We start from the raw sequence: 54,653 nt of genomic DNA, 5'->3' as shown, positions 1-54,653 counted from the left end.
GTGGAATTTAAGTGGTTAGGTGGGATGGATGATCGGAATGGGTTAGTAACATGTAACCCACATCGAAACCAAGCGGGATTTCCATCCATAAAGATGCGTGGTTATACCATACCAATCCCAGGTAGATTGCAATAAGTCTCTTCTAATTGTACCTATCAATTTGAACTCGGGGGAGTTTTACTCGTTGAGTTTTTGATATCAAATCATCTTGAAACATGAGAAATCCACTTATGGAGGAGCTCAGAATTCCCATATATCAACCACACAGGAACCAACCTTATTTTCCATCATTATTTCATCGAATAATAAAGGTGGTTCCATATGTAGTAAAGTTTTCTAGCTATTATGCTATCCCTGTTGGTTGCTCGAACCTCGAACATTAAAACCCCTACCATGCTTTACTTCGTCAATGTGATTTGAACTATTTAAAATTGACCGTTTGTCACACTGAAGTGAACTTAAATTTCCGTTGCTAGAGTACTCAATTCCTCACAGCGTGTGGTATAATTTTCTTGCGTAGATCCCATTACCTTGATCCCTTATCTGTATCTATTATTTTAACTCAGGATTAATTTTACTCGTAAAATTTCTGTGATCAAATAATTGGAACTTGTTATTTTCGTCAATGAAGAATGGTCGACTTTTCATACGGCTCCCACATGTGACCGAGTAGTTTTCCGAAATAGATGCTTCTCTTATATTTTCCTACAGCAAGGTTTGTTCATCTATATAGTAAAGTCATATTATAATCGGTTTCCGATTTATTCATTTGCGATGCTGGTCGCTCGGACATTTCCAAATTGAATTCCACCACCATATGAATTGAATTCGGGTACTGGTGACGATAAGCGTTTAAGAATCGGGCGGCCTCGGTTTGTCCGGGCTCCTCTTCCTGCGACATGAAACCCGACAATGACTCGACGAAAGAATGCACTCACAAGTTATGGAAATCGCTAGCAAGGGCCGTGGCCTCGAAAATGATCAACATCGAGAGTAACTGTGACGGCGGGCACTCTAAGCCGATGTAGAGGTCAGTCTAAAAGACGGCAACTGCGCGTCGGTCGGCATCCTCCTATCTGTTCATAACATCGCTTTGTATCTTATCGCATTGTACATTGTGTGTGTCTTGTTCAGTTGAAAATATAACTCAACGATTACACTTAAACAGTGATGATGGCCTCACTCACCCACCGTAAAGGTTATTATATACTCAGATTACCGTATATATTGTTTGGTGTGAGTGAGTGTTGGTAGCAGGTATGTACTGTACAGTATACAATGTTAAAGTTAACTAACGTGTAGGATTTACCTAACATCGCCTTAGCACATGTCTACATCGAATTATCTGCCCACTGACACTGTCACTGCTACTGCCACAAGGACCGGGGTCGTAATAATGTTATCGCTATCAGCTTGGTGGGTTACCCACATGGTTCCCCAGAAAATACCTCTGTAATATGGGGCCAAAAATGTACGGTTCCCGAATGGTTTCACCAGCTGGTTACCACAATTCATCTCACCTTGATACCTTGTGGTACCCAAGTATGCGTGCTACCTGGGTATGGAGTGACGAATATGTTTTAACGTAAGTATCGCTGAATATAATTTAGATACCGGGTTGCGTGGTTCTGCTCACACGGCGTCGTCGCCTATATCAAATATTTCATCACAGTAAGTATGCCCCCCCCCCTGACGTTTGAAACTACCGTTTCGCAATCTAGCAATTACCTATTATACCTAGCTGCCCATGACGTGTCCTAATCTGAAGAAAGTGGAATTTGACGTTTTCTAACGTTAGACCTGCTTTAGCAGACCGACGTTGAAACTTTCTGGACAAAAGACATGAAATAATATTTTCCGCTTTTTAGAAGTAGTATTTGTATTTTTCTTTCAAATACTAGTATTATACGTTTAGTTTCAGTTTTTTTGTCTGGAGAACATACATGTTGAAGTATAAAAGCAGGTTTAGTAATTCCTTATATTTTCCGAAAACAAAGCTATACACTATGTCATTTTTACGATCTGCCATATTTTTAATTAACGTATACTAATCGCGCAAATTGTTCAAGCCGTATCCGACACAACTGCTCCGTATTGCTCTTCGACTGAACTAGGGGCCTTATAATATGGGGGAGCGCGCCATGCCGTGATATTCTCTAAAACGGGGTGTTCGAAACAAAGGATTATGTAGTATCGCATTTCCATATCAATACTATCATTTACATCCCATGATGTGGACGACTGCTTCTGTCAAAAATTTACACCTCCTAGGATGCATCAGTGAATCAAAGCTCTCCACATCCTTCCGCATAGCTCGATTTGCAGCTTTTGACAATCTATGCAAACGAATTACGATCGTTTTAACAACTACATAGACCTATACTTACTTGAGTAGATTTAAAGTCGGTCAATTCTACTTCTACTTCAAGTAGTTTTAGGTTGCTTATGTGAGAAGTACTTCTACTCGTACTTGATTAGATTTTTTTCGTCGCTACTTCTACTTCTACTTGAGTAGCTTTCTTGACTACTTTGACCAGGGATATATAGAACTATATATCCCTGACTTTGACCATCTCTGAGCGCGTACAGAGATCAACAGGATTCTCTACTGCCACAGACAACCTCATCTTGCGTAGTCCTTGCATGTTATGATCAGCCGATCAGCGAGCCCCTAAATGCAATCCGAATGCGTGTCCGCAATGGTAAGTGTCCATATTGCCACCCGGTCCACCTAAGCTATGTACAACCATACCGCGCATAGTTTATTAAACATTGCTAGTTGCTACGTAGTTTATTGAAAATTTACTTGAGCCCTCTAATTCCCATATAAGTAGGAGATGCAAAGTGACAACGGGATGTCGAAACACCATCCATAGGCTACCCAACAACAATAATTGGCAAGCATCCTTGGCAAGTATTGGCAACATCGTCTATTTCCGCGTACCACTTCGAAATTTTTGTACTTTGTAGAGGCGTTTTACCCAATGATATATATCATTGGTTTTACCTAAGCAGTCACCTTCCTATATTTTCATCGTACCGCAATCTTGTGGTCTTTTTAAATGATGAAATTATAATTAAACGCACCAGTCTCTAGTTAATGAGTATAGAATCAGTCCAAGTACTATACAGTCTCCATAATGACTTCGTGGACGAAGCGAAGCTAAGCGTCTTATAATCGAAAGAATACAGCTTGAAATAATAGGATGCCATGAAAGATGTTACAGCGAAAATAAATGATGCACTGAACCCACTGAGCTAAATTTAGTCCGGACTCCAGAGGTTGTCAGGTTGCCAATTTTCATAATATATGTATTTATATATCCCTTATTATAATGAAAATGAGGCACGTTTGCTTCAGTCATCATTAAAGTTTATATGGACGTGAAGCAGAACAGAGTTCATTGAGGTGGGGTGTCAAAGAGAACAGGTTTAATACCACTGTGTCAGAACTTGATTATATCTGACTCCGCAATGGCCCCCAAGTTGCTAACGGGTGCACGAGTTATTATAAAGGATTCTGCTGACAGTCATCAAATAATGTTGACAGTTTGTCTAGTTTTGAACCTTTCTCCTTCCAATACTGTAAGTCTATAATTTAGATATGGAGCCTATATATCGACATCACTCATCAATGTTAGTCTGATACACTTTGCAATATATGATACTATAAGACAAATCGATGGCGGGCGTAACGGTGCCTGACCAACTAATAGATACCGGAACTGGTGGCGAAGGTGCGGGCGACTTCTCAGTCGTGTTGACTGAGGTGCCAAATGTAGATTCCATTGGTGGAAAAGAAGTCGAAATTGAAAGTATGGAAATGGACAATCATTTCATGCCCGGTCGATCAAGAGCCGCCGATACTATCTGCCTGGAGCCTGGCTGTGATTTCAGGTATTAATCATATGGTGCAAGCCCGTGTAGTAAGTAACGTTAGCATGAAAAGGGAAAATCAGAATCGGGATAGAGAGCAATGATCTACAGAAGAGTCAAGAGTGTCAGCTCGAAAAGCTTCAGGTTTTAATATATTCAAGTACAAATATATTATTTAAAATGTAATCTAAAACAAAATCTTTGACGCCGCTCTTTTTCTCAACAATTGCCAGTTGACTGATGCATGTCAAAATTGTGAAAATTAGATATAATAGATACGATTTCATATCCTGCTACGATGCCGATAGTCAATATAATTTGGCTGTCATGTGAGTACCGTAAAACCTCTAGTTTCCTGAAACTCACAGAAAAATCTCTGTAGTGTAAGGTGTTTGTGTCATGATGACTAGGCTATGAATAGGGATCGGACGTTTTATATTTTTGTCCTTGATGTTTTGCAACATTTGTATGTGATGCCGCACCACCCCTGACAGGACTTTCCTTCATTTCTGACTACTCTTCTGTAACCTACTTAATGATAACACTGTTAATTACGCAATGCCTATGTATCAGTGTTGGCGACAGATACAGATTTCCTCTCTGCAATCTCTTTTACTATACTGCACGGTCAAGGAATGATTTCTGAGCGGCGGATGGCCGTCATTTTTGTTAGCCTGTAAGACATAATACTTACCACATTTGTATTTAGATGCAGCAGAATTCCAAAGTTGCGAAGTCACCTATCCCAAGTTCATGGCATTCCACAACCGATGCATACATTTCGCTTCGAGACAGAGGAAGGTAATGTCAAATTGATTTGAAAAAGACCTCATTTCTTGGCAGATTGCATGAAACGGGATATCTACACTCTGCACTTCATGCGAGTTATGCAGCTGGTGATATTGTTTTCAATTTCGAGATGAATACGGTAGGCATATTATGCAGAGGTGGTCAGTAACGAAGTACTTCTACTTTTTCGAAGTACCCAAGTAGTTTCCCTCTACTTCTAGTACTTACTCAAGTAGATCTGAATTTCACTACTTCTACTTCTACTTCATAATATTTTGTGATCTACTTACTTACTTTTCGCTATTTTCAGTTTGTCAAGTAGAAGTAGTTTAATCCTCCAATCAGGAAGAAAGCCTGAGAAATTTCAGGGCTGTTTTCACGGAGTATCGACATTTAATTTTCATAAAAGTTGAGTTAAGCCCAGAATTTTCGTCGCGCTTCGCGTGCAGTGAATGCGGAGTATCCAGTATGATTTCACGAAAGTATCGGTGAATATAATTTAGGTAGCGGGTTGGCGTGGTTCCGTTCACACCGCATTGTCGCCCTTCGCCATAACAAATATTTCATCACAGTATATATGGCTTATCATAACGCTTGAAATTGATGTTTCACAATCTAGCATTTACTTATCATACCGTAATCTAGCTGTCCATGGCGTGTCCTAATCTGGAAAAGTGGACTCTGATTTTTTTTTTAGTTTTAGAGCTGTTTTAGCATACCAACCTTCGAAACTTTCTGGACTAAAGACATTAAATACATGTTCCGTCTTTAGATCTATATTTCATTTTCAATTCCCAGTACCATATTTTGATTTCTAATTAATATCAGTTCTTTTGTCTGGATAACGTACATCTTGAAGTATAAAAACAAGTGTAGTAATGCCTTCAGAAATAAAGCTACACAATATAGCATTTTTAGGGTCCACCATATTTTTTATTAACATTTAATAATCGCACAAAGTGCTTACACCGCAACTAACAAAACATCTCCGTATTGCTCTTCGACTAAACTGCAGGCCATATAATATGGGGGAGTGCGCAACACCATGACATTTTTTAAAACGTGCTGTTTGAGTAAGCAAAGGATTAGTATCGCATTTCCATATCATTACTATCATTTTCATCCCATGATGTGGACGAATGCTTATGCTATCGAAAATTGGATACCTGCTGGTATGCATCAATATGAATCAAGCTCGTCACCTTTCGCATAGCACAATTTGCACCTCTTTATAATCCATGTGAACGAATTAGGATCGTTTTCACAACCACTTACTTACTTGAGTACTTTTAAAGTCAGTCAATACTATTTCTACTTCAAGTAGTTTTAGGTTGCTCATGGAAGAAGTACTTCTACTTGTACTTGAGTAGATTTTTTCGTCGCTACTTCTACTTCTACTTGAGTAGCTTTCTTGACTACTTTGACCACCTCTGATATTATGTGATCGTATATTCTTGCTATCCAGTCCCAACTGCAAATAAACGATAGAAGTAGATGCTCATTAAACTTCACACTAGGTCCTTATACGCGTAGGTGATAAAATTTCAGACCTTGTGAATTGTGATTTCCCTAACGTAAGTCACACCAAATTTGTGTAACATCCGTTCTGTAATGACGAAATTAATCGATGTATCCATTCCTCCAATTCAGTTACACCTGGCAATACTTGTGTGATAGTCGGAACATCAAGCTACCATTGCCAGTAATATGAAATTCTATTTTGGTCATAATTCAACCCTAATTCTGTTCTAGTTTCACTCATACTCGACAATGATACTTTGCGGTTTGCACTCGTATGATTTTATATTTTGTGCAGCTTTTCGGCTGTGGTTGAGCGAGATTGAAAATCAAAATCATTGCTCGTACATGCGAAGACGGGGCTGGCAGAAAAATAAGAATGGTAGCGAAAGTGCTTGCTTTTACTGTAACAGAGGCGGCCTCTATATCAGCAATGCTTCAAAAAAGCAATCGAAACAACAGGTAAGTACTTCACTCAGAGTAGAACGCTATTTGGGGGGCTTAAGATTCCTTTATGAATTTTGTATCGAATGCGGAATATGTTGACTACCGTACCACATCATTGGTATTTTGTCCATCAGTACTGGTATTTGAAAAATTAGCCCAGAAACTGTTAAGAGTGAGGAAAATTATTAGCCTACATTATAAGTGAACAGCGTTCGATATCAGTGTAGAAAAATGGGGGTTGAACGTAGCTTGAACTCGAAATGAACAACAGTGAACATGATGCCTTGAAGCGTTGTGCTTGTTGATCGGTAGGTCGTGGGTTCAATCCCTGGTCGGGTTAGACTAAAGACCTGATTAGTAACACTGGTATCCATTGACATTACCTTGTGACTTGGCTACTTACAACGCTGGTTTTATGTTTCTTTCCCTGTATGTTTTCAGGGGACTTGTAAAACTGGAGTGGAATGCACGTCATCACTGAAGGTCACTACGTGGAAGTTACCGTCAGACACATACGAATATTTCATGGAGGTATGAAGTTCGTCTTCGTAAATCACAATTATGCATTTTAGCATTCCAGAATTTACCAATACACAAATGTATGGTTAATAATTGCCCGTTCTTCTCAGGTGGAAGCACACCTGCAGCATTATGGACATAACCTGGAGCTCGGCCACACCAGGATTCACTGGCACGACAGGAAGCTGATTGAAGACAAACTGAAAAATGGCATCAGCCGTCATAAAATTCTCGATGAGATTCGTGGCAGCTTGGATCAAACCTCGAATTTGAGTCGGATTCACCTTGTTTCCTTGCAGGTCACTGAAAAAATTTGAACTTGCAATGTGATTGGTTATGATAGTTTTTTTGTTCATTGATTTCAAAGGGAAATGATCTTATGTCTATAATGATATTGAGCATCGAGTCGTTGGAAAATTCGATGTGGATTTTTGTTTAGGACATCTATAACATTGAAAAGCGTTGTGGCATCAAAGCGAACCGTGGCAGATACTGCAGTGAAGCGGGAATAACTGCCCAAGCGTGGATAGAAGCTATGCAGCAGAGTGAAGAAAATCCAGTTTTATTGATTAAATATCAGCAAGAAGAGGCGCCGGAGGTATTTATGGATAAAAGATATATTTTCTAGTTACCATTTTTTTCACTTCGCATGTACAATCAATTTTCACAGCGTAATCCTACATGAATTGTCTTGAATTAATGCTAGAGTTCTAAAATTCGGTAGTTTTGTGCGTTCTGTGATTGGAAATCGCACTAGCTGTATTTACCAATATTGATCCCTTGTCTAGGGTTACCATTCGCTGATTAAATTGTTAGTTTGCCTGAAAAACGCAGCACACCAAATTTGGCACGATTCCAGCGGGTAATTGTAAACGCACAGGAGTTTGAAAATTTTGAATTTATTATCAAATAATTTGAAAAATTTAATTCCAAATTTTACTGTCAACTTCATGAAATTGTGAAGTTGTCTAAAAGAACGATGTCTCACAATTTTTGCTCACTTTCAACCAGTAGAAGCGAAGTTATTGTAGTTGAAAATTTTGGATTCGCAAAAATAACCTGAACGGTGGGTAATCCCAGAATTATTAATGAAAAACAAAATAACTTCCACTTCTACTGGCTGGAATTGTGTCGAGTTTGTTTTGCATCGATTTTGTAGACAGAGAGCACGACCTGACATATCAATCTCGCCTTCCATCACTTGCCATTTTATATTATCATCTTTTACTTTCATTTAATGTGCGTGCCTCCTCTTTACATCGCCTAGGCCCTGGTATGTGTCTGAATTCCAAGACTACTCCAAGTCGTTTCGGCATCTTCCCATTATTCATAGTATTGCAGTCTTGTTGATGTTTTGAAGTGATGAAATTTTATGAATAAACTTGAACTTGAACTTGAAACTCAACAATTTCAGTTGACAGTCAAATTTGAATATTTTTTATTCAATTACTTCATTATAAATTCAAAATTTACAAATTTCTGTGCTTTCTCATCTACCAGTTGGAATCAAGCCAAATTTGGTGTGCAGCGTTCTTTTTTAGACAACCTAACAATTTATTCAGTGAATCCACGGAATCCGGAAAAAAAGCTACTTTTAAACAGCATTAAGTGGCTGGTAATCAAATGAGGTTGTAAGTATTCTAGAAAACATTCCCTCGTTGGCATCATAAAAGTTTATCAACTCTAATCTGGTTTATGGAGTGCACCGTGAAGAAGGTCTGTGCTCAATTGACCGTTCTTTATTTCTGGCCTTAGCCTTGTCGTTATCATTCAGGCCTCCGGTTATTAGTTTCCATGTTAATGCTAATTCAGAAATATAGCTGCCTCGGAGAGGATGACTTCTTGCTGATATTACAAACTCCGTTGCAATTGAAGATGCTTCAAAAGCACGGACCGAGACAGTTCATGTGCATTGACGTCACGCACGGCGACACAAATTCAAACCCAAAGGCCAGCGATAGTAAAGGTAAACACAGATCGTGTTTGATATGATAATTTTGTTTCTGTTTGTTAGCAGTTTGTTCAGTAATTTCCAGTAATTGAAAAGCTATTCGCCTTCCATTATGAATATTATTCATTCATCGATGTTCAAGACTACATTCATTGCTGTTTAATTTATTAGATCACCATTCTATTATCTCTCTACAGATACTAGTCACCCATTAATATGTTTAATCAATCGAGGTAAACAATAAACATAGATGTTTGTTTATGACTGGTATCTTAATACAACCAAATACTCCAAATTAAATACGCATCCAAGCCAAATATGTGAGCCAAACTCAAAATGCTTTTCATGTGCCCATTATCAAGAGTTGATGGCATATTGACAAACATATGAACAGAGCTTGGAATAATGATGTAACGATGTACTTTTATAAATAATGCTAGACAGAGTCAGCAGTACGGGTAGCTACTAACTGTATATCAGAACGAGGAAAACAAGTGAGAATTGAAGAAAAGCACTATTTCTTTAAGTTGATAAATTATGCTGCAATGCATATAGTCTTGGAAGCAATTTTAGAGTTTAGTATCACCGGTCATATATTCAGTAATCCATGTCCGTCAAGCTGGAACACATTCATATCGTTTTGTATCGTTTTTGTGCGCAGGAGACGGGCATGAATTCCATTTGTTTGCCTTACAAGTGTTAATTCCGGACGAGAATCAGAATAAGGGACCGTACCCTGTCGCTTGGTGCGTCTCGAATAGGAGGGACGGTGACATATTGAAGGTTTTCTTTTCGCGTATCAAGGTAAAGATGATTGGAATTGCTTCATTTTCGAAACTGTGATTATTAGATTGATGGCTTTAGCACAACTGTTTATGGTGTAACTGGAGCCATTGCTAAATTCTAGTTCATGACTTGGTTTGAATGATATATTCATATTGAATTAAGCCGGATATTTTTGGCCGACATTCGTTAGGGGTAATCGTCAGCAACTGGTAAAGTATTGAAACGATTGTGGGTATCAACATTCGTATCACCAATTATGATTGAAAATATGCCAGCCAGGAATATTCGGGTTTATTTCAATATGAGCATATTATTAAATTGTATATTGAAGTTCTGTGCCTCCAGAGTGTCTTTATTATATTATGGACTTTACCAATGCACGGTCTTGTAGTATTTGCAATGAATAACCAATTTGAGATGGTGTGTAAGTGTGGAATATACCTGTGAATCACTAGGCTGTGAAATATGTTCCCTATTATTTGTCGACCTGCACTGTACACTGTATAGCAGTGGCTCCCAACCAGTGGGGAATTCAATGGCTCTGGTGGGGAACAGACCCATTTGTTAAAGACTTTGTACAGGGCAGTCCACATATTGACGGAGACACATCCGCAATTACCGTTACCAGTTAACTGCTCTAGAATGTATGTATCAAAACTGATATTGCGTGTTGTTTACAAACACTGATTTTTAACTCCTGAAAACCAATCATGGCGTCACAAACAATCCAGTATGACGTGAAATAACGCTTTCGCTAAATTTTGGTGGTCAGCGGTATCAGTTTCCAATACCTTTTAAGTTACAGTTATAGGCGATTATCTTGCTTACTGGTGTGTTAGTGTGTCTTGTGTACTCAAACAAACAAATAGCGGCTCAGTAATGACAAAAGTTTTGGGGAGTGGGGAATGAAGACAAAAAGGTTAGGAACCGCTGGTGTACAGCATGCAATAAAAACTGCCTTGCGGGAATTAACATACATCAATTTTATGAGTTAAATGCCTTTTTATTCATGTTCAGGACAATCTCGAAGGGTTCACATTGACTCCGGGTTACTTGTTTATACCGTCGACCGGTGTAACGCAAGGAGACGATTGGTTTACGATTTGGTGCAATACGTTTGGAGCAGGACCTAGAAAGTTGATGTCGAGTTGGCATGTATTCGGTAAATTGTGCTTGAACTCGCAAAGTGTTATTATTGAATTATACATATATATATTCTGTAACTTCCTGTTAACTGATTTGTTTTGTTTCGTGATCTGGTAACATATGTTGAAATTGTGTGATATTTTGATGATTTCTTCGTTTCTCTTCATTTGTAACTACTGGTATGTCAATATTTCACTGCTTAAAATGATGCTCTAACAATCGAAAATGATTATTATAAATACTTGGAACTTATCTTACATCTTCTCGAGCTTATTAAATAACCATCCCTGAATACATGTCATCAAATTACATTTGTGATTCTTCTTGAATGACATGCTTTTGTTCCACTATGTGCTGCAATATGAATGCACTTACCCATTCTGAATGATGCGATTTGCTTCGATCAAGCTCATAATGATCCACTGACCTTATTGCTACAGTCAGGTGCAGCCCCAAGCACTAATAGTATACTGCATATATTGCATGACCGGTGATTCGCGGGATAATTTCAAGTGTTCACCCGCTGTTATGTTCCGCATGAAAATGATTATAAAAAATTATGGAATCTGTATTCAGATGAATGGAAAGAAAACTTGAAGGCACTGTCGCCAGCGATTTACTCTTCCACGTCAGAAAAGACAAGAATATTGAATAATATGGAAACCGTGATTCGAGAATCCTCCGTCGAACATTTCACAAGAGTACTTGATGAATGTATCACGGACCTGAAAAGTGTAAGCAGCGCCTTGTGACTGTTTCTAATTCATTTTTTTCTTTTACCGATAGCACTGATAGTTTGCTGTGAATGCATTTTAGTTTCGCTGATATTCAAGGGATTTGAGTCTTATTGGTGACTATGCTTGAAGCCAAACGGGCTCATGCATCCCAACTGGATGCATCCATATGATATCTTTTATTCACGTGATTTCTTAAAATTGAAAAATTCACAATAGGTGTTCATGGATATTGTCTTAGGCCACGTTTCTGCTACCATTACTGATAGATGTAATATTATTGTCCGAAAAGGGAAAAAAACGTGTGAGAGATGAGGAGTTCTTTCCATTCATGTGAAATCTTCCCAAACTGCCTAGCTTGGGAATGGCATAGGATTGTACAATAGGGGTCTTCAGAAATGACCTTTTTTCTCAAATCGTACTAGCTAGTTGATAAAATTGTTAGGTTACCTAATTTAAGCCTACACATCAATTCCAACCAGTAGCCGCATTGCTAGAATGGAAAGTTTCTATTTATTATATAAAACTTAACAACAAAAATTTGAAAATTTTCTGTTCATCCCATGAAAGTGTTGGGTTGTCTATCGAAACGATGTTCTCCAAATTTGGATTTGAATAAAATAGTATTTACGTAGGGCACCACTATAATAAATAATTAAAGAATTGGTCACCGTAAATACTATTTTATTCATAATCCAAATTTTCGATGGCAATAGCTCCGCTGCCACTGGTTGGAATTGAACCAAATTTGGTGAACATCATTTCTATAGACAACCTAACACTTTCATAGGGTGAACAGAATTTTTTGTTATTTACTTTTATATCATAAATAAAAACTTTCTTCTCCTGTAGCAATGCGGCTACTGGTTGGAATTGAACCAAATTTGGTGTGTAGGCTTAAATTTGGTAACCTAACAATTTTATCGAGTAGCCAGCATGATTTGAGAAAAAAGTCATTTTTGAAGACCCCTATTGTACAATGTACATGTAGTGTACATCCATGTTTTGGATTGCTAACCTATCTTGCCCTTTGATGGCGCAGATGATTCTGATTAATATTATTCGCTCACAGAACAATCTGACGCATGCCTTTGCAACTTACTTCGAGACTTACTACATGTCGCAAGCAGAATTGTGGGCGTCCGCATACCGAACGGAGGCCGCCAACACGGCCGACGCGCATCTCGGCATCTTCCATACGAGGTTATCGAAACACATCTATCAAGAGGCCTTGAAACGCAAACAGCTAGATATATTAGTGAAGGTAATTTAACCGGCAATGTTTTTGCTTCTGTGTTTGATTCAACGATCCCTACACTTCTAGACGTTGATGAAATACACTCGAGACAACGTTTTGCCAAAGTTAAGGAATTATTACAAAGGTAAAAATGAGTTCCGTCAACGAGCCTTCACTGCAGCAACGCATAGGGACAGCATAAGTCTGTCGCTGGATGACGTGTCACCAGTACAGGTTGGTAACCGTCTATTTATGAGGGTACTGTTTTGAAGCATGCGAAGTAGCTCACTTGTGCAGGAGATATGGAATTTGTTACATCGTCTCACGACACATTGCTTTCAAGCCGTCATGTTGATTTTTGAGCTCACTCGAATTGTGTACCCGGCTAGGCCAGTGTATGTGTATTGGTCATACTTTAGTTTTATCCATATTGCTCAATATTGGGTACATCCCTATTCAAATGTTTATTCGGACCACCATTCCAAAAGGTTGCCAACCCCTGCTGCAAGCTAACCATATTTGAAACTACTGAAGTGCACGGCTAATAATGAAAACAAATTCGTCAACTAAGCATGGGCGATCTGTGAGTGTGCAGAGTATATTTCAATAATGTCAGGTTAAACTCTGTGTTTCCATGATTCTGTCCATCTGTAGCTTGGGTATTTCCAACTGATATGTTTGATATTCCGATTTTCCAACTCAAAATTAAATATATTCGTTGGTTCGGTCAGGGCCAAAAGCTTGAATGGCAAGTCTTGTCGTCAATTGAAGCTGTGGACGAACGGTCTTCGCATGTGTCACAGGTAATATTGCGATTTACATTTCTATGCGATATAAGGTCGAGTTTGGGGATGTCTTGTTCTACCGTAGTACACTAGCTTTGAAAATTTTGCCTTATCCCTTAAAGGGTGGAGATTATAAGTTAGCTGATCTGGAAGAATGTTAATCGTGTGATTAAATAATGCTAATCCGGACGCATGTGGTACTGTTAATCGAGTGGTGTGTGCGATGTCTGTTGCAGCATAATGCAGCCGATAAAAGATACTGTGACTGTAATAAGTAGAATTTATCATCATGAAATGAAATTCTCGTGTAATCAGTATGGTACAGCGAAGAAACGGATTATAGAATATTGATAGTTATATCGCTCTGCAACGGTGCGTATATGATTGGTTGATTGTTTAGTGAAGCTATTGCCTAGGACACAGCCGTCACAGTCATTATCGGAAATACTTCCACGTAGGAATTTTACGCAGTGTATTGTACAGTGTGTTCGGGTTTGCTAAATCTTGATAATAAATATAAACATACCACTTGAGGGAGTGGTAGTTCTTTTCTGACGACCTCTGAAGTTATCCCTCAAGTCGGCAGATCTGGTTTCTATGTGGTATGGTGGGCGGCCATTGATATGGGCCCAAAAATAACGGCAGTTGAAGATTGCGGGTAGTGACCTGAATCGGAGTAGCAAGACTGTGAAATGCCTCTTTGCCGGTTGAGATGTATATATTGGTGCTCATGTCTGCGGTCTGTTGTGACCTAGGGACAGTGAGCATAATTCAAAACAATAATGCAAGTCAAAAGCCTTGTAAGGGTGGTGTGACCACCCTGGATGTACTCATCGCAGCCCTGATCCCGAGAGAATTTGAAATCATGATTTTCGGGTATATGCTTTGCACAGTTGCATATAACGGTAGTAGTTTTCTCTGGACATATTGAATCTAGTTGTAAAGGTGGATGTTATCTCCTCTCATTCTCCAGATTACTGTAATGGACACTGTGAAAGCAATCCCGAACCAGGGATGTACCGCCAGACTACGCTGCCCTCTGAGATGCACGGACTGCGCGGCTTGCCCGCATCAAATGACGTGTTCTTGTACAACGACAGAAAATGTAAATTGTTGTGTGTTTGAAAAAAAACGAATTGAAATTTATCATGACGCTTTTCAGCCGACCGAGCCTACCTTATCTAACGACGGCTACATGTGTTTGCACATGCATCTCGTGTGTCGGTTTTTGCACGAGAAGCACGGCACCAGAATCGATCGACTGTCTAACGAAAATACCGAATCCGAGTCGAAGACTGACGTCATTGTGACTCTGGACAGGGACTTGCCAAAAGCGGACAGTTCCCGGGCGGTTACATCAGGATTAAAACGGTCCGTTGAAAATGTATCGACCGAAAAGGAGTTGAAACAAGAAAAAAAGCCCATAAAGATTTTCAAGTTTGACAAGGCGCCAAAAGTCTTATTTATAAATTGCAAGACGACCGTTAAGTTAATAAAAAAAGAGGTGTCCTGATAGCATTCTTTTTGATGAAATAATATATATTTTGAAATCACAGAGTGTGATCAAGTGAAATTTGGTGAGGACTATACTAAGGAATTCAAGCTCTTGGTTGGATTTACATATTACAGATTTGTAACTCATTCACCAACTCGACAGCTGGACTGTTTAATCATGTGCCAGATCGAACACAAGATGTGAAAACATAATAGCCAGTACTTTCTTATCTGCGGGATAGTGTGCAAATGAATCTTGGTTTATGGTACGACTCATGTTTCTGGCAAATCCTACACCTAAACAGAACTGTGCACGAGACGTCTTCTGAGAAAATAGATGGAATAAATGAATGAAACAAATGGAATAAATCAGGATTGGGTAATGTATTCGATTTTGTACGAGAACACTGTGATGACATTGTGTCACTGCGCTACAAAGCATCAGCGGAAAAAATGGCATTCCATTGATCTAGCCATAAATTAACTGGATTCATGTGACTGGTTATCTTTGCATCTAAATTCTAAGCAATTCGCCTTGATATGGATCATCCCATAATCCTGACGCACAAAAAAAACACCTTCCCACATCTAGCGAGAGCCTGTACAAACTTCCGAAACATGACATTGATCAATAAATTTCATTTGTTCATTTATTGATCACAGAGAAATAATCAAAAGTCTAGCTAGCGGTAAAAATCACAGTAACAATGCAAGAGAACCCGACTCTATTGCAACTAAAACAGGTAGTAAAATGTAATTCATAACGTTACAAAATGCAAAAGAATCTGCCCAAGATGACAGGGGTTTCATCAACAAAAGGACGTAGGTAGAATGTTAACGCATCGCATTTTAAAACAACGTATATTCAAACTACAAGAGACAGAATTGATATCACGCTATTCCAAATATATAAAACGTAGAATGCTAATATAAACGGATGAAATTTGGCACACACGGTATTCCAAATATATAATCATGATACTAATATAAATGGATGAAATTTGGCACACGGTACGGTACGCCTTTTAAGACGTAGAGCAATAGTCTGAATGCTTTGATTTATTTTATGCTTTGATTTATTTTATTTCAAATATATAAACGTTCAAACAAGATTACAATGAAAGTCAAACATAAAATATCGAAGACTTGCGATAAATCATAAAAGTGAGATAACAAGGAGTCCACATTGTAGGCATGCTCCATGATTAATCGGGGCACAGCAGAAATAGTAACCTTTTTTTATAATTAACAGCAAAATTTTCGAACATGATATTTCAGTGATTGTTACAGTTCAGAACACATGGTTTCTTGATCTCGGGCCATACGCATGAACCAGCGACGATCCTTTAGTGGAAATCTTTGTGAGATTCTGTAAATGTTAGTGATCATAACTCCGAGTTAGCCTACTTCAACCATCAGGTATGATAAGATTCATCATCAATTTAACCTGAATTCGAAATTTTGATTTACAAATATTTGTAGTATTCCTCTCCCTAATTCAATAAAGATTGGTGGGATCTACAGAAAGTATTCCAAGTTACTGGTAACCTCAACATGTTAACATATTATACATTGTTCAAGATTTTAAAGCTGAATATTGTCAAAGGAATACATTCCGCACCATGCCGGGTGACACAAAATACCACAGACTGATATTTTATTAGATCGAATTGAGTATTTATAATGTCATCATGTGAAGACACTTGCAGTATCGAAGCCCAATAGTTGACATTTACCAGATTTTGGTGAGAATTTGCGGGTCAAATAACATGAATGATGATTATGGCAGAGGATTCCGCTAATATATTGATGTCTTGGTAAATGAGGGTAATAGCCTACTCCAGATTGAAAAATGGACTTGATGTTGGCCGATCAGAATTATAGTCATAGCATTTTGATGTCATATCCTGTTAGACTTGTGCGATTTCGAAATTTAAATTTGTGATGAATATTATGCAAGTACAGTGGCATTAATGTGGATTAAGTGGGATTTATTATATCTGGGTACTCACTAGCTACCACACTAGTAAAGGAAATTCTTTGTAATATTGGAATAGCATTTATATCGTTAGATCAAGGGTGTCAAACATACGGCCGGCCCGCCAGACAGACGATTTGATCCAGCTCGTGAAGCAATTCTGAGTAGATTAAAAAATGCAGGATGATTTAATGGAAGTAGCCTATTTTTACTAAAAATCTAAGCATTTGTTAGACATAAGCTAGATAGTATAAGCATTTTTGAATTTACTCAGCACATCTCTAACAAATGCATGCTTAGATTTTTAGTAAAATACTTCCATTAAATAATCCCTCCAGACAGCAAATGTCGACTATGTTCATTGTTCGTAGGCCACATTATAACCATCCGACAGCGGTCTTGTGGTTTCACTATAGTCGCTATTAGGAAAAAGTCGGTGACATTGACGTCCAATTCCGAGAAGGCAAAAAGTGCACCCACTGAGTTTAGCGTGTTATGGACAAATGGACTGAAAACTAGATATTCACAGAAGCGAAAACGCCAATGCGAAGCCGTTATATGCAGGATACGTAGAGAATATAATAATTACACAGAAGTATAAATCAAATATATGGGTCGCAATGCTGTATCACTTCTTACTCAAAAGGTTCCCGGCCTCCAGAGAAACGCGGGTCGTGATTTAATAATATATAACGGTATTAAAATGGCCAATCACCGTATTTCTTCTGGCAATTCGGCTGTTTGCAAATAAAGCTGTTCGCTAGAATTGAACCTCTAAGGTTCGTAATACAATGCAATATACTAATATAGGCTTGATTATAAAGTATTCCATGAAAAACAAGGGTATGGATTTTGAGGTAACATTTTGGTCCGGCCCGCGAGTGATCTCAAGGTTTGAATCCGGCCCGCGACGCAAGTTGAGTTTGACACCCCTGCGTTAGATATTTAATAACGATGTCTGCAGAAGCCATTACCTTTTCAATGACCTCAATCTCCTTCTCTTTTCATAAATGTCTTCCGTTTCTTCAAACAATAGCACATCATGCGGTATCCTGAACCAAGAAAATCAAAATTACTAGCCTAGTTTTAGTATTGTGTTGATGATCTGTCAAAATCTGGTGAACTTGAGAAACTTTGAAGATAAAAGAGGAAAAACTCTGACTTAAACCTCATTAATACACCAATAAGCACTATTCGATTTAAGATACCTGATATTTTTGAAACTTCGAATTTGTAGCTCAAGTTCCGAAGGGGCCTCCGTAGGAATCGGTGCTTCCACTGCTTTGTTTACGATTTCTTGTGGCTTTTGGGCCTGTGACCAAGTATTATTCAATATCATTGAAATTTTCGGCAATTTGGAGATTTGCGATCCATCATATAAGAGCTGGTTAAAAATATATTTTAAAAAAACTTTCTAAAAACGCAAGGAAAAATAACAGTCCTATCTACAGAGAGTCTCTATAGTTACATCACCTCCTTTTCATCTTCAGATACACTGATTCCTTTTACGGAATCTTCAATGAAAATCCGATAGTAGCCAGAATCTGACAGGAATTTTTCAATTTTCAGTCTCTTCTCTTCCTTGTATTTGGCACGGTCTTCCAAGAATTTTTCTTTGGTCAGAGGTTGCAGCGAATCATCATTTTTAGAGACATCTTCCTCTATTTCTTCTTCCTACGAGATCATCAGGAATTAAGTGTTACGAAGACAATCTCATGGAAAAATGTGATTTTTCAATCTTATGCAGCATATTTGGGACAGCTAAGAAAGTACCCAAACCAGAACCCTAAGTCTTGTTACTTTGCAAGGGACATCATTTAGAATTGAAAAAGTAAACAGTCAAAACACGACTTCGATGTATTCCAACAATACCGTCTCTCGTTTCCTTCATTTTAGCGTTGCTCTCATATATTTACTTACTACATTTGCTTGCTATATTCGCTTCTTAGCTCATTATATTGTCCTACCTAACGGAGGGAAAAAATTGAACATTATTCTAAATACATACAGGCAACGCCGGACTTGAAGATTGCAGTAATATCGGGTATCCATGTCAAGACCATCTGATGTCGGTGTGACAATTGAAAATTATCTGATTACATGATTTGCATGGTTAATATTATTGCCTCCTGTATTTTGTGGTTGACGAAATCAATAACTTTCGAATAATTATAGCCAGCCCTACTTATCTATGCTAATAATAATATGTAAGGTCTTCTAAATTATCTTCGCATTGATTTACCAACGCTTGGTATTGATCTGTGGATGGGTGCTCATCATGTAACACATATGCCACTGTGTATTGAAGTGCAAATTTTGGATAGCAATATACCTTTAAGCATAAATTTTCCAGTTATCACATACGGTGCTAGCTATTTTCCCAAACTTTAATGTAATGCAACAATCTGTTCTGCCTATTCGTATGTATATAAACAAATGTTGTACATCACCTCTTCACTCTCAGATACACAGCTGCTTTCGGGGGATTCTGGCAGCACTATTGTTGCTTCTTCAACTAAAATAAGGCATTTTCGATTATATTTTACATACATACAAATTACTACTAAATAAATACAGTCCATCCTCAAGATTACCGGACCACGACTGACCTATCGATCTCGCTTCCCATGACATGCCGCCCTATTTCTTGTCGCATTCTTTTTTCTATACTATCTTCTTTACTTTCATTCAGTGTGCATGCCTCCTCTTTACATCGCCTAGGCCAAGGTGGGTGTCAGATTCCATAGACTACTCCAAGTCACTTCGACATCTTCCTGTCTTTTCATTGTATCGCATTTTTGTGGTGTATTGAACTGATAAAATTGCTAATAAACCAATGATGATGACATCCAACTTCATGATCAAGTCATGAATGATAATTTATAGCGTTAGATTCAAATAAACGAATGGTATATTACGTACCGGCAACATCTTTTTCTTCTGGAGTAACTTCTTCCACTACAATTGCAGCTGGCTCGTCACATGAATCACTGTCACTTACGTATCCATACTCGGCCATTAGCGTCTCCAGCAGAGCAGAGTACCGTGCTCGCCGTTTCGACCTAAATAATATAATTTCAAAGTACAGAAGTAAAAGTATCTGATTATGGACTACAGAATCAAACGAATGAAAAATAGCTCAAAGTTGCTTTTACTGTTGTGCAACTATATAATAATGTTATGACATCCTCACATGACAAATCAACTTTTCTCAACCTATAAATTTCAACGCCAGTGGAGTGTGTTGTAAAGCTAATAATATCAGCAAAAACAGCCACAAAAACAAGATGCGCTCAGTACCGCAGTAGGCTATATAGATTTTTTCCAATTGCTCCAAGTTTCTCGAATCGTACTACTTTCCCAAATACTTTGCATATAAACTACTTCTCATTATATTCAACAGCCTTTGAACCGATTTGCAATAGAAATCGTCATAACAACTGTTGCTCTTCTTGAATATAGTCATGGATTATTTCGTAAACGTAAATCTACAATTTATTGCAGTTTGCATACCAAACACAAATGCAAACCTCAGGGCGAAAGCGTCGCTAATTGAAAGATGTCATAACAAATCTATTGACAGTAAATAACTGTACAATATAGTAAACAACTTATGCCAGCTACTTGCAGCAATTTGGCCTGTTAGAAAGTTAGAAATTGCTTTAATTTCCTTGCTTGAAGTAAAGAAAACGTTTTTGCTTACGTGACACATTGCACTGCAGGCTATTTATTTTTATATAAACGCCAGAATTCCTTCCATTTCAGCATCACAACTAGAATAACATGTGCAAACTTCAAAATACAGGAAAATATTATTTCATACGTGCTTGTGGACGTGCTCTTGACTCTTTTACTGGAAGACATCACAGGGGCTGATCTGGAACGGATTTTTCTCGCTTGATTCGTCAGCATAACAGAATGCTTATCCGACCCGACCCCATGAACCAGGGCATCACACCGTTCAACGTGTGCAGTGGAAGGCCTGAAAAGATTGTGCCCTTGAAACGAATGTGGCAGTCGATAAAAACCTACAATAATAACTCTTGAAGAAAATGGACACCATCAGCCCAAATTGCATAAATAATAATCAATATGACACATACCTAGTATCTGGGTTGGCCAACTTATCAACGACGGTCCGAGAGGGCCTTTCTTTTCTGTAAAACCTTTTTATGCCGGGAGCAGCGGGAGGTTTTCTCATTCGCCTCAAAACATCGTGGTAATTCGGCAACCGGGAGCTAATATTTTCCAAATAGTATGCGGCCCAGCGTTGATTCTAAAAGAAACGATGGATTGAGACTGAATTTGAAATCGGCATCTCGACACCCTGAAGTATATACCTACTTCACTCTACTAACTATCAAGTTTCCATACTGTCAATGTCACATTTAGTAATTCTTGTCAGGTATCAAAGCCTTGAATCGACAATAGTGAGTTTGCATTGAAAACATGGACAATTCAGATCAAGAGTTTTAGGGTATTCTAAATCATCATACCGTTGACAGAAGCGTAGAAATTCTATTGTCACAGGACAAATAGCCCCAAAGACATTACTCACTTCTGTACATATCTCAAATTGTACATCGTCGACTTTCTTTCTTGAATCCTTGGCTGATTGTCTACTCACAACCGGCGGGCTTGACATTGGTCGTTGATGGCGCTTGAATTTTTTAGGCTCCGCACTGCGGTAGAGTAAACACGGTTATAATTTGGTAGAACAAATTGAGCGTGATTAAGCTACCAAATGATAAGGCATCTGAATTAAGCTGAAGCAAATTTTGTTAATCATGCAATGAAGGCCACCGCTCTCGGGAAAAGCAATCGAACAATCTCTTTGAACATTCATACCTCTTCCATCTTTCTGTTGTTAAGGTCGATTCAGGGGTTGGCGGTCGTCCAGACACTAAAATATTTTGATTCGTTGTAAGCTAACCAATAGAGAGGAGACGGGGGCATAATGTCAGACATAGCCAGTGGTTCTATTACTTTTATACGCTAAAGACGCACAATGTTCAATGAGATACACAATGCAATGTGATGTGCAAACCTGGTCGGGATGACGTTGATCGGAATGTTGGAGGTGACAAGGACTTCAGTCTCCTCTCTATATCCGTAGTGCTGACGATGGACTTTGGTCTGGTATATGAAAATCCACCTTTGGCTAGTTGTACCTGGAAAATCTTGTGATGTGGAATCCTCTATTTTCCTCCATCAAAATAGATACCGGTACCTGCTTTGTGGAATTCTTCAGGTTTCTGTTCAACATTTCATACCTCTGATTGCATATTTTCACCTAAGGATTCAGACGTATTATTGTGTGAGCTTAAACAGTTAAAATACTGAAGACTTTGCGAGTGCAATTTATCAGGTATTTACTACCTTACCTTACAACAAACTGCAGAAATTTATAATCGCACATGCTAGTTTCAGGTGGATATGAGTAGGGCAAGTTTTTGCAGCTTCTTCCGGCTGCTTCCTAAATACTCGGAAGTTATGTAGTATGGTGTTTTCGGCTGTTTGGGGGAATCTTATATCGCGACTTCTTCTCCATTTTTTTCATGCAGCTTTTTCGATTTTTCACGAAACTTTTGGCAATTTTTTTCGAGTTTTCATGCAAGTAACTTTTTAATGTCAATATTTGGCACTATATGTAAATAGATCGCTGGATTATTACACTGTCGTTTAAATTTGAGATTCTTTCTGATTAGACGTACCTTCATGCTAGACCGCCGAAAATTCTATTTCCACGGGGTCAAAATTTTTAGTCTATTGATTTTGTTGAAGCCGCCAACACCGAGTATTGCTACAGTGCCTTGGATATGGAGCGATTCCAGCATCTCATACCCTAATAATTTCAAGGAACTTGTCCATAAATGCAACTTTGGTGAAAAATAAGTGCAGCTTTCCATGGATTTGACTGCAACAAAAACTTGCCCTAGATATAAGGTTACACAAAGTGCAAAGTCAACACAATTGTTCGACTATTTTGATTTTACAACATATCTTGACATGAAAAAGTACTAGATTACGATAGGGTGGCTATATAATGCTGTGAATTTTTTTTATTTCAATCACCAATTCACCTGTGTTCTGAATTCTTCGGATTTCAGTGGATTTACCACAAATTCGTGCGACTTCAGCTCAGGCTTATTATACCTCAGTTCATTGTCCTTGTATCTTGAAACAACAATGTCCACAAATCCCTACCATTATGCTGACAAGCTTTGATGTGCTGATATAATGTTACAGAGCACAATAGTCTTCATATTATGAGCAGTATCAATATTAATGAATAGACTCATGTTGAGTAAATATTAATCAAAGTTACTTTTGTAGGATCAACTTACTCTGATGTTGATTCAACAGCTCCTCAATCAAATACTAAAAATACATCTACTACCAACTTGGTGTTGTTAACAAAAAGCTTGGTACTGCCTAACAATTGAGGATGATGTGACTAGATGTCACACCTGTATCAAATATTATTGTAGTGCAGGTAAGCATAGTAAGCAGTAGAAATTTGTGGTGCTGGAGCGTGATACGTAAGAGAATAATCACTATATACACTTGACAGATAATAGAAATAGGCCCAGTGTGAAAAGAATATCTGATATCATAATAGATCACAATATCCTCCTTACTCATTATTGAGATGCCTCCAAAGTTTCTTGTCTCTTGGAGTTGTAAATTGTCGGAAATTGTCGATCTGGATAAGAATTAAATCGAGGGGAATAATTATGTTATAGTATCTTATTTAGCAATTCATATAGATATAAAATACCACTAAGACTAACCTTGTATAACCTAGTCCAAGTTTTCTCTACTGGAGAATTCAGATCATCGGTAATCTGATATTTCTCAGACCATTCACACCTGCAACAACAATGTCATTGGTAGGGCGATTTTTTGTACATGTCAAAATAAGTCAAAATTAGGTCAAAAAATGTTTTGTTTACGAAGTCAAAAATTTTTTACAACCTGCATTTCGTTTGTATCGTAGATTTTGCACTGTCGGTGAAATTATCATTTGACATTATACAGCTTGTAGCCTACTTTATAGGCCCATGTTGTAGACGGCCCATTGTCTGCTTATTGTGAATCATAAACATTCAAATAAAACAAATAGGTTGACATGGTGTTATGCTCAACGTACCATAATATGGTGAAGCAAGGCTGCGTGGGCATTGCATGGTTCTTATATCAAGAAGCGCATTATGAAAAATCGTTATGTAGACACCATTGTCAGAATGAAGCAACATGGTGTCTCACCAGCGGTGTACGCACACACAACTTCAGTGTTGTCAGCCAACAACTGCTACTGTTGGACGTTCTTTCTCCATTCCTGGCAAGCTACTTAGTAAGGACAGACACTCTCTACCTTAGAATGTAGGAAAGTATTTTTCGTTGTTGTTGTACTACAACAAATTTTAATTTTTCTACCATTTTTTCCACCATAATACATGACGCAACTACTGGAATTCTTCATAGGGCTAGATTTCGTTAAAATAAAGTTATTTCATGAAAACATTTATCAGTTTTTGAGTCAAAAAAGTTTTTTCAGGCCAAACTACTTCGTAAGGACAGACAGTTCGAACCAGAAATGAAGATAAGTAGTAGGCTACAATTCTAATATTATGTGGGAAAACACCTAATTTGCATATGTTAGTTCAAAATTGAGTTTTCAAGGTCAAAAAATGTCCAACACGCGGAGGTATGAGGTATGTCACGGACAAAATAGTGAGTCAGTAAGGAATTAACATCTTACAGCGTTAAAAGGTTCAAAAATTCAAACAGCTGTATTCGTCCCGGCTCTTGGTATGATGACTTCAAATATTTAACCTGGGAAAAGATATCATTACTAAATAGCTTGCAGCATAACAATGATTTAATCCAACCTTGTGCATCAGTTTTTTGGGAGATATGACTCTTCCGCACATTTTCAAAGCTCTTAAAAATGTGAGCTCGTCAATTTTCATTCCCTTTTGATCATATTCTTCGTAAGATTCAAAGGCAAGTCTTACTCCCATTAAATCTTCAAAACTGTTGAGACAAGTATATGGTTGCATCTAATTCCTAGGATAGTTTATTATTACAACTTGGTCCTATTATATATATATATATATAGCTTTGTTTCCATTTCTAGATATCCTCAGTTATAGTTTACAATTATCAATTGGGATGGGCTGTGTATTAAAATTGGACTAACAACTATCAAATAGTATTTAGGGATTCAGTCAGCGTAGAAAATGGAACACGGTAGTCGGATTTTAGTTTCGTAAGTGACCATATATACCAACTTCAGTAGCACTAACCTCAGGAAACGCTTGGAGATGAATTCGACAGCTTTCTTCAAACACGTAGCGTTATACGCACCAGACTTCAAATTCACAGTATAGTGCAAATCAACATTAAAACATCTCTCATCAATACATTTCGTCAAATCCTGAATTCACATAGCACTGTCACTGTATATAACAATCATTATGCAATGGCAGATCAATTACCTTGTTCGAGATGCTTGGACCTGAACTCATGACTTCTGGAGGCATGTTCGTCTCAAATAAATTTTTGGGGAACTGGTAAATAGAAATGCATTGTTATTTCTTGGACATTTTAGCAATACAGTATCTGGGAATATTCATTTCAAGCGTTATCAAGCACCTGTTATGACAAAATTCCAAGCTTACCCCTAGTGCTCCAGAAAGATGTCTGAAATTAAAACATATGAATTTTAAACCTTTCCGTGTTCAAATGATGAATGTTTAATGGTAGGCTGGAACGTCTTTTTGATTTTGACTGGACATTCAGTACCTTGTAACTAATATATACCAGCGTTAGGATCAAGTCACTACCTTCGAATTACATGTCATCTCGAGTCATTGCACATTTTGACTCGGGTCAAGTCAAGTCACTCGTTTTTTGGAGGTGACTCGAGTCAAGTCGAGTCACGAGTCAAGTCACAATTCAAGTCAAATTGCATTTTCCAAGTATCAGTGACGATTCAAAGTCATTGCATTTTGCTAGCTGTGTTAAAGACAGAATAATTGGCCATTTATCTTGAATAAAATAACAAATATAGAGTTATATAGGCATGCAATAAGGTGTTGTAACGCTCACGCACACATAGAACTGCAAATAAAATATGTGAGTAACTGTATAGCTACATGCTACAGACTACTATTATCAGCCAATAGGATTGAATACGAAGCCTCGAAAAGTTGAAACAAATTGATATTGTACAGTACACTACCCATCTACACATCCGTGAGCAAATAAACGCATAAAATATATTTGCTCTATTGAAATCATACAAGAGGGTTGGTAAAGGTGATCACTGCGCAATGTAAGCACTGAGCCATCTAAGAAACAGAGATACATTGCTATTAGATTAATCTACTGCTATCTACGACAACGTAAGCAGTGATCATTTCATTTGTGGTCAATTTATTTGTGATGTAGCAATAGAGGATCAGTGAAACGTACAATCAGTGAATGACTATGGTTACTCTCACAAAAGACACAGACGTATCGCGGACAATACGAACATAAGGTACACAAAATACAGTGATTTAATCGATACCGTTTACTTGATGACTTGAAATTGACTCGTAAATTTTGCAGCAAGTCACGAGTCAATCTGTATTTTTGAAGCACCGAGTCAAGTCCAGTCATAGGCCTACGAAAAAGTTGACTCGAGTCAAGCCATGATCAATCAATCATCAATCAATCTGATTTATTAATATTCTCATCGTTTCACAAGACTGCGATACAATGAAAAGATAGGAAGGTGTAGAAACAACTTCAGACACCCACCTCAGCCTAGGCAAAGTAAAATAAGAGGCATGTACACTGAATGAAAAGTCATGCAGAGAATATAAGACGCAAGCGACGAAATGAGGTAGCATGTGGCGGAGGGCGAGGTCGATGTTAGGTCGTGGTCCGGTAATCCTGAAGACTGGCTAGTATTCATTTAGAAGAAATTGCTTGTATTTCGACTTGAATGCGGACATGCTCGACGACTGTCGGATTGCCATGACTCGAGTCCCAACACTGATATATACGGTAGAAACCTCCTAGTTCAATGATATATGTAGGTGTTTGAGTAATACAATGCACCAGTTTGCTTCGAGTCTTTCCTATCTTCTCATGGTCACAACATCGTAATCTTTTGACATTTTATGAAATGAACAAACCTAATATAATGAACTATAATGCTTAAATCAATTCAATATAGGGTTTAAATCGATACCAGCCTGCGTTTTGTTACTGTCGGGTCAAATTTTGGACATACTGACTTTACCTTGCGTTGAAACATACTTCTTCATTGCCCTTTGTTTAAATTTCTGGTCTAGTGTGCCTGCCTATTTCAATATGTTCATGTATTTTCATTACTATATTTCCTTAGTCAAGGTTTTGGTCCCTTCCTGACTTATTTTTTAATTGTATCGCAATACTTACGGTATTTTGCATTGACGAAAAGTGTTAATAAATGATACGGTAATAATGGTCATCATATACTACGGTACTCTAGCAACATAAATATCAAATCCATACCTCAATTCTTCCCATGTAAATTCATCGTGAATTCTGTTGTAATCAAGATACATAATTTCTAGTTCAACTGCGACAAAACATCCAAGCGCTAATCCGAAGAAATGATTCACTGCATGCGTTTGCACAATGCTCAATCACCCTCCAATCACCTGCTAGAACGCCATCACGAAATGACAGAGCACCATAGAAAAACCCATTCCGTTTTCTATGCAGAGCACGCTCGAATAGGTTACTAGGGACGCAATGTTTACTCTCGTGATAATTCATGCATGGTGGACTAGTGCAGAAAATGGAAACAACCGCAGAATAAACAGCAATATGCATATTGCATACATTACCTTGCATAATTTATTGAAGTTACTGTTGAACATAGCATGCGATGACATTCGATATATGTACTGTTCATTTTGAGATTGGAAAATATTCTGCACTGATAAACGTCGATTTTTATGGCATGAATGCGCTGTTAATTTTACACAAACAAGAATTATTTTCACATTGATTTTGTATTTTTATGAAAGCATCGTATTATCAGTACATCTATATAGCTCAGTGATCTATTCTTTTTGAAACCTGAATCATAGCCGTAAATTTGGCATACTTTATTAAGGGTTACGGATCATTGCATTCTACAAAAACAGGCCAATCGTAGGTACTTGCTGTCTCGGTGTTCAAATTTGATTTTCATTTCGCGAAGGTCGCATCTTCGCGTCTCTCGTTCCTGAATTAAAAGTATGGGCGGATCGGAAAGTCGTTGTTGCGCGGACTCGGAACAGAAAAGTCCTGATAATATCGATCCGAGTTGCGCCTACGTAACCCAACCGGGAATAGACGGCACACCGTTGCGAACATGCGGACTTGCTGGCAATGCAGTAGATCCAAGATCCCCATCTAGCAGCATTACAAGGACTCCTATCGAAATCCGAACAGGTCCTACCATTCATCCAAAGCCTTTGATGCGTGTGAAACCTATGAGTGATACAGGCATGCTTGGCAATAACGATAAAGATGTAGCAGTTGGATCATCTCTTAACGATCCAAGATCCCCAGCTCCTGGTGTAAGAACGCCAATCTCATTTGATACCAAGAGTTACGACTTGATGATCGATCCAAGGTCTCCAACTGAAGGTATAGTACGCACACCTTTGCTTACGGAACCTGATACGGATTTTGCAAGCAAAGCTGATGATGCGGATGAAGTATTTCAAACCCCAAAAGGAGTCGCGAAATCGAAGGAGAATATCATATCAATCAATAGCGACTCTCAGCTGTTTGATCCAAGATCTCCATCGCAAAATATACAACGTACTCCTGTGTCACATATACAAGAAGAAGATGAGTGTGCTGTTGCTTTGAAATCTTTGAAAGATCCTCGGTCGCCGACAAATGAGATTTACAGATCACCTCTGAATTCAATGTTATCAGGTTGGTAGCTGGATATTAATAATAATTTGCATTCTGTATATTTGAATGCAGTGTCTTACGGTACGTCGTGATATGCAAAATCTCCAGAAAAAGCAATACCTTTTGTATACTGTATAGCTCGTAAATATGACATATCTTACTGGGATGAAACATTTTAGTTGAATTAGGTCAATGTTAACTCAATTTCAACTAATAGGCGCTATTTCAAACTTGCTATTGTCGCAAATATATAGGTCTGATGTGCCTTTGCGGGTGATTTTAAGTCACTGTATCCAACAGTTGTTGAAGTGATACCGCTCGCCTTTCTGACATGAGTCGTTACAGATCTTTTACAGAGATGAAGCATATCAATTTTGATTGAATTAGCGCGATATCAACTCAGTGTCATCATAGTAAGGCTACGGTATATGTAAAGAATATATATTATAGAGAAACTGTTTCGAACTCATTATTGTTGCATTCACCAACCTATGCACTTGTGCCACAAATTACGATAGATATGATAAGCATGAACCCAATTCTCAATATATTACCCACTCCTTCAATGCTACACTGGCATTGTCAATTCTATATTTATACTGTGTAGTATGTGGCGGGATATAGCCTGTTTGTGCTGGTTCTATAGAACCGTCTCTCGGAATATTTTGAGATCAGCGAACCGGTTAGCATTACTCGTTACTATATCAACGGCTGAAAATGTGCTTTCGGCCACTTTGTCGAAAATCAAGTTCTAATACAGAAATAATTTGATGGTTTCTCCAATAGACTGCCTTTCAATTTCAGGGCGGCGCGAGCTACGTCGAGCAGTTTTAATGACCAACGCAATCATGGCTTCTCCCCTCGCAAAAGGAATGGCTGGTTCTAATTCATATGTATCGCAATCGCCAGCGTCCGATGATTCTAAAGAAGAACTTCGGTCTGCGCCGAGGCTGGATCTTCTACAAATTCCCACTGAAGGGCGTCGAGATAGCGCCGTTTCTCGCACTTCAAGTATGGTCGCTGTTTTCGGTAGCGATGTAGACTGCATGAATTTGGATGACAGTGTCGATATCTCTGGAGAGGAGCCCTCAGACTTTGGCAATGCCGTCAATACTACTGATGGTGAGGTTGCTGACGATTTTGCGGATCGATCCGACATTGAAATTGAAGGTCCAATTGCTGATAAAGTGGAGGCACAGACTGAACAACAGATGGATATCACAAATCCCGAGGTGATTATTAATAATGAGCAAATCCAGCAGGTTCAACCTGCCAACGTTCCTCCTTTGCCATCAATTTTAATCGATGACTTGCCAGCTGCCCCCGAGAATATTTCAAAATTGTATCCCGATTCCGATATATCCAGCGTTAGAAGCGATGATCAATACGTCACTGCGAAGTTAGCCGCCGTAACCAGTGAAGAAGAATATTGTAGTGCACAAGATGTATCTCCATCCTATCCCACTCCTATCACAGAACATCAGAATGTTTTTGACTTCAAATCTACATTGCATGATGATGGTGATACTTCTGACATCAATTATATCACGACTTACGCTGTACTGGAGACATCCACCCCAATTTTGACTGAGCATGTCGACGGCATTGCAGTGTGTGGTACTGAAAAAGATGATGCTTTGAGTCAAGAATGTGGTCTGGAGAAAGATGATGCTTTGAGTCAAGAATGTGGTACGAAAAAAAAAGATGCTCTAAGTGAAGAACACGTGGGTGAAAGTATCAAAGAATCCGGCAATGAAAATCCGTTGCCATTGGAGGCGGCAGTTGAGGAGACTTGTCATCAGACTTCGAGTTATGAGGAAGTTCGAGATTCTAGCTCAAACAACGACGTGGCAAAGAATGCGTCACAGGATTCCGAAGTATCGTCCGAGGGTGATGGTTTGGAGTCTATGAGCAGCATGAGTAGGATGTTGAATACCGAAATGCTTGAGGGGCTTAAATCGCCGCGGTTTACAGGTATGCATATCATCTATGTGTCTGCGGAATCAAAATAAAGTATTTTATGTCCATGTTACACATTTTTAAGAAATTTGGTCACGATATCACTGAGCCTCTTCATATCTATTTCAACACATTCCAGGTAAGAAAAAGCCAAGGAGAAGGCTGAGGACGCCCAAACCAGTAAAACTGAAAAGGAAATCAATAGGCGAGCAATCAGAGCATTTGTCACCAATGTCGTCTGACTTGGAACCCGTGTCTGAGAATGCACCTCAGGACTATGTTGGAAAGGCTTTGAACAGGTAATCGATAAACTTTGTTATTTATCCGACCCTGGCAGCGACACAGATTGGATGAAAACATTGGATTATCTTTCTTATTCTATGCAGTACTTGGTTCTCCGCTATATTTTGACAACATAAACCAGTGCTTCCCAGCCAGTGTGTCGCAAAGCTATTTCAGATGGGTTGTGCTTGTGAAGCATTTCTAAATGTTGCAGTTTTCCATTCAATATGTCATAGAGCTGCATCAAATTTCTCCTTCCATTCCCCCCTACATACATTTGTGCCTGTAACTAAATCCAAGGCTCGGAACAGCATGAAAACGGACACGCATAATGCTCCGTTGCGCGCAAACCCGTCTCCAACCAAGCCTAGAATTGACCTGATGATATCTGACATGTGAATGCAATGCATTGTTCCATTTCTCATTCATTTGTATGATGTTATCGTGTTTTAAATCGCACAATGATACTTGCGTTAAAAGTGGATCGCGAACGGAAGAATGTTGGGAAGCACTGCCATTAACAGATGTAAAATTTTTGAAATATCTTAGAACTAGTTGGAGATGAACAGTGTATAGCAGTGGTCGGGAACCTATGGCTCGCGAGCCATGTATGACTCTTTGGTATAAGATATGTTGCAATTGAAAATATTATTCCAATATGGCTCTTCGGTCGCTAAAGGTTCCCGACCACTGGTGTATAGCATTTTAGACTGTAGGGCTATAGAGTTAACCGCATGCCATGTCTTCGTGCGTGTATAAGCAATTGTTTGCATCATTAATTCCAGCAAAGTATCGGATGTTAAGACAACTACTGGTACGACTCTCACACGTTCACCACTCGCTGTACTCAACAATGATTGTAAATCGAAGGTGGGGAAAAAAGTAATCTGTATGTTGAACACAACGAGTTATAGTAATCTTATGTATTTATGTTTGCAGCTGCGTAAAAATACCAATTCAAACACAATGACCAAACTGCCAAGATATAGAAGCACCGCCAAGCCAGTACGTAGATCCTTATCTGCCAGTCATGGGAACCACCTTGTCACGCCTAATACTTTGAAAGGAGACAAGGAAAATTGATTAAAATAGCGACGACAGCACAAAATGGACGGAAGAAGTTATTGAACGGCTTCACTGCCACGCCGTTAACCAAACATTCTATGATCTTTTGTTTTTTGTGAATATATGTGATCTTCTTGAATAAATACTAACATTGATTTATGCATGACACCTGCTGATTTTGTGTTGTGCCTACAAACTCCAAATGGGGCAGGATGTGTGTCGAATAAATCACTGCTCAAAAGATTTGGTGTCCTAAATGTACAAGATATGCGGAAACTAGAAATTGCCAATTTTATGTTTCAGTTCCACTGCCCCGAAAACTTCAATGACTTCTTAATCTCAGTATCAAACTCACAACACACGTTATCCAAAAAAAGATCATCGCCCTATATCAAATATGCCGGACCTATGGTGTGGAACTATTGCATTAACACTGAACGTCCAGCTGTGAGACCGACTGGGGTGCTCGCGATTGTGGAAGACCTGATGTAGATGTAAAGAGATTCTACGAACGTTTTCATTATACGGCCTTGCAGCACCCAGCTTAGACAAGAAGGGGACATGCATGTGTCCATTCTATTAAGTCGGAACCAGACAGTTGGTGGCCCCAGGAACAACAACACTACCACAATAACCAAATACACCCCTTACGAGTGGGCTGCCACACTAGTACGCAAATAGTAGCTCTTGGTTTCAAAAATGTTGTTGGTCCCTGTCGTAGTGCCATCAGTCCGCGAAACTAGTCGTAACTCCACCAACAAAAATATTAGCCTGGCCGGCAACTATCCCTGTCCTATCCTCAGCTCTCAATACTATTATTTACTCCTGCCAAATGACTTGTTGATTGGTTGCTTGGTCTAGTGACAATTTTGGCACTTCTCAAGAATTCATAGCAAATAATCATTATGTTTGCACATATAAATCAGTGCTGAATGATCTGCTGATGTGACGAAGAAATTTACCAAAACTGCGTGATAGATGTTCGTGTTCACCCTTGTACTATGTCACAAACCATAATACTGAATAATTCTGTCACAAACCATAATACTGAATAATTCTCAATCAATTTAAGCAAAAGGCACATATATATGATAAACACAACAACACAATTTCATTATGCAGAATCAATACAGAATCAACGAATGCTGGATAAAACTTTCCAAGTCATAACCTGGTCAATCACAGTAGACTCTGTGCATGCATACAGAGAGGAGCGTGCGGAAAGTGATTGCTTTTACAAAGAATACAGATACAGTTATTGGCAGTGAATATTGGTAAAATGGAAGCGAACCCAATTCATCAGTGGTAACACAAAAACTTGTATAAAATCATCAATAAAAACTTCCTTTTAGGAAAACAGCGAAGACGCATCTGGTGACGAGCACCGTTAAAACCAAGTGATGTCCATAATTCAATAGTCTCATCGAGTCACATTCGCAATAACATACAACGCGTCCAATATCTCCCGACGACAACACATTTTATCAATTATGTTTAGCCCTGATTCCTTTCGTATATCCCATCCAGTTGTCATGAAACTGCTTAAATATTGGGTCATCGTCAACGGTGGACAGAAGGGCAAGTTGGCTAATGTGAGTCGCGTGGTAATCCCACCTCGCGAGGTTCGGCTGGGTCTTTAATTGGTAATGCCGCAGATCATATATCGTTGTGAAACCGGCATCGTACAGTGGTAGCATTGCTTTCAGTGATGACATGCCATCGTTATACAGATCTGTTGCCTGCCTTAAAGCCGCCTCATCATCTTGGCTCAGTTGATTCCCCGCTTCTTTTTCAGAACTCAACAACATTTTGTAGTCATACAACCCGAGCAACGAGAAAATGAAACCGTTCAAAACAAAACTGCTCGGAGTGGTCGGGTATTCTTCATACCACACAAATCTGTCCATAAATATTGCCCTAACGCCACCTTTTGAAGATGGCACAGTGTACGGACGCAAAGCAAGACGTAATGCCGGTAAAAATTTAGTATCCCTTGTGTACTTATACGCTCGAACCATAGTAGACAAACCATGGCCTTGGGCCATGGCTGAATGCCACCCAGGTGGCAAGGACTGGAAGCCTTCCAAGCGTCTTTCGACCATGATTGGCCAACCGCCGGTCTCTTTGTTCTGATTTTCCAATATCCAGTTGGTTCCGGCCAGAAAATGAGTCATGTGGTCTGCGGTTTGTATGCAGACGTTATCTATTAAACCTTCGCCCCGAACAGTGAGGCTGACAATCTGAAAATAAAAAGCCTTTACAGGAAAAGGTATTGTGCAATATTGCTGCCAATGGTTGTTAAGATAGGGTTACCATATTTTGGAAATCTAAAAAGAGGACACTTTTTCAGAATTTTCAGACTTGCAAAACCAGAGTAGAATTCTCAAAACATGGTAAATTTTTTCCACTTTGTGGTCGGTCGACTAAAAAAAAAGATCAACTTTCCACCCTGCTCCCGAAATACCCGCTGGAGCGTCACTTCGGTGCTAATTCACGGCGTCTCAGTCGAATTTTGCTATAAATATGACCATAATTCCCAAAAAAGAGGACAAATCCTCTTAAAAGAGGACGTGTGGTAACCCTATGTTAAGATGAAAGCAGACGTGATCAGGACAGACAGTGCAATTAAAGTAACAGTTGATGTAAAAACTGCATGCTTCAAAACCAATCAAATAGCTTCATAAATCTGTATGGGAGACTCACTCAGACAATGACAAAAACTGCAAGATGGATCTGTGATTTAGCCCAGAATGTGGGATGGCAACACAATAATCTAAGATATAATCTATAATCATGGTCACCCCCAAGACCTCATCGTTTTTGCTTGCAATCCCCGTATATTATAAGCATAGGCGCTGAACTCTAATTTTCCGTAGGCTTGATGATGTCACAAAGGCTTAACATCATAATTGAGAAATAAGGCGACTCGCAAGCTTGTCACTTGTATATGGTGACACCAAATTACAATGCTATTAAGCAGGCGCATAGCCACCCGGCCACCTGCTGAATTGATTGCAAATTTACCGAGGTATAGCATCAATTTATTACGGTCAAGTACATGTACCGGTCACGATATTGCAAGGAGCGGATAAGCTTCATCGTCTTGACTCTTGACGAACACGCACGCATGATATATATAATTATACATTCGACACCTCACACTACCATAAGATTACTAGCGAGTCCAACTGTGCAGTAAATAAGCGAGCTTGCGATCTCCCGGCAATATGCAACATATTCGTCAATACGCGCGCCGACAATCACGAGATTTCAATCACACCGTAACGAGAAAAATCTGCATCTTCGGCGACGGCTGACAAACTAAAATGACAGTAATTATTACCACAAATGACACAACTCTTTTCAGTAGAGACACTCATTTCAGAGGAGTCAGTACTTTTGATATCTTGAGCCTGCAACACATCTTCAGATTATTGTGTTTTGGTGTTAGTTCAAATCAAAATCAATTATGCTGCGAGTATTGTATTCAATTCCGTCCACACGTAATGTCTTGAGCCAGTATAACATCACAAACACAACAGACGCTCTAGTTCCGGCCGACGCATAAGATATCATATTTCTACACAACACATGACAATCGCTACATTTCGCCCTGTAGAAATTCACGTCTTTAATATCAAGTTCTCAGTCTTGCGTCGCGTTGTGTCTTCTAATTTCTCACATTCGATCAATGTACTGATGCTAGTTTGCCCACGCGAGCAGCAGCATTGCAAAATACATTGCTTTTTCCAAAATCACACAATTAACGAGCTACATGCTTACCGAGTATACCTTAGTTCAGCACCTATGATTGTACGGTATTACGACGTTATTTCTGTTGGTGTTGCAATAACCTAATCGATAATAACGTGATATTTATAGAAATAAATACTAATCACGAGCTTTCATCATTGGACACCTACTTACTAGATATATTGTGCAAATATAACGGTCGGCAACACAACCAAGAATCTATCTCATAAGTTTTGAACGTTATGGAATTAACTAAAGTTGTTACATTCCTGTTTGGGTTTCCTACACATTATGCACCATCCGGCCTACGAGATCGAGAATTGCCTCATTTCCTGCATTTACTAATCGCGCTGAACTCTCTTGCATTTCACCACCTAATACAAAATTTCCACGCTATTAGTGTGACAGCGTACGTTGATGTATCTGTGACATATTTTCATCTCCCAAGGTCTGTTACCATCCGTTAGTAACAGTGAATACCGCGCTTTTACTAATAAAAATATCGCCAGAATGTAGAAAAACACTGAATTGGCATCATTCCATAGTAGCATACCAATCTATACTGTACTTACCTTTTTTATTGAAATTTTAACTTTTTTCACGGCTTTGGATTTTGTCATGCCGACACCCTTCCTCAAGTCCACTCGAATATCGCGAGAAAAATGTCTCCATGAAGCACTACTGCCAATATGATACCAAATGGATCGATCTCCATCAAAATCAATCAGTTTTCTGGAAGTACCGGCATCGTTAATCAGATAAATAATAGGCACACAATCTTCTTCACATCAACGACTTACTTGGCATGAGTCAGATAATGAATATTATAACGTTTTTTGTCCGAGCCTTCGACCACAATAGACAGCGATCCATTTGTGATGAACTTGATATCAACGCTAAACTCATTCTCCACCGTGTTTCCAAGAGTTAAAGTAGCACCATTACCCAATGACAGCGATACTGCAACGAATCATTCTCAATTTAGAGAATTCACTCATCTATTTCAAACCGCATCACATACGCGGAACTTGGAACATTATGACCTTTGAATTTCTCTCTGGATTGTCAACACTTTCCACGTGGCATTCTGAATTGTGAAGAGTCCATTTTGACTGAAACGGAATTACTTTGTCAAAGAAATATCAAACAAAAACAATCTATATGAATTCAATCATAGTTTATACATTTATATTTTGAAGTTATGTTTCTTCGGTTCAGTACAACCTCGATTTTGAATCAAGTCTTAGATGCCCAATCGGACTTCTGCCTCTGTTCTTTACTCAGCCCTCAATTATGTTACAGGGGTTGCCAGGCCTATACATCATATCTTAAAGTTCTAAACAACTTCATGAATTTTTCTATTGTTAGCACAGTAGACAGCGAACAACAGATAAATCTTCACACTCAAATATACACATATAATTCAACTCATGTACACTTGCCTCCGACATCGTTCCAGTTTCATATATACTTCTTACTGGTGGCTTCTCGGTGATATTTTTGCAATAGTGACTCATGGCGAACTGGGCAATTTGAATTGGGTAAAAATATCCTTTCGGACCCCACTGGGTTGACAAAGGCACACCTAAAATGTGAGAAGATATTAACTTCAGAATTCCAATTTTGTTTGTGTCTTATTGCTTTTGAGGAAATCATAATAGAAATTAGGTAATTTACCTTCAACTCCTGTTACTAGCTTGACTCTATCTCTCACTTCAACGTTGTACGTGTCAAATGTCAAGAAGACTCCATCAAAATGATACTCCTTTTGCGGATCATAATACACCTGCGAATGCAAATCGATAATTATAAATAAATAATACCGTTATGAAACAAGGATGATTAATTATAATCGGAAGCTAATCTGATATCGGTTATCAATGTGTAGAGTAGGCTAATAGGTAATCATTCTAATTTCTGACGACTTTGCAAGGAGATGGAAAGGATGGTCCATGGCTTCCAGAGCTTTACTTTCTGAATTAACAAGAATCAGGAAGTAGCCTACAGATCAGAGAGGAGTTTAGTGTTGCATACAGATGACATAATATTATAACTGTAAAAACCATGCTAGTGTTTTTCAGAGACTGAACTTGATCAGGTAACTAGAAAATGAAATTGTTACGGTTGCCAGTAAATTCGGCCGTCGGTCACTTCGGCCCTCCGAGAATATTGTGTTAAAATTTATTACCAACCGTTTGGAGGTCAGGGTATGCATAGATCGCGTAATCGCGGGAGATAGCGCGGATATTTACTGGGCCGAATTTACTCGGTAAATTCGGCCCTCGGAGAATTTTGTATAATTATTACCAACTATTAATGTGAATTAATTACATAATTATATTATTATCAAGTGATTTGGAGGTCAGGGTATGCGTATATCACGCAGTCACGGGAGATAACGCGGATATTTACGGGGCCGAATTCACCGAGGGCCGAATTCAATCGGTAAATTCGGCCCTCTGAGAATTTGGAGTAAAAATGTATTAACAACCTATTAATGTGAATTAATTACATAATTATAATATTATCAAGTGATTTGGAGGTCAGGGCACGCGTACCTCACGCAGTCACGGTGTGATTAGATCACGTGACGAGACGATGCTAGATTGCTAGGGGTTAGGGTTCAGTAATGTTATTGTAACTGTTGGTTGGGAGAGGGGTATTAGGGTTCGGTATGGGAATATTAGGGTTGGAGGAGGGTGACCCTAACACTAACCCTAATCTTGGGACACAGTAACCGTGACTCAACCCTAATTTCCCCCTCCCAACCCTAATACCCGTCACCCCCAATTTTGGAATACCATAACCCTAACCCTAATCTCCCAACCCCAATACCCATCGCCCCAACCCTAATCTTTGGATAATGGATGCCGCAACCCTAAACCTAACCAACCCTAATATCCATCAACCCCGACCCTAATCTTGGGATACCTTAACCCCAACATGGACGCTAACCCACCTCCAACCCTAATGTAGCCTACCCCCTACCCGCCCACGGCACGTAAAACTTCCCTATTTGAGAATAATAATTCGTATTAGATGCATTTATAATGCAAAATAGATCAAGGGCCGAATTTACCGACGGCCGAATTTACCGGTGGCCGAATTTACTGGCAACCGAAAAATACGCCTCGCCATAAACAAATTTTTTTAGTAATTCCCACCTCACTATAGCTATGAGAGAACTCAAATCTCTCATAACCATCATAATGAGCTACTTTCCCATAGACGTCAAAATATCTCTTGATAAAGTTCCAAGGCATGTAAATATCATCTTCGTGGTCTTTGTGTTTCAGGCAGTCTATGATCTCATCGTTATTATTAATACTGCAGTCAATATGTTGATACGGAGAAGATTGCGGCTGTTCGTTTGATCCCGATTTTGAATTTTGAACATTTTCTCCGTGCACACATCCTTCGTCTAATATCCATTGTCGCTTGATTTCAGCAAGTACTTTCGGATCGATGTTTTTACTTTTATACGCAAAACGCTCCGATCGGATGGTGGGGCACAAGTTCATCGACTCCATAAATTGTGAAGTGATACAAACAGTCACTACAACGACAACAAGTACCAGCGGTAGGTTGAGCCGCACATTCAAAATGCTTTTAAATCCTCGCATCGCTAAACGAATCATTCTCCTGAGCAATCATTCAAGTACGGGACAGCTTTCCCAGCTCAGTAAATCCAAAATGTAGAAGAGGTCATCAAGTCAGCATCTCCATTTAATCCGACATTGGAATGATAATGGCTGCGATAACAGTAGAAAAAATTCATAATGGAAAGCAGCAAAAATGAAGACGCCCACGACCTCCCACGTTGGAGACGCTTAACACGAGCCCAAAACTGATTATCTCGATGTTCTTTTTGTCTCCTGTTTTCTTTTGCCCTTTTTTATTTTATCTAATTGAAAAGTCGATATATATATATATATAAATGCAGTATCAAAAGCCGAGAGCAGCAGAAAAAAAACTGGTGAATATAAAGGACCGTACACAAGATATGTCTGTATTGTCTGGTATGTTTAATTGTCCATCATATCGCACATTTCTGGGTATGAGTGAAAAGCAAGCCTCTAGCTCAGGGGTGGGCAAACTACGGCCCGCGGGCCGCATGCGGCCCTCCACACCGTTCTGTGCGGCCCGCGAGAGTCTAGAGAAACTTATTAAAAATATTGATAAAACGCGTTCTAAAAATCGAATTAATGCAGGGACTTGGGGGGGGGGGGGGCGAAGCTGAGCCCAATTGAAATTTTTTTTCGATTTACATCCCACACATAATCATTGCTCGGGATTTATAGCCGGAATTACATATCGAAAAGTCCCTCATCCACGGTCGTAACCTTCCCTGCCATCAGACTATCCGTTAGGTTTGCTAGCATCCGGGTTGCATTTTGTGATATGTCGGGGGCGCAAAATCTTTCACCCTTATAGGGGGGAGGGGGGGACGTGTCTTAAAAAGTTTGAGAACCACTTTTCTAAGGTAAATATTTCCTATATTATTCTTCATGTTTAATTTCTGGCGCGACAGCCCGATCTCAAGGCCCACGCAGTTTCAAAGGTTCCAACTGCTAAACGTCACAGAAATCCTAAACGAGATTGACATGATTCGGATCATGACAGTGATTTCAGATTAGGAACTCCAGTTTTAATTATTACAGTGATGTGCTTATAAAAACGATTCGCGCGTGTCTATGGTATATTAGTTCTCTGTATGCGTAGAATTAGGATATTCATATTTTATCTACACACAGTAGAAGCGTGTTTGAAGCTAACATGGTTATAATGCTGTCAATATTGTGTGTCCTGTAACTGAATCAAAAGTGGAATCAGTAAATCTATGAACAGATCGCTTCTCACTGATTTAAATTTCAATCCTGTTCTAAAAATCGGGACAGCCGACTTTCATCTCTATAGTTTGGAAAAATTGGTTATTGAGGTCGCCGATGAGATCTCGCCACTGTTTCTGGCGCGTGTACGATATCATCAAAGCAATGTTTGGACTGTTTTAAATAAGCATATATATTATCTCCGCGTCCTCCCTATATAATCAAATACCAGTATTGCGTTTGCGTTTATAATCCCAATTTTATATAGTGCGGCCCGCGAATAGATTCAGATGTTGAATGCGGCCCGCGAGCTCAAAAGTTTGCCCACCCCTGCTCTAGCTCATTCCTATCACAAGTTTTTCAAAAACGTACATGCTAAAACCGAAGTGCGAACTCTACCACTTAGGACAGAGGACAACATCACTATGGTTGGTAAAAAGGCATAATCAGAGAGTTGCAGTGTCACTAGAAGACTCCTAAATATTTATCTGGCATTATGGCAAATAATCCTCTCAGTCACTGTAGATCCAATGAGCTGAACTTTTCGGTATGGTGAATAAATTATAGTCATCATTTCATACGCCTAACATCAAACGCAATCAAACCCTTACCCTAGCCTTGCCATAAATTATACCGTACCCCACTTTTTCTATAGGTTGCCCCTTTTTCCTCAACTTTTCAAATTTGCATACATTCGCAGCCCATAGTGCATGATGACTTTAAATCTCCCTATAACATATGTATAATGTCAGCCACATACAATTTACAAGAGTGAATACAGCATTGTGTCTTGCGAATTGGATTGTATATTGTCTAGTGCCGATAATTCCAGGACCACGGATCATAATTCGGTTGTCTAGGATTCATATGCTATGAGGTAAGTCATTGTAGCAATTTAGCCTTTCGACTTTTTGGGTCTACCTAAATTCATATGCAAGGCATTCAGGGTTGTAACCAAGTCACAAGGCTTCGAGTCACAAGTCAATCTCACTTTTACAGTTTTGACTAAAGTCAAGTCAAGACATTTTCAATTCACCACCGAGTCTAAGTCAGCGAGCAGAGGGTCGAGTACGAGTCATGGTATTATGACTCGAGTCCGAGTCCAAGTAATTGTGTTGACTACTCAGTTTCCAGTTAACGTCTTGTTAAACCCACTTTTTATAATTCTATTTCATGATATCGAATGGTTCGCATTTATAATATTCTAATTTTCCTCACTTTTCAGTTTCTGATCGCTCTTTCAAGTACCAGTACCAATAAATGAAATCCCGATAGTATGGTTACTTTAATATTCTTCGAAATTAAAATGAAATATCGGCCCTGACCGTCTGAGCCTCGAGTCAATGTACAGATTGACTCGAGTCGAGTCAATATACAGATTGACTCGAGTCGAGTCATTTCCGTAGTTAGAGAAAACGACTCGAGTCAAGGCGAGTCACCAGAAAATAGTGACTCAAGCCGAGTCATTACAACCCTGAAGGCATTTATTGCAAAGTCAATATCGGTTGCTTAACAACGATAAGGATGTCAAAATTAAAGCCGCCACACCAAACCAATCATAATGGGTGGATATAATATTTTGAATTTCAAATCTGGCATCGTATATGACCTTTAAATCCAAATCGCGATGACTCATTTGTTGGCATCTATTACAGGTCGGTATCTTTCACGAAATGTTAAACGAATGTTCATGGAACCGAATAAATTCTCTCTCTGTGTCGTTATTCAGACCAGTTTCATTCATTTAAAAATATTTGAATAGCTTTTGAAGCATGCTTCATTTTTGCAAACAATTTTCTTCGAGAACTCCTCAGATGATAGAAGCGCATATTATACTTCTATTTCATGTATACTTGGCGTCACTCGGAGTTCGCTACATATGGCTATTTAATCTATCCAAGTAGAAATCTTGCATTCTAAAATATGGTAACCGAACATAGCGCCAACTCAAGCTTTCCCCTATTCCAACTTTTTATCCCTTAAATATATGCTAACATCGGTGATATCCTTACTGTATTTGTTCAATGATATAGACATTATTGCGGTCTCTCTACCGGCGACTGGGATTCCCGTTATTACTCTTGGAATCCCTCATCTTGGTGGCCTGGTTAATCTAAATACGACGTGTATACATGATGATGGTAATATTCTGTTTCTGGGTTTTTTTTTTATTATTATTATTATTATTATTATTGGATTACTAATTAATGAATATGTTTTAGACAATAATTACAGTTTATATTCATTAAAAGTGTCTTAATCCAGCTTAATTTGAATTTGAACATTTTGTTTCAAATTGTACGCTCCAATAATTTCCTGGATAGTATGGATTCAGAAATTTCTGTTTGTTTGAAGTATTCATGATTTCCCACCGATAATTCATTTATATAAATATCAAAATGAATAAATGGATTACAATATGCCTTTTGAGATCAAGGACCCGTTCAATAGGTGGCTTGATAAATGCAAGAAAAAAGAAATTTTCCGGTTAGAATATCGTACTCGCATGCGTAACGAAATCGTGATGATTTCTTTTCAGTCAAGGCCGCAATCATGGTAGGTGTATCTGTATTGTTAAAGAGTTGGTTTGCAAGTTGCTGTGTTATGAATTCATCAAAACCTTATGACCGGGCCCAGTCCACCTCTTGATAGTACGGGTTTTCATGAATGTCCGTCTTGAAACTGTTTGTTTCTATGAAAGATGATGTTCTGGTGCTATAATAGCACAGGTGATGGTGTGTTCCCATAGCATCATAATTAAACTTTTGGCTTCTTCACAAATCTTATGTAAAATATATGCAGGCTCCTAAAAAGGATCAGGGAAAGGGAGGAAAGACAAGCCAAAAGCCAAAACCAAGTGGGGGAGGAAAGGCTAAAAAGAAGAAGTGGTCCAAGGGAAAAGTTCGTGACAAGTTGAACAATCTTGTGCTTTTTGACAAACCAACCTATGACAAACTCTACAAAGAGGTGGGGTCTTTAAGCTTCATAACATTACAACAAATATGTATTTATAAATTTCCTGTATTACTAGGTTCCTAGCTACAAGCTCATTACCCCAGCTGTGGTTTCTGAACGTTTGAAGGTGAGAGGATCACTCGCTCGGGCTGCATTAAAAGAGCTGCAGCAAAAAGGTAAGAATTCCTGATTTGACATCATTCTTCGAATATAGTCAAATGTTTTCTGTTGTTACGATACAGGTTTGATCAAGCAAGTTGTCCAACATCGGTCTCAGGTTATTTACACTAGGAGCACTGGTGATGCATCATAGTGGTTTTATTGTTTCCATCAATAAAGTTATTCCTCTGTGATGTTATTTGAAAGCGTGATGCAGTATGAAGACAGCGGTGAGGTCTTGAACTCCCTGATCAGCTTGATGAATTCTACTGTGACCAGTATTCCACTGAAGCTTCCCATTCTCATGTTTGGCAGCTGGCCGGGTAGCCTACATTACTGCATATAATGGTTGAGCTTTTGAAATTGTGAAAGTCAGAAGTCTGAGTCTTCATTTTCTATCAATTTGGAATATGGGTAAAAAGTTTAAAACAATGAACGTTGAACTCCATTGTGAAGAAATGTTGCAAATTGTATTCTTCGAATAAAAACTGTCCAAAAGTACTAGTAAATGTTGAAAGCACAACTGCAAAAATACTGCTTTCAAGGATTTATACTCGTAATGGCAAGCCACTCGCTGGCAGTGAGCTCAATTAGTGAATAACTGATTCTGACAGAGACTGTTGGTGAGTCCTGTAGAGATTACTGTAACTTAGTGGGAGCCTGATATACGAGTTCAGGCTGTTGTTGATATTTTTTCCTTCGAAAACAAGATTGCGGCATAATTAAAAGGTAGGAAGGTGTCGAAACGACTGGAGTAATATTTGAAACCAGACGCCCACCTGGGTCGTCAACTTAAATATCGAGACAAAATGGGCCGCACTGTTGAGCAACCACGTTTTAGTAATTTCGTTAGTACAAAACTGTGCTCTGTAACATGAGCAATCAGGTTTATTAATATTTTCATCGTTTCAAAACATCACAAGACTGCGATACAATGAAAAGATAGGAAGGTGTCGAAACAACTTGGAGTAGCCGTTATGATCAGACACCCACCTTAGACTAAGCGAAGTAAATAAGAGGCATGCACACTGAATGAAAAGTAATGCGGAGAATATAAGACGCAAGCTACACAATAGGCATAGTTGCCACAATAGTCACATTTTATTGAATAAGCACAGTAAGATATATGTTCACAAACTTCATTTTGTCTTGAACTATGAATTGCGCATTTTAGCGATTAACATAACATGGTTGAGTTATATTTTTATCTGAACAAGTCACACACAATGTACAATGCGATGTCACGAACAGATAGGAGGATGTAGAACGACACGCATTAGTAGCGATCCTTTACTCTAACATCCACCTCGGCCTAGAGTGCCCGATGTCACAGTTCTTTTTCGATGTTGATCTCTTTGAAGCCGCGGCCCTTTCTACTAGTTCTTTTCCATTCATTGTGAGTGCTTTCTTTCGTCGGGTCTTTTTCTGGGCTTTTTTGCCGCCAACGGCAGGGAAGAGGATATCGTAACCTCGCGCTTATCGTAACCACTACACTATTTAAACAATAGATATCGGGGTTAGCCAGACACGTACTTTAACTATAGCTGAAAGACTATCTCCTCCCTGAAACTTGATCTAGTGGGAACGCCCTAAGCCAGTGGTTTCGAACTCAGAAGTGCTCGCGGGTCAATTTCCTAGTTCTTGGTAAAGCTACGGGCCGCAGCATCAATAATAGGAATATTCAATCTCCAAGTAGGCCTTATTTGACTAGAGCAGGGGTGGCCAACCTGCGGCCGTGGATACGTAATTGAATTGGAATGTGTTTGCGGCCATCGAAAACAACTTGAATCTATGAATTGTAGAGATACTTCAATTTAACTTGAGATTTTCTTCGCGCTGCGCGCGATTCAGTGCTACTTCATTTCAAGATTTTAATATAGTAGCGCCATTTGCAATCTGAGCCCCGCTGTACAGATGTGCACAGCGGGGGAAACTGACGCGCCCTATATAGAAATACCAACTTTGGATCGTGTGATCCTCACCATTGGCGTAGCCAGGGAAGGGCGAAAGGGCGAAAATCGCTCCCCCCAAATTTCCGTAAAATCAATATATATTACAGTATTGTGGGGCAGATGTATGTAACCTGAAATTTTTATTCGCGCTTCGCGCGATTTAGTGTCCATACATGTCTTGATTTTATCGTCGGTATCCCGACAAAATATTCTCTCGCAAATACACCTATAGTTGAATTTAGCTGCATTCTCAATTATGAGAATGCAACAGTAGGCTACCAGTAGATACACTCATAGGCGCCGACTTACGAGGTGGCGTGCGCCACCTCGTCACCTGCGCCACCTCATCACCATATTTACGAGGTGGCAGCCACCATCGTTCAAAATGCTCAAACGCCAAGGTGATTTGTAAACAGTAGCCTAATTAGTAATCAGGCGAATCGATGCGACCTCGTTAGAGACGTCTTCGTTTTCGATACGCGCGTGTGCCAGGCGCGTAGCCACGGAGTTTCGTGGTTCGAATCCCCCTGTTTGAAACGCGAAACCCCGTCATTTTGAAATGACCATTCTAACTCTAATATTCGCAGTTGCAATTCAATAATTGTGTTTTCAGTGTTCCGCGTGGCCGATTTGTGAGAAGCGAGTTGTTAATTAGCGCGAAGAGTCTGTGATGATCTCCCGCTGAGATGGTCGCGAAATTTGGTCATTCATACCAGGGCTTTGGAGCAGCCGTAAATTTGCGTTGCTCCAGCTCCGGCGCTTTCTTCTCTCATACATTAGCTCCGGCTCCAGCTCCGGAGCCGCATTATTGCCACTGCTTCGGCTCCGGCTCCGGCTCTGAAAACTATCGAAGGTGTCTGTCTATATCAGGGGTGTGCAACCCGCGGCCTGCGGGCCATATGTGGCCCGCGAGAAGGTTTTTGAGTAGCCCGCGAGCTAATTTCCCATTATATTATCGAAATTCTGTTATATTATCGAAATTGAATTGCTCAGATTGTGAACTTGCAAGGCCAACCAAAAATATAATTAGTATGACCGGGATGTTGATGACTAAAATGTCAGTTCCGACGCATTGGCAGATCCAGGGTCCAGCAGTCACATTTTTAGTAAATCGTCGTACATTACAATAAACTAAAAAAGTAGTAAAATTTTTCTTCACGCTTCGCGTGTTTAATTGTCACGCGATTTCTTTCTCTGTAGCCTACCCCCACCTGAAAATGAAAAAAACGCCTGATTTAGCCGATTGAGTTATTAGCTATTATTAGCAATTACGAGAGAAAGTATGTTCGCGTTTGCGCTCGCAGAAAGATCGTCGACGATGAAATGTAGGCACAAAATGATTGTCGTTTATTAGCGAAAATCTTCGATATCAATATATCCAGATGCCGAATAGTCCTGTCCTTGCAAATTGAGCCCAGCGGGCGGTATAAAGTCGACCTGCAATATACCCAAGTAATAATAATGTTACCTTTGAAAATTTTACGTGCCTGGCGCGGCTAGTGGGCAACGCACTCGTTCGTCAATTTCATGTGGCCCTTTAGCCGAAAAGGTTGGCCACCTCTGGTCTATTTAGATTACTAATTTACCCGTAGGTTAGTTATCTATAGTAATCAAGAGCAGTGCTCTTCAACCTTTTTCGTCGTGTTACAGCCTTTTAAGGTTTACTTGAAACTGGTACACCCCTGACCGGATAACTCATTGATTCCGTATAGTAAGCCTAGACCAGGGGTGTTAACCTTCTTGTTATTCACGGCCGTGCTTCGATTCCTTACATAGCATACTACCGCATTCCGGCGTAGAGTGGTAATGACCCATCTGGACGTCATATAATCAGGACTCTAACTGCCGTACCCCAAACCCGTCGATTGAGGGGGGGGGGCAAGCTCGAAGGGGTTCCAAAATTATTTCTTGAATAAACATAAATTATCGAGTATATTTTTTAAAAATTGTTCAACTTCATTCAAATTTTGTCGTCCTACGCTCGATTTAACGTTAATTTTTTTGAATATTGGGTAGCCTTCCCCAAGATAAAATATGCAAGATTAATAGTAATTGACATTTTGGTGTCGGCCATTACCGCGCCACGACGCTCCAAGACATATGAAGGTTTAGGCATGTAACAAAATGCGATCCTAGAGGTGTGCCAAAATTATCGGCAGAGAGAAGGCATTGGTCAAAAAGAACCGCCCTTGTGCTGACTGAAAACCCCGAGGGGACCAAGGGGCCTGCCCGAACTATATTTTTATTTACGGGCCCTACATTTTCCAAAACATTTCATTCCGATAGTAAATCTTAAAGTAAATCTGATTATCTGGGCAGAGAGATAATAATAATAAAATATATAACAATATGTTTGCAATTTCTGATATTATTGACGGATTCAATCACGAATTATAGAAAATTTCACGCGATTTTCACGCCTCGCGCATCTTACGCTATAAACTAGCCCAGCACTAACGTGTGTAACAATTTTCACTGACAAAGTAGTGGTTAAAACGTAGACCATGATGAGGTGTCTATATGCTTGCTTTATGACGCTATGGGGGCCCAAGACCAACGTTTTTTTAGGAGGCGGGGGCTGACGAAGTGCTGTTTCGGCCCTGCATATAGGCTACTCATGTTGAATTGGGTACTGGCAACATCACACCGCGGAGAGCGCTTGTGGTGTTATGCGCCATTACTTGAGGTATAGCCTACCTCGCGTATATAAGTTTTTAATTGTAACAGTAGTCGCGCGGGCGCTAAAAACATTTACATGTGGAAAATTTATTTCGTCTGTAATATGGGTGGTTTCATATATTACTGTCAACTATTTATCCATTCTCGGCACACGTGAATGATTAAGCGATGGAGGGGGTGTAGGCATACACGCATACGAATCCGTCTTGGTATTTCTTTATGGGGTGCATCATTTTCCTTTACGGTTTGCATTTGTTCGGTTGGACTCAGATTACACTATATAAAAAATACAAAAAATCCTGGTCCCCTGAATCGCGCAAGCGTGAATAAAATTTTCAAGTTTAAAATCTCTCGAAGATTTGAGAACCTATTCGTTAATTCAAAATTTGATATTAACGGACGCCAAAACACGCTCTAATTTAATTAATATGTTCTGCAGAAATATTGTTTAACGGCCAATTAGCATGCATAATTGCATACTCAATAACACTGTCCAATTTCGCGTCCCGATTGAAGAACTATCACAAAAGAACGAGTGTTTGCTCATCCGATTCATAGCAACGATGAGATGGAATTTCTCGGCTCGTGCTCGTCATATCGTCATTTTCGAACCGTTTACCAACAAGGTTATGCTGATGATGAAATTGCGGGTATGCCGAATACCCACAATATTCACAGGCATATTTCGCATACCGAGGTTCGGCACTAATGTATGAAAATTGAACATTGAACATACGACTGCTCTGCTGTTAAATCCCCAGGAACATGGTTAGTCGGAAAAGGTAGCGCCAAAGAGGAAAAGATTCTTAATTTCGCGAAGGCCTGCTGTTGAATTATGTGAACTCAGCAGATATGGTTGTTGAATATATAATAGCATCTTATGAAATACGTCGGAGCCGGAGCTACCCCTTAAATAACTGGCTCCAGCTCCGGCTCCGGCTCCAGCTGAATTGTATGTAGAGCTCCGGCTCCAGCTCCGGTAAAAATGCACGGCTCCGGGGCTCCGGGCCCCGGCTCCGGCTCCAAAGCCCTGATCCATACCCGTGCGCGTGGCAATCGTCGCTAGCCTGATTTATCGCATCGCAAACAAGTGGTTCCGCGGGCTTGAACAATCGCATCTGCAATACGCCCAGTTCACACTATAACATCGCTTGCCTGCGCAATCGCATCTGCATTGGCGGCTTCGGCCTGGTGTGCACGATATCATCGCTGGCTTTCACAATAGCATCTCTAATAGGCCTGGTCCGAAAAATATCATTGCTGGCCTAAATATCGCGTCTCTGGCCTAGCATGCTTTTGGTTGCTATCTCTCGCTGGTTTGGGGACAATGTGGTGCAGTTTACGCTGCTAGCGTGTACTGAGGAGCACCATCACAGATCTCCTCTCCAGGCGCCCAAATAGACGTTCTGCTTTTCTAAAATCCAAGTTATGTTCGCCCATCTTCGTTTGCAAAACCATTCTTGAGCTGGCTAGCTTCATGATAGTCTTGGTCAGAGGTCTCAAACTCAAATGTGCTCGTGGGCCAATTTCCTAGTTTTTGATGACGTCGCGGGCCGCGGCATCAATAATAGGGATATTCAATGTATAATTTCCAAGTAGGCCTTATATGACGGAACCTTGCAGACAAGCATTTCACAAACATCGTGGAAATGTAATTTAATATACATTTTAATAATATATTCATTGCAAAATATATTAAAACCCGTTGCTTTTCGAGCTGACACTTTTCAAGGGCAATCGTCAGCAAATGGAGAATTTCAAAAACATGCATCTAGCTACATTGCATACAACCAATTATGACGTCATAGAAACAAACAACATGAAATACATGCAGAACGCGAGCGCCGCTAGTGGCCAATTTTTAGATTCACTAAAAATTCCTTCTGCTGACACAAGCGCGGTCGGTGGATTTTAATATAAGTCGATTCCAGTGCAGACAGATAAAAATTAGTGCGGCCTCTACCTAATATAGAAAATCTTTCATCGCGATAGTTTTTAGCGCAAGTTACATTCTCAGCCAAATGCCGATGGTTCTGTACCCCAAAGAGTCTCTTCAAATGTAATTTACTATTGTACTATTCACGCTTGACACGGACAAAACAGTCACATTTTCAAATATTTGAATAACATTGTTTTTTTTGCCGGTCATAATTTGTTAAAATAATGAGTTATAGACATCATGCGAGAAGATGCATCATGACATAGTAAAACACTGTCGGGTTGCAATATTGCTGCTATTGGACCTTTGACGTGCCACGATTTTATGTAGGATATTTTAAATCTACTGAAGATAGATCTGATATCAGAGCATTTAAGCGGTGAAGGTGAAGCCTAATCCTGGTTTTGATATGGTCGTGATGAGTAGGCTATTGTTACTGTCATTGCTAAAGTCAAATTAAATCAGCGTTAGATTTTGCCTTCGATTATTATTGGAACATAGTAATAACAACTCAAATATAATTATTATTGAACCATAGTAAGTAGGGATGGTGTGAACGTGAGGTTCACGTTCGCGTTCTGTGAGTGAACCTCGGAAATTTAGAGGTACGCGTTCACAACAGAACCTTGGTAGGTTCTGCACTGTGAACCTTTTCATATAATACAGTTTTCACTTCAAATTTATTGCATTTCAACTGCGGGACACTCTATGCACGGCGCTGGAAGCATAAAAAAGCAACAATAAACGAGCATGTACCTTGGCAATCTCAAAAACTTTAATTGCTTTGTTACAAAACTTTGCTCGAAATATCTGGCTTTCCGCAATCACACGGCATCACAAACGAAATACACTACATGTAGTCAGCGAATGATGCTTATTCAACCAATCAATGAAATAGATATCGTTTTCTGATGTAAAATATTAAGCAGGCGTATGGGGTCAATCTTGACTTCATATGTTTAATATCATTAAAACCAAATCCGTGCGATTGAGGTGTTGGCTACTGTATAACCTGTTAATGGGGCAATATCGGGGGGCAAGCAGGGCTTTGGAGCAGCCATAAATTTGCATTGCTCCAGCTCCGGCTCCGGAGCTTACTTCTATCATACATTAGCTCCGGCTCCAGCTCCGGAGCCGCATTATTACCACTGCTCCGGCTCCAGCTCCGGCTCCGGCTCTGAAAACTATCGAAGGTGTATGTCTATATTAGGGGTGGTAACCCGCGGTCTGCGGGCCATATGTGGCCCGCGAGCTAATTTCCCATTATATTATCGAAATTGAATTGCTCAGATTGCGCACTTGCAAGGCCAACCAAAAATATAAATAGTATGGCCGCGACATTTGGGATATTGATGACTAAAATATCAGTTCCGACTCATTGGCAGATCCAGGGTCCAGTCACATTTTGAGTAAATCGTCGTACATTTCAATAAACTAAAAAGTAGTAAAATTTTTTCTTCACGCTTCGCGTGTTTAATTGTCGAACGATTTCTTTCTCTGTAGCCTATACCCCCACCTGAATATGAGAACACGCCTGATTTAGCCGATTGAGTCTAACTATACTAGCAATTACGAGAGAGAGTATATTTGCGTTTGCGCTCGCAGAAAGATCGTCGACGATGAAATGTAGGCACAAAATGATTCTCGTATATTAGCGGAAATCTTCGATATCGATATGTCCAGATGCCGAATAGTCCTGTCCTTGCAAACTGTGTCCAGCGGGCGGTATATACAGTCGACCCGCAATAAACCCAAGTAATAATTATATTAACTTTGAAAATTTTACGCGGCTGGTGGGCAGCACACTCGTTCGTCAATTTCATGTGGCCCTTTAGCCGAAAAGGGTTGCCCCCCTGGTTTATATAGATTACGAATTTACCCGTATGTTAGTTATCTAGGGTAATCTAGAGTCTGTTAGCCGTCAGTAACATTCAGTTTTCCATGCAGCAACGAAGACATAGATGCCGCCCACCGGCTTGTGACGACAAAATGAATACTTGTCAATTGTCGATAACGTCATACTTGCACTAGAACGCACTTTACTCCGTGCCATTGCTGTGTACTGTACAGCATTAAAATTCTGATGCGGCGTTTTAACACTGGCACTGTACTCGTTAACATTGAGCCATACAGCTCAATTGAATTTTTAAATGTGCGATCATTATTCAACTGTAACTGTAGTAAGAGCAATGTGGGCGGATATTACGACGTCATCAATAGAAATTCGATTTGCACCGCGCCATTCCTATAACGAATTAAACTATGCATGCACATTTCACATTTATAAGTCAAAGTGCGCGATAATCCGTGAATGCTAGAGTATCAAGCAGACATCAAGAATGAATCAACGGAACAGATGATTACAAATGGGAATCGCGTATCAAATCAGTAATTTGTCTCCAACATAAAATACCACGGGGTGTGGGGCTACTCTTCTGCCATACCCTATTTACGCTCGAAAATCCTTACTAGAGTGAATGACGATGATGCGCAGTAATGAATTCCAAATATTATGCAAAATTGCACACACTGTCCAATTTCGCGGCCCGATAGAACTATCACGACAGAACGAGTATTTATTTGCTCATCGATACATAGCAACGATAAGATAGAATTTTTCGGCTCCTGCTCGTCATATCGACATGTGCAACGAAATCACGTTTTATCCTCTCTCCCATTTCGTGTAATACATAGTGATCATTATTTTCGAACCGTATACAATTGGCCAACAAGGTTGTGCTGCTGATGAAGTTGCGGGTATGCGAAATACCCACAATATTCACAGGCATATTTCGCATACCGAGGTTTGGCACTCATGTATGAAAATTGAACATTGAACATATGACTGCTCTGCTGTTAAATGCCCAGGAACATGGTTAGTCGGAAAAAGTAGAGCCAAAGAGGAAAAGATTCCTAATTTCGCGAAGGCCTGCTGTTGAATTATGTGAACTCAGCAGATATTATTGTTGCATATATAATAGCATCTTATGAAATACGTCGGAGCCGGAGCTACCCCTCAAATAACTGGCTCCAGCTCCGGCTCCGGCTCCGGCTGAATTTTATGTAGAGCTCCGGCTCCGGCTCCAGCTCCGGTAAAAATTCACGGCTCCGGGGCTCCGGCTCCGGGCTCCGGCTCCGGCTCCAAAGCCCTGGGGGCAAGTATAGAAACCTGTTTTACACTCTGCTTAATATCAATGTAACAGACGCCGAGTACATTGCACGGTCTGGCCTAGACCCTTCAGTCGTATGCTTATAATCCCTGGCAAATCGACGGAAGATATTAATTTTATGGGAATATTATAACATAACATCGTTGGGTTATATTTTTAATCAGAACACGTCACACACAATGTACAATGCGATAAGACACAATGCGATGTCATGAACAGGTAGGAGGCAGTGGCGTAGCCAGAGAAGGGCGAAAAGGGCGATCGCCCCCCCCAAATTTCAGGAAAATTTTCGTAAAATCAATAAATCTTACAGAATTTTGGGGAAAATGAATGCAACCAAAAATTTTTCTTCGCGCTTTGCGCGATTAAGCGTCCGTTCACGACGTGATTTTATTATCGGTATCCCGAAACAAATACCCCTAATTGAATTTAGCTGCATTCTCAATTATGAGAATACAACAACGCCAGTATATACTCTAGAGTAGGGTTGCCCTATTTTAGTGAAGCAAATTACGGACAATCTTTAGCGCCCCCTAGCGGGTCTTAAAATGAGGTGTAACACATTGGCCGTCAATATGACGTCACACTAGCAAAGCATTGCCCATCGAGGAATGAAGTGGAACAAAGGCCATGAATTGGGCCATCTGTAATGTGAGCTCTGGTGATTGCTACTTGCTAGGGTTAGCAATAGAT

At 39.5% G+C, this 54,653-nt stretch overlaps 5 protein-coding genes across 5 annotated transcripts; 3 read left to right on the top strand and 2 right to left on the bottom strand.

The window, feature by feature from the left end:
- The first annotated feature begins 3,332 nt into the window (after positions 1–3,332).
- On the top strand, positions 3,333–15,341 carry LOC145441818 (uncharacterized). Its single transcript, XM_080319755.1, has 15 exons — positions 3,333–3,897; positions 4,586–4,677; positions 6,482–6,645; positions 7,072–7,161; positions 7,260–7,448; positions 7,589–7,747; positions 8,962–9,115; positions 9,762–9,904; positions 10,904–11,048; positions 11,609–11,766; positions 12,839–13,030; positions 13,091–13,237; positions 13,735–13,806; positions 14,762–14,893; positions 14,951–15,341. The coding sequence occupies exons 1-15, from the start codon at positions 3,683–3,685 to the stop codon at positions 15,299–15,301; spliced, it is 2,403 nt and encodes an 800-aa protein (XP_080175881.1). The 5' UTR covers positions 3,333–3,682; the 3' UTR covers positions 15,302–15,341.
- Positions 15,342–15,914: 573 nt separating this feature from the next.
- On the bottom strand, positions 15,915–27,971 carry LOC145441819 (uncharacterized). Its single transcript, XM_080319756.1, has 21 exons — positions 27,815–27,971; positions 25,948–25,969; positions 25,765–25,836; positions 25,573–25,703; positions 25,156–25,300; positions 25,026–25,099; positions 24,055–24,133; positions 23,902–23,966; positions 23,344–23,437; positions 22,491–22,553; positions 22,308–22,431; positions 22,109–22,163; positions 21,819–21,942; positions 21,364–21,536; positions 21,084–21,242; positions 20,183–20,322; positions 19,711–19,775; positions 18,734–18,934; positions 18,469–18,572; positions 18,235–18,312; positions 15,915–16,651 (listed from the first exon to the last, which is right to left on the bottom strand). The coding sequence occupies exons 1-21, from the start codon at positions 27,865–27,867 to the stop codon at positions 16,567–16,569; spliced, it is 2,106 nt and encodes a 701-aa protein (XP_080175882.1). The 5' UTR covers positions 27,868–27,971; the 3' UTR covers positions 15,915–16,566.
- Positions 27,972–28,471: 500 nt separating this feature from the next.
- LOC145441834 (uncharacterized) lies at positions 28,472–32,690 on the top strand. Its single transcript, XM_080319779.1, has 5 exons — positions 28,472–29,239; positions 30,023–31,192; positions 31,317–31,476; positions 32,245–32,329; positions 32,399–32,690. Exons 1-5 carry the CDS (start codon positions 28,549–28,551, stop codon positions 32,540–32,542), a joined length of 2,250 nt encoding a protein of 749 aa, XP_080175905.1. The 5' UTR covers positions 28,472–28,548; the 3' UTR covers positions 32,543–32,690.
- A 900-nt stretch (positions 32,691–33,590) lies between these two features.
- LOC145441817 (D-glucuronyl C5-epimerase-like) lies at positions 33,591–40,068 on the bottom strand. The gene is made up of 7 exons (XM_080319754.1): positions 39,442–40,068; positions 37,955–38,063; positions 37,720–37,862; positions 37,299–37,389; positions 37,078–37,237; positions 36,850–37,009; positions 33,591–34,764 (listed from the first exon to the last, which is right to left on the bottom strand). The coding sequence occupies exons 1-7, from the start codon at positions 39,913–39,915 to the stop codon at positions 34,009–34,011; spliced, it is 1,893 nt and encodes a 630-aa protein (XP_080175880.1). The 5' UTR covers positions 39,916–40,068; the 3' UTR covers positions 33,591–34,008.
- Positions 40,069–43,539: 3,471 nt separating this feature from the next.
- On the top strand, positions 43,540–44,419 carry LOC145442029 (small ribosomal subunit protein eS25-like). Its single transcript, XM_080320009.1, has 4 exons — positions 43,540–43,662; positions 43,909–44,073; positions 44,138–44,237; positions 44,304–44,419. Exons 1-4 carry the CDS (start codon positions 43,660–43,662, stop codon positions 44,372–44,374), a joined length of 339 nt encoding a protein of 112 aa, XP_080176135.1. The 5' UTR covers positions 43,540–43,659; the 3' UTR covers positions 44,375–44,419.
- Positions 44,420–54,653: the final 10,234 nt, after the last annotated feature.

The sequence above is a fragment of the Botryllus schlosseri genome, chromosome 6 (genome assembly GCF_051294905.1).
Source record: "Botryllus schlosseri isolate E-star chromosome 6, Bs_hap1, whole genome shotgun sequence".
Lineage (NCBI taxonomy): Eukaryota > Metazoa > Chordata > Ascidiacea > Stolidobranchia > Styelidae > Botryllus > Botryllus schlosseri.
Note: the sequence above shows the minus strand (reverse complement) of the source record. Positions and strands in the feature narration are given on the sequence as shown.

Coding starts and splice junctions, on each gene's coding strand:
- LOC145441818 (XM_080319755.1), top strand. CDS start 3,683: ATGGCGGGCGTAACGGTGCCTGACCAACTAATAGATACCGGAACTGGT. Junction 11,767..12,838: donor GTATCACGGACCTGAAAAGT/GTAAGCAGCGCC, acceptor ATTCGCTCACAG/AACAATCTGACGCATGCCTT. Junction 13,238..13,734: donor ATGACGTGTCACCAGTACAG/GTTGGTAACCGT, acceptor TGGTTCGGTCAG/GGCCAAAAGCTTGAATGGCA.
- LOC145441819 (XM_080319756.1), bottom strand. CDS start 27,867: ATGTATCTTGATTACAACAGAATTCACGATGAATTTACATGGGAAGAA. Junction 25,837..25,947: donor ATCTTTCTGGAGCACTAGGG/GTAAGCTTGGAA, acceptor TCTATTTACCAG/TTCCCCAAAAATTTATTTGA. Junction 21,943..22,108: donor ACAACAGAAAGATGGAAGAG/GTATGAATGTTC, acceptor ACTCTACCGCAG/TGCGGAGCCTAAAAAATTCA.
- LOC145441834 (XM_080319779.1), top strand. CDS start 28,549: ATGGGCGGATCGGAAAGTCGTTGTTGCGCGGACTCGGAACAGAAAAGT. Junction 29,240..30,022: donor TCTGAATTCAATGTTATCAG/GTTGGTAGCTGG, acceptor TTTCAATTTCAG/GGCGGCGCGAGCTACGTCGA. Junction 32,330..32,398: donor ACAATGATTGTAAATCGAAG/GTGGGGAAAAAA, acceptor TTATGTTTGCAG/CTGCGTAAAAATACCAATTC.
- LOC145441817 (XM_080319754.1), bottom strand. CDS start 39,915: ATGATTCGTTTAGCGATGCGAGGATTTAAAAGCATTTTGAATGTGCGG. Junction 37,390..37,719: donor AAACTGGAACGATGTCGGAG/GCAAGTGTACAT, acceptor ATTCCGTTTCAG/TCAAAATGGACTCTTCACAA. Junction 37,010..37,077: donor CATTATCTGACTCATGCCAA/GTAAGTCGTTGA, acceptor CGGTACTTCCAG/AAAACTGATTGATTTTGATG.
- LOC145442029 (XM_080320009.1), top strand. Junction 44,074..44,137: donor ATGACAAACTCTACAAAGAG/GTGGGGTCTTTA, acceptor CTGTATTACTAG/GTTCCTAGCTACAAGCTCAT. Junction 44,238..44,303: donor AAAAGAGCTGCAGCAAAAAG/GTAAGAATTCCT, acceptor GTTACGATACAG/GTTTGATCAAGCAAGTTGTC.